Source organism: Paramisgurnus dabryanus, chromosome 9 (assembly GCF_030506205.2).
Source record: "Paramisgurnus dabryanus chromosome 9, PD_genome_1.1, whole genome shotgun sequence".
Classification (NCBI taxonomy): Eukaryota; Metazoa; Chordata; class Actinopteri; order Cypriniformes; family Cobitidae; genus Paramisgurnus; species Paramisgurnus dabryanus.
In genome coordinates, this window is record NC_133345.1 from 16,979,235 (window position 1) to 17,051,323 (window position 72,089).

A 72,089-nucleotide genomic window follows, 5' to 3' on the forward strand; every position below is an offset into this window, starting at 1 on the left:
ATTAATGCTATATGCTAGCATACAGGCTGAAGTTCTACTATTGGCGTTACAGTTACGTTTTACAGGTCCACACTGAAAACCCCCCCACAAACATAGGCATTACCAATCTCCAAACAATTGATTATTCCTCAAAAGCTGTATCTTCGTCTGATACAGTCTCAAACATATAAGATTTAAGCTTATAAGATCTGTTTGCACACACACAGAGCTACTGAAGGAGCTGCTCTGAGAAACAGCCAATCAGGGCAGAGCTCAACATTATTATTCACGACCCTTTCAAATAAGGTAATAATAGATCATTTCATTCTAATGGCAAATCCTAGGGTTGTAAATGGACCAGTGTTGTTTTTGTCAATGATGACGATAACGAAATGATTCCGGTGACGCACCTATTTTTTATGACGCTAACGCGACGATGACTAGCTAAAAATGTCTCTTAGGTGACATGACATGACATGACGAGACTCTTTCGAGTTTTCCTTGACGAGACGGAATGAAAATGATTATAAGTCTGATGTTCACAATGCATGTCATTTCTGCCAATTTTGCGTGAAATCTGTCTGTTTTAGCTAAAAAGTTTCAGCAATGCTGCCGCTTCCTATCCTTGTTTTGTGTCAACACAGTCTCACTCACGCCCACCACCCGGCTGCCGCCATGCTGCGCACGCACACCAGATTTCAAACAACAACACACCTGCGGCTGTGGCGAGTTCGAAGGACTGTAGCGGTGAAGCCAATAAACGGAAACGAAGAGATGATTTATGGACATACTTTCAGTATAATCCATCAGAAAGAAAAACGGAATGCATATTGGGAGACGACGGTAAATGTGGCCACAAACTAGGTGGGAAGAATACCACCAACCTCAAGCGGCACCTGAAGGCTCATCACGCTGATATTTTTAAAGATAACTAACAAGACACGCTGTTAAACATATCATATACATTCAATTTTACTCGACATTCGGCTTGTGACACATTTCATGGTAAGCTTAAGGTTTTACATGTATCTACTTGTCAAACCTAAGCCCATTTCCAATACTTCTTGTGGTGTATTTAAATAACAAGGCAAGGCACGCGTTTCTCAACTTTATAAGTAAGGGTCTCAGCGTAACACACAAATCAACATGAGGGTATATCAGGCTCAACTTTTTTATGATGACATGCGCAGAAGGCACAACGACTAAAACAATGGCAAGCCTCAGGGACAACCTTAATGCACATTTTAATAGTATTAAATACACCACACTTTTTAACCTAAATTCATTTGTTAAAAAATCCAGTTTTTTACTAAAATTGACTTAAACTTGACCAAAACCTTTTTGCGTTTTCATCGACTAAAACTTGACTAAAACTAAAAATTTTATAAGTGACTAAAATGTGACTAAAACTAAAAGCATTTTCATCGAAAAGACTAAGAATAAAACTAAAAGGGCTGCTAAAAACAACACTGAAATGGACATGTAAACCGTCTCTGGGTGATTTTTGCTCTTAATAAATTGACAAACCTTCTATGTAGATATAAGAAAACAACTTAACATTATTTCAATGCATTCTTTGGCACCTTTAACAAATACCACTGTTTAGTACTCTTACTGAAATTAGGTATAAATATTAGCCGAGAACCATAGGTCACAACTCTTTAAATGTGTCTATAGACAAAGATATATAAAAGCATCTTAATAACAGCAAATGTGGTCATTTTCTTAAAGGGGTCGACTCATCCTGTGAGATGTAATCATGGTGTAAACTGAGGTAAACGTCTCAGTAATAATTCTATTTTTAACCATGGTCAGTTTAAGCACACAAACAGTGTTTTATCTTCTGTACATAAGTCTGTGGACTCCCTAAAATCAAACAAACCCCTCAGGTCACAGTCAGGTGTCTGCTAAGCAGACAAAAACTCTGTCAGCAATTAATGTCACTTATGACAAAAGTATTTAATGTGGATGACTTAAATCAAATAATGAAGAAAAACAGACGATAATAGTCCAGAATAGATGTTAAACAATAATGTTTACAAAATCATCAGTGTGAAATCTCAGTATGTTAAAATGTACACTTTTGTAGGTAAAAAAACCTGAAGATTATAAAATATAACGGATGTGTTTTAGTCACCAACATAGTTTTTGTGTTATTCTATAGTTTTGTTGAATTTACTATTATTCTAATATGTGGAAAAATATTCATTAAGAATAAGTGACCCTAAACTATTGATTGTAATGTATACTTTATTATTACAGGTGTGCATTATGCATACTACATCCGCCATGTTTGCACTGGACAAGCACTTTATCAGATTTTTACATCTGATCTCATAATCACTCATGATTTTACAAGGACAGCAAGGCACACTGCAGAATCACAGATAAAATTGGCAATCTGGTGTTTTGTTTGCCTATTCAGGCATACTGATTTATGCATAATAAATGGTATGAAAGTATGCACATTTGGACATGGTAATGGTTTCACATAGACAGCTACTGCAGCAATACAGAGAGGACATGACAAAGAGGAGGGGGGCCATTGATGAAATACTGCAGAGATTTGAATTTACCCCCGCCCTCTGTCTGTTGTACTGACTGCCCTACCAGCACTGTCACACCATTACATAACCCTACTGCAGAGAGAGAGAGAAAGAGAGAGAGAACGAGAGAGAGAGAGAGAGAGAGAGAGAGAGAGAGAGAGAGAGAGAGAGAGAGAGAGAGAGAGAGAGAGAGAGAGAGAGAGAGAACGAGAGAGAGAGAAAGAGAGAGAGAGAGAAAGAGAGAGAGAGAGAAAGAGAGAGAACGAGAGAGAGAGAACGAGAGAGAGAGAGAGAGGAGAGAGAGAGAGAGAGAGAGAAAGAGAGAGAGAGAGAAGAGAGAGAGAGAGAGAAAGAGAGAGAGAGAGAAAGAGAGAGAGAGAACGAGAGCGAGAGAGAGAGAGAGAGAGAGAGAGAGCGAGAGAGAGAGAGAGAGAGAGAGAGAGACCCATTGCTGCTGTCAGTTGATAAGCTAATGTATTAGACACACTTGCAGGTTTACACACCTTTACCTAAAGATGCACAACATAAATTCCCTTCACCCTGCAGTGAGACAGCAGTTTTGGGTGAAACCAAACACACGCACACAGATACGTACACTCAGCATTCTTTACATGATTGTGATTACTTATGTAACTGGTCTGTTACAGTGAACTCATAACTGCTGACTCTTTATTGTGTTCGTTCATCTGAAGAAAACACACCCATCAGCATCTGTAAGACAATATGTGTGTGTTCATACAGACGCAGTGCATGGTTACGCATGTTTGCATGTCATTTCAAACAGCCAGAGCAAACCTCAGGCAAAATAAATGTGTGCTAAAGACCAGAGCAGATGAGAGCTGTGGAATGAATATCAAGTCATTTATACAGCTCAGGGTTACTTCTCCTGAAAGGAGAGAGGTAAAGTAAAGGATATTTCAAATGTGAGAGATGTGCAAAACATTACAATGGGGAATTCTGGGACAGATCTTATAAAAGCATGTCCGACCGTCTACCAAAAAAATAATAAAAACGTAATTTTTGGGGATTATATTGATGGAATTTTTATCAATGTTAAACATCTGAACAATTTTAATAAGTGCATAAATATAATATAAATAAAGCTGCAAGCAGCAATTATCAGGGTTCAAGCGTCTTAAGACCTTAAGACTTGGTATGAATTAAATAAACCAACCCTCATGTCTCTATGATGTTCTGCTTGTCAGTTTGTGAAATATAAACAAGCCCCAATTACTTTATGACATTCAGATTTGAAGAAATAACTGTTGGAGATTGCAATACAGAGCCACCTAGTGGTCAAGTTCAGCAATTTTTTGCATATGATCTCCGCCTGGGCCCATACATAAGTAGAACCATGCTTGTTGATTTCTCTTCCGATCATAAATTATAACCATTTAAGTTAAATTGGCCACGGGCCTTTAAATGTTTGGCATTAGTGGTTCTACAGGCAAAGTTGTTCAGTATTAGCGTAGTTTATATGTAAAACACTACGTAATATACAAACTGATTAACCAAAAAATGTGACAGCGCCCCCGGGGCCATTTTTTTTCATACTTTGCACAGACCTTCAAAGCCAAGAGTCAAATAGGCCCACCGAGTTTCATTCCGATCGACATCCGTTAATCTTGTTTAAAAGCTGTTGAACTTGATCGGCTAATGGCGGCCATGTTTTTTGAGGTACGTGAAAGTATTTTTAGAAATTCACAGAACCTTGGACAAAGGTGATTGGTCCAAGACTACTGTAGTTATAGCTATATTTGAATGAGGTCATGTTATAGTACGAACTAGTGGTCAAGGGTGCAACTTTTGTATGTTACCCAGATTATGCTCATACATATGTGTACCAAGTTTGGTGGTACAAAATAAAACGTAGCGCTTTTCTAAGCGGATTTTCAAAGAGGAACTATATTGTATGGCGGAACAGCACTTTTGAGGGTACTTCGAATCGGCGCAGTAACACCCTCCCTCTCCCATTATGAGAGGGAGAAGGGGAGCGGATTTTTCAGGCGAGTTGAAGTACTCCCAAAAGTGCTGTTTCGCCATAAAATATAGTTCCTCTTTTAAATCCGCTTAGAAAAGCGCTACGTTTTATTTTGTACCACCAAACTTGCTCGTATAACTACTCGTCTTAAATAGGAAAAACGTTGATGTGTTTGGTCACTTCTAACTTTATCTCTGAGTGGTACCATTGAATGAATGGGGCTAAGCTAAATGCTATCGAAGTGTCGCAGCGCGCCCCAGCGCTTACGTGCACGCACTAAGATGATAGAGGGATGTATCAACTCTTCTTAGTTAAGGTAATAACATAGTTTAATATTGAAAATGAGTAGACTATTCCTTTAAGACAGCTCCTCTAAACAATTCCCAATCTAGCTTAGTCTGTAGGCCTAACTGTTGATTATTAACTGGGGTTAATAACTTAAACCAACACTTCCTCAAAGACTCGGACTTGACTGTATTTGAAAACCAACGGACTCTGTCTCGGCCCTTCAAAGACCCGGGCTTTACTTGGCATAGGCGGTCTCGTAGTGTGATTGTCTGGGGCTGTTTTGCTGCTTCAGGACCCGGAAGACTTGCTGTTATAAATGGAACCATGAATTATGCTGTAAAATCCAGAAGGAGAATGTCCGGCAATCTGAAGCAAACTTGGGTTCTGCAAAAGGACAATGATCCAAAACACACCAGCAAGTCCACCCCTGAATGGCTGAAGAAAAACTAAATGAAGACTTTGGAGTGGCCTAATCAAAGTCCTAACCTCAAACCTATTGAGATGCTGTGACATGACTTTAAAAAGTTGGTTCATGCTCGAAAACCCTCCAATGTGGCTGAATTACAACAATTCTGCAAAGATGAGTGGACCAAAATTCCTCCACAGCGCTGTAACGGACACATTGCAAGTTATCATAAACAATTAATGGAAGTTGTTGCTGCTAAGGGTGGCCCAACCAGTTATTAGGTTTATGGGGCAAACACTTTTTCCACACAGGACCATGTGGGTTTTATTTTGTTTTCCCTTCATAATTAAAACCTTTATTTGAAAACGGCATGTTGTGTTTTACTTGTGTTATCTTTGATTTATATTTTAATTTGTTTCATGGTCAGTAAAGTGTGACAAACATGCAAAAAATAAAAAAATTAGGAAGGGGACCCAATACTTCTTCACAACACTGTATGTGATAAGACCGAATGAATGCAGATCAAGGGTGTATTCATCCACTGAAGGTACATGTGTGCCTGTGTGTGCATCATTCTGGGGCAATGGGGCCAGACCAGTGTGAATTCTCTCTCCAGGCAACACACACAGACACACATCAGTAATGAACTGCATTGGAAAGGTTATAGAAAGACTGATCATCTTACATGGACAAAGTATGTTCGATTATTGCTTACATTACTAAATCTGCGCACACTGCTAAACAAATATTGCAAATAAAATCTGAGAGTACCACATTCAATAAAAAAACAAACAGGCAGTGTTTTAATAACAGTTCTTTATTGATGTGTTGTAATGATGAGAATTGTTACTTTATAAACTATATAAACAAAGTGTACAACAAACGGTATCTTTCTGGACACTGGATACCTAGTTTATTCTGATCAACCAATTACAGAAAAAAGGTAAAAAATATCACTCATCGTCTTCCTCCTCTTCATCACTGATGACATATTTTTTCTGTTTCTTGGCAGCAGACTCCTCATCTTCTTCTGCCTTTCTCTTTCCAGAGTTTTCACCCTCCTGAAAGATTGAAAAAATAATGAACACTTTTGAATTGTAATCAACGGCTGAGTCAACAGCTCATGCATCCCTTTGGAAACACATAGTAAAGCTACGGTAGCAGCCACAGGACAAACATGTCATCGTCTGAGACAGCGTAACTCGCCACAGGTAACTCGCGCACGCATCTCTCTCTCTCTCTCTCTCTCTCTCTCTCTCTCTCTCTCTCTCAATAAAGAATTTTAATAAATATGATAATTCATTTAAATAAAAGCAATACAAATGGCACTACTTTATTTAAAGCGGACGGAGTGCGAGCCTTAACTTAAGAAGATGACCGTCATTTTTACCTGTCTGTTAAAAATTACACTGTAAACATTAATTACAGCTTTAACTTGGCAAATAACTACGCGTCGGGTGGTTCTTTGCCTCTACGTCGTGCATTAAAACCCTTTAATGCATGGCTAGCCGTGGATTTTCCCTTACTTAAAGTGCACAGTAAATGCTTTTACCATAAAACTCATGCTGGCACCATTAATTTCAGACCTATATAGAGAAGTTTGTCCATTTAGGGCCACTGTAGAAACATGGCAGCCACTCCCATAGTGTAAGTAGATAAAAACGTCTCAATGTAAGGTAATAAAAGCAACACAGTTCATTATGAAATGTCTTTACACACCACTGATAATAATAGCTATTAATATTATATTGCATTTCTGTCAAGAGGTCCTTCTAAAAGTAACACAGTGCACCCTTAAGTCCTGTATTTTGTCCGTTTTGCTTTAACAAGGGTTCCCACACCTTAGTTAACTTCAAATTCAAGGACCTTTCAAGGACTTTCCAGGTCCAATACCCTCAAATTCAAAGACTAAATGTGGGGACACATTTCAAGTTAGAGCAAGGTTACATCGTGTTACCTTTTAAGATACATTGTTAATGTTTCCTTTCGAGGGAACTTGCACTGCATCACTGCGGTGACACTTTGGGGACGCCTCCAAGGGTAAGTGCGTCTATGTGTATATTAAATTCAACCAATGGTGAGGCTTAATGACAAAGACAGGGTGATGTGGGAGCCAGGAAGTATATCGCTATCTAAAATATTGAAAAAAGACGGCATTACAGGGACGCATGAAGTATGGCAAAGGAGACGTTGCATTTTGGTATGAATCAACATTCGCATACAGAAGATATAAGCTTTTAAAGTGAACAGTTTATCACATGTGCTTAAAACGTTTAGAATTTTTATGACATTATCCTACACTACACAGGGAATAATATGAATTTTTTCCAGAAAACTTCTTGCATGAAATAGATTCAAGCACTTTCAATGACGTGTATCTATGTATGTATATTTTCAAAAACTCCCCAGGGCCATGAATGTTTTCCCCCAGATTCACGAACTTTCAAGGATTTCAAGGACCCGTGGGAACCCTGTTTAATAAACAGACTTGGACATGTGATTTCGGATGAGATCAAGTGGCATGCATGTGGACGCTCACCTCATCCTCGTCATCATCCAATCTCTTGGCCTTCATCAGCCGCTGGGCTTTGTCTTCATCAGAACCTTCATCGCTGTCTGATGAATAGATCCTTGCACGTTCCTCTGTGACCCACAAAGAAACAATTATTGAAGCACAGCTCAGAATTTTGGACTGGTTTTCGAGCATTCCAGAGAGATGTTCTTTCAGTAAATACTTCTTAGCGCACAAACAAATCAAACTGGACAAACTAATCTAATCTAAATCTCAGTCGGAGTCCAGTATAACGCAGTCTTAAGGAACCGGCAGGTAATCGGCTAACCGCTATAGCCGGTACTGTCAGTGGGAAAGTGTGTGTGTGACGTGCTGTTTTGGGAACACAAGCTGTTTTTGCGGTGCAGAATGTTCTGGATGATCGCAGCAGGTCTCAAAAACACTCAAAGAATCTGTTGTGCAGAAACACGGACCCACGGGGGGGAGAGGGAATACAATATAGACAACAGAGAAAGAACCCCAGTGTGGTTCAGAGGGCATCTGTACTGCCCTACTTCTTGTAGGGATGGTGGCGCTTTCACGATGAAGCATTTGGTGACAGATTGATATAGTTTGGTTGGTGTGAACCATGAAACTAATCTACAGTCTGATAATAAAACCCAAATAAAGACACATAAATAACACGTAGAGCATTTCTTTTTTGGATGCTTTTGCCATTGTTACAGCAACGCTTTCATACGGCAGAGAAAAATCACTGATTGTGAGAAATTTCTCTGTGAGAAATCTGTAAGCTGTACAAAAAATGCTTTCCAAGTCATCTGATGAAGTCATCCAGTAGTTCTCATATCGCAATACACACCACAGAAAAACTAAAACCGCAATGTATGTGTAGGTGTGTTTGTGTTTTGTAAGTCACCCACCCCTCAGACCGCCGCCCTTGTATTTGCTCTTGATGGCAGCCAGGCTGATGGACTCTTCACCCTCCTCATCCTCATCATAGCGGTCAGGCTCCAAATATCCAGCGTTCAGACCGCGCTGATGCTGTTTCTCTCTCATGCGCCTCTGCTGGGACTCGCGGCGGATGGACGCTCGTAACCTCTCCTCCTCTTTCTGCACAGAGTGTCAAATAGGAGCTCTTAAATCATGCATCAAAAGCAATTAAAAATGAATGCATAACATTTAACATGATCAAAGTGAACACTGATATAGACTTGAAACTTTTATTCAATCAATGTAAATCATTTTTAAGTTTTAATCCTGGAGTCCCACAAACAGTTCATGAGCAAATTTTACACACATTTATTTTTATGACTACAAATTAGTTAACGACTATTGTATAGAGCACTTTACTGTTGTAACTCCAAGGTTGTCTAAGGGTCACTAGGTCTTTACTGCTGTCATTTTTGACTAATGGCTGTTCATCTGATATCTTGAAATCTGGATCTTTGGACATTAGAGTTGAATGTCAGTGGGAGATAAAGGAGAAATAAAAGAAATACTGCAGACCCTTCGCAGCAGTCAAGCAATATGTTTAGATAACACGGTCATACGTGCCAACCCTGCTGTATCCAAAATGCATTACAATCCTGTATGCATGTGCAAGAGCTGAGACTGTCCAATTATGCAATAGCTAAATCATAGTTTTCTGACAATTAAAAATAAAAATAGTAATGTCATTGTGTGTGCATTGTATTCTGTAAAATATATCATGACCACTGTATGAAGTCTCTTGATAATCACTTGCCCAAAATGTCCACGAAAACAGCTACATCAACTAAATAATAGGTTTGCAAAGGGGCAACAAGTTTCTGGTTAATTTATGGAAACTTTTCATGAAAAATTTAATCTGGGGAATTTTGGAAATATTCCAAATTGGAAACTTATCGGAAATGTATGGAAATTATTTGTAAATTTTAGGAAATGTTTATAAACTATATCACATTCAAACATAAATAAACATTTAGTTTGGTCATAAGCTGACATGCATGCAAGGACATTTTTAAAGAATCCTGATATGTAAGATCATTAAGACATGGAATTATTTGATCAAAAGTCCTTCATAATTAATTTATATTAAAATGATGTCTGAACGATTTTTTTATTAAATAAATGCAAACTTGAAGAGCATAAGATACTTTTTTCAAAAACATGCTGTAATGTTGTTGCACATTAGCTTACACAAAGCACAAAGAAGTTTCAAATAAATGTATGTATTTTACGTGAATACACACAAAGATTAAAATGTTGACATTATTTTGTGTGCAGGATTCAAGAAATGATCTGTGCATTTTAATGGAAGCATGCAAGTACATGCCGTGTTTCTAGTTTATTCCTATTAATTGGCATGGAAAGTTTCCAGCCTTGAAAAATCCCAGAATTTTCCAACCCTACTAAGTAATAACCATCATTTAACCCTTCAAATGTTTATATATATTTTCAGTCTTCTATTATCAGTCTTGAGTAGGGCTGGGCAAAAAAAGAGATTTTTCGATTAATCATTTTTTTTAACGTGGTCGATTTAAAATTGATTCTCAAAGAGCAGAATTTATTTTTTTCATATTTATTTCCGCAAACGTTGAACGTAAGATTAACGTTAATCTAATTACTAGTCTTCTTCACTATATGTCACCCTCTTTTTTGCCTTGCGTGATGTTACCAAGGAGCGAGAGGCGATTCATTCATTCATTCAGTGCTTAAAATGGCGGCTTCAGGTGCTTCGTCGACATTGAGGCCACCTTCACATAAAAAGTCAGGTATGGAAGCATTTTAGATTTCGCAAGCAAGATGACGACAAGTGTTGTGACTTTTAATTTCTTTTTATCAATTACCCACTTGTAAACTGCTGTTCACTGTTCTTTTTTATTAATATAGTATTTGTATAAAATCTATATTCATTGAGTTGAATCGAGAATCGAGTATAAAAACCGTCCAAAGAACCAGAATCGAAAATTGATTTGAGAATTGATCTGGAACATCTGAATCGATACCCAGCCCTAGTCTTGAGACAATGTTAAAATCTGTGTGTGTTACCTTGATCATCTCATTTCTTTGGGACTCTGGGTCTCTGCCGGCCATTGGCAGGATGCGGATCTTCTGTGTCTTTGAGCAGCGGTCAGCCAAAGAAAGAGTCATCTTCCTATGAGTGGCGCTGTCTGTGGAGTGAGGTCTGTACATACACAAAAACATTAGATATGTATTATATACAAATCCCTACACACGCAAATATAGCATACAGCTGATATTTTAAATCCATTTGCTATATGCCCACACAAACACATACGGAGGAACCTCTAAACTCTTTAACCAGAAACAGATTTTGACAAATGTTTTGTGTGGGATTGAGGTGAGGCTAGATCTGCTGCGGTGAAGCAATGACTCCTGCTGGCAGATGTGTGAAAGGCTACAAAAACTCAAATGTGAACCAAACAAACACTGATAGTTTATTTAGATATAGATATGTGGCATCCATCCAACTTTTGTATCGAAAACCAGGCTGTCAAAAAACAGTGAGGACCTTCATCCTCATTTATCATCTTTGCTTCCTTTCCTCTCACTACAGCAGGGAATAGCTGGGATGAGAGGTACGGATGCATGGAAAAAACACGGGATGCAAAGGTTTTGAAATTAGAAGCATTCACATCTCCATTAAGTGCGTGCGTGTAAAGCACCTGAAGGTGAGTTTGGTCTTGAACACAGCCTGTCCTTGCAGTCCTGTACCCTGTCGGATGAACAGATGGTTGTGGTCACCCTGCAGCGGAGCTTTATACACATCAAAGACCTCATTGCCCAGGTGCAGAGACATGCTGCATATGGAGAGAGACAGATGCTGATTTCCATTCCATTTATCTTTTCACCAGCACAACGTCAAAACAACACGTTTGTGTCCTCACCTGCCATCAGACCATTTGACAATACGTGCATTGCTCTCCTTAACTTCATTGCCCTCTTCGTCGCGGCGAGAGCGCCACCTGATGGTGTTCTCCACTTTCAGCTTCAGACGTGTTCGCCCTTCCTCATCTAACATCTCTTCATCCTCAAACTCATCTTCGTAATACTGAGGATCAAAGGGTCTGTAGAAACAGCGTGGAATTAGATAAATCACTATCAATGTTAATATAATGCTGACGGTCACACTCACGCACCTGGGCTCCACACTGAGGAAGTTGGGTAATTTGACGAAGAAGAGTTCACTTCCCAGATCCGTGCTGACTTTAGGAATCTCAACTTCAATCCTGGTCTCTGGAACAGGCTCTTCCTCAGGCTGATCGCCCTCCATACCATCCTCGCCGTCCTGTTTGTTTGTTTAATTCACAATTGATTGTTAGATTAACATCCAAATATGTTAACCAATCCAAAATAAGAGAGTGAAGTATTGAATATATATATAATATACTTTAGGTTTACAGAGCAGCAGAAAAGCTCAACATAAATAGAAAACTTTTACCCCAAAATACTTTTCTCCAAAATGAACATTCTTTCTGTAAATGTCTTACTAATGGTTGTCCAGGTGTAGGGGGTTTCTCTGCATCGCTGTCTGATGAAATATCATCTGCTTCTCCAAACAGGTCATTTGCTGCTGGTTTCTTACCTAAACACACACACAGAGACACACACTTTGAAATGTCTTACCATTTTAAGTACACAGTTATGCAGATTTGGGTCTCACAAGGCCTTAAGCTGAAAGTATAGTTCATGTATAAGCTAGGGTTGTGCCAATAGACAATACTGTGGTGCTTTAATGATGCGTTAGGATTAATGGCATCAGTTTTAACAAGGTTGGGGTCATGACAGTGTTTCCCTTAGAGTAAATCAGCTTCTTTTTGGTCCACCAATAAAGTGGCTTGTCATAAATGAGAAAAACATTAACAAATAAATAAATTGAATCTTAAAACTACTAAATTTAAAACTACTGCCCCTGTGATACTGTGGTTTATAAACTTTAGGTAAAGTGTGTGGCTAATATGATGAAGATGCTTGAATCTACATATAATGTATTTATGTTTATTATAGTCAGTGCGTTCTCTGGGTAGGGAAACATTAACCTTTAAAAATGCTGAGCTGCAAGTTTGCAGTACACTGCGTGTTACTTACCATGTGTTCCCGAATCAGAATCTGAATCAGAGTCTGAAGGTATTTTTTTCTTTTTTCTTCTTGTGAAGTCGTCCTCGCTGTCACTGCCCTTCACAGACCCTGAAACAAATCACCACAAATCTTCATAAACCTCTAAACACGTATAATTAATACAGGACAACCGTTATATGTTCTGTCCCACTTACCAGATTTCCGCCTCATCACTTCATCATCAGAACGCTCCCTCTCGTCATCGGAGTTCTGCTGTTTCTCTTCATCTTCTGATTGGTCACTCTTTCCATCCCCATCCCACTTCTCATCACCAGACTGGACTTCTTTTCCTGACCCCTCTCCATCTGAATGAGGTGTGCCTGGATCCGAGTGACCACTCCCTGGTTCTGAGCGAGGGCTGCCACCTTCTGAGCCCGGACTTCCGCTTCCTCTATCAGACCGGTGACTGCCTGACTGGTGACTGCCTGACCGGTGACTGCCTGAATGATGACTGCCTGAATGATGACTGCCTGACCGGTGACTGCCTGAATGATGACTGCCTGACCGGTGACTGCCAGCCCCTGAGGCCGGGCTCCCTACATCTGAACCGTGACCCCTTTCTTCATCGTCATCATCCTCCTCGTCGTGATGCCGTTCGGACCCGCTGTGCTCATTGTCCGAGTGCATAGTTGCATCTGATTGGTTGCCTGATCGCTCTGATTGACTGCCGCTGTGTTGGCTCCCACGCTCATCTTCGCTGTCATCTCCAAACAGTTCTTTATTGCTCGGCTTTCCCCCATCCTCATCTTCATCATGATCCCTCTCGCTCTCACTGCCTGAAGCATTGCTGGCAGACCTGGGTCTCTCATGCTCCGAATCAGAGCCTGAGCCAGAACCAGAGCCAGAATCTGAAATACAGAATCATCTTTTTTCAATTAGTCACATAGCTGATGCTTTCATTCAAAATGACAAGTGATGGCTGACTTTCTTAGCTTCATGAACATGAAACACATACTTGCATATTTACAGAACATATAGGGGTGGTTTCCCAGACAGGGTTTAGATTAATCCAACAGCCTTAGTTATATTAGGATATTAAAGTAGTTTTTTACAATTATACCTTACACAAAACAATACTGGTTTATATCTTGAGACAAAAGAGTTAAGATATGTCAGTACAAGTTGTTTTTAAATGAAGGCAGCTCAAACATGCATTTTAGTCTAGGAGTAGGATAAGCTCTGTCAGAGAAACAACTCCAGAGAATATCAATATTAGAAATTTAATAAATTATATAAATATATATAGAAAAATTATAACAACTACAAATGCATACTGCATTCACCAATTTTTCTCGATGTATCGTAAACCCCGACAGAAGAATTTTGGTTTATGCTAAAGCGCTGTAAATCCTGACCGGCTAAAAGCTGCTGGACAAATCACTAAACACGACAACGGAAAATGTCTACATATCTAACGTGAACAATTAAAAACCTTTTCAACAATAAATTTAAAAATAATGCACCTCGTTGCTCATTGTCGCTGTCTCCATCACTGCCGAACAGCTCATCCATGTCCGCCATCCTTACAATCAGCCGCAAAAAACCATCAACATCCGGGTAAAAGTTTATAAAATAAAAGCCCTCTACGACTCTTTACAAAAAGGCACTGGTGACGCTTTATAAAATAGGAGTCCATCGATTGAATCGACACAGTATGACCACACCATGGCGACAGAGACGTGAAGTTGTTAGAGCTAATGAGTATTACAAAGCTCAATTTTTTTCTGGACAATGAATAATGGGGTTAAATGTATAATAAAATAATTTAAATAAATATAAGGAGCACATACAGCACGATATTTATTTGTTAATTATTAAATGCACCCGGTTCCAGATAGGTGTAATATTAACAGCATATCTTTATTGGCTGTGAAAGGGATTGAGATAAAATATTCAAGAATATCTGACACTGATTTTCTTTGGTACTGTAAATTATTAACGTGATAGGAAAGTTATAATTAAATGTTATGGCTAAATCGTTCGTCCTTATCAATCTATTCTAAATATTCATGTCATAAACTGCCTGTGGGGATTTTGCTTTAGATGAATGCGATGTGGTGATGGAACACTCATCACGTCACGTGTACACCAATCTGACCAGTTTCACCAAGGCTATTTAGAGGTATGGTTTAACTGGTCTTAAAGGAATCTGGATAAAAAAATGCTTCCTTTAAGTCTATTTATTGTTCACAACATACTCATGAATAAATAACATTTTTATATGAGAACACAGCAATACAAACATCAAGACTTTTAAAATAATAAACATTCATTTAGATAGCAGTTGCTTTTATCTAAAGTGACAACTAGATATTAGATATTATATCATATATTAGAAATTTTCATTCTTAATTACATACTAAATATTATCAATCAATCATACGTGGACTACATATCCCAAGCAACTAGAGTTCCTCGACCAACTTTTTGTACCGCTGAAACAACACGCACGCTGATTTGCTGTGCGGTTTCAGTGGGCGGGATCACTGGTTGAAGGGCTTGTTTTTAATTTTCTATTGGCCGTTGAAAGTGTCAATCATCAAGGCATCTCTAGCGTCTAGTTTCCTGTGTTACCGCCCTTGGACTGACACACTGAAGACTGGTGCGGGAATTTCTTACGTTCCCGAGCAGGAAAAGGAAAATAATAGTTAGAAACGCGAGGAGGATTTTCTCTAGGGTAAGATATTTGATTGATTTTCTCTCAGTGCAAGCAGTATCTGTAAAGAAATTGAAAGTAATGGAGCCGTTTATGTGGTTTAGGGGTTAGCTGGCTAGGCGCTCGAGCGCTTGATATCCGTAATGAGCGCGATTAGATGGGCCAGCAGTTTACGGTATTACAGTTATTAAATAAAATTCACATCAAGTCCGCTTGTTTATACTTATCTTTTAAGTTCACTATATAATTTAAAATATCTGAGAAATGGTTTACTGGTTTTACCCAGGAGTCCATATGTGATGTGCACACCCATTGCAGTGACTAGACATTATTATCTGTGCTGTATTGTCAAAACTATAACACACACACACACACACACACACACACACACACACACACACACACACACACACACACACACACACACACACACACACACAGTTATATATGTGCACGTGTATGTTTTTTTAAACGTAAGTTACAGTCGTTCACTTTTGCTACTCATTCTGCACTTCAGCTTTTCTTCAGATTTTTCTAAACAGTCAAATGTTCTCAAGCAAATCAATATATCCTGCCCTAATTTCCTGTTTCAGTGGAAATTAAGTTACTTCACCGTGATTATGCAAAACAAAGGTGTGCATTTTATGTCATGTGTGCTGCTGATGCTGACAGCATCGTTAGTAGTTATTGTGAACGCTTATTTTGTCTGTTTCTGTGCTAACTTTAGATTATTAATATTTCCTTATTATTAATGACCAATTTTCCACACAACTGTCCCCGTGATTTCTTGTGGGCTCTCATATCTTGTTAAACGGGTGTGGTCTTCACCGGGGTGTGACTGCATGTCTTCACATTACAGAGATTTACTTTGTAGTATGGCACAGCATCAGGTTTTCAGAGTATTTTGAAGATGTGAGCGTTTTAAATTAAAATGTTTTGCTCTCAGATGATCATGTAATAGTTGTAAGAGTCTCTTTTTGCTGTGTGTTATTGATGAAAAGTAGTCTAATCTGAATAGTGTTTATAGGACTATTGTTCTAAGATTGCAGCAGCTTTAAAATTTAAAGGGCACCAATTTCATTTCTAAAACAGCGTTATTTTGTGTATTTGGTATAATACAATATGTTTACGTGGTTTATGGTTAAAAAACACATTATTTTTCCACATACTGAAATGTTTGTAGCTCTAGATTTCCATTTCTTCCTGAAACAGACTGATTTTGTACAAAACTCAAAAGTTGAATAATTTTTACTCAAGCATCAAATTCGCATGAAACGTCATTTTGTGCAAGCGATATGAAAAACAAGTAATCCCTGCAAGTAATCTAGAGCTTGTAACGCAATTCGCATTTCACCTTAGCTTTTGCACATACAATTAGATATGTGTATGACTTTCAGGGCATTAATTGCATTTTTCCATAGCATAGTACCCAATGGGTCAGGTCGGGTCAGCTCACTTCACTTTGGCTTGGTTAGCTTTTCCATCAAGTTTACTATTACTTCCATTCGGTATTTACTTCAGAGTGGGAGGGATTATAGGCGTGTTTTTATATTTGCGCTGCCTACTGCTACGACATCATACAAGTTAGAGCGTCGTTGGGATGCTATACGTTTCCATACATTTATTTATTTATTTCTCAGTCCACCACAAAATCAAATATTGACCACCACAAATAAATGTTTGCACATCACGTTTATCACTACCTCTGTTTCACATGACAGTTTTTGTACAAACACCCGTGGTGTCAGTCGACACTGAGTCTTGCATACGGATGTTCACGTTGTGGATGTGCCACCACAAACCGCAAGTCTTGAAAACACTGGTATGGTAGGGCTGTGCAAAAAAATCGCCTGCGAATCTCATGCGTGTTTCATCAGCAAAGACGGTTCGGTGAGCGGCATTAACTACACAGAGACGTTTTTCACCGAAAGCCGTTTTCCGCTCCATCTGAAAGCAGGTGATGCCGATTTACTACTAATCACCAAACCGGCTTTACTGATGAGACGCGCATGAGAATCGCAAGCGATTTTTTTTTTTGCCCAACTCTAATCGAATCTTATACATCCATGGGTCATATCCGATCTGTGCCACTTGAGGGGAAAAATTGGAATTGAATTCATGGAGGCTGTTTACACTTGGCATTAGCATGCGTTTTCGTCAATCGGATCAGAAGTGGACGACGTTAAGGCCAGGTGTAAACGCTATTTAAAACATTTTGAGCTTGTCCACTTTCGACCACTTTCAACCACATTCAGAGGTAGTCGATACCACTTTCGATCGGATCGCTTTGGAGTTGTGGAACGCACATGTGGTGAATGTGTTCGAACAGCCACACGTGACTGCCTTCTCTCCGCCCATTTATCTAATCTGAGGTATTAAACACAAGTTTTACGTCTTTTTTTGACTTCTGCCGTGAACATATGATGAACAGCGCTATTTTCATTGATAAAACTAAAGCGGCTGATCTCCGTAGTTTCATTTTGAAAGCGTGTGAAAGTTGCGCGATCCTTTTTCATCAATTGCGCTGAAAATTCAGAGAAAGTTCTTACATACACACGTACAAAACTCTGTGCAGCATGTTTACTTGCTAAACAAGCAGTGGACTCTGACATAATATTAGTTATAAACTCATAATTACTCCCGCTCGGGTTTGAATGACAGCAGAGAGACTCGCCCACCGTCTCACAGACCACCCCCTCACAGTATTCAGGACAGAAGTGGGCGAAAGTGGACAAAAGAGACGAATTTAAATACCAGGTGTAAACGTAATTTGTCTCTCTCGTCCACTTGTGATCCGATCGATGAAAACACATCTTAATACCAAGTGTAAACAGCCCCATGAAGACATTGATTAGCTTGCAGGTGTGTTTGATTAAGGTTGGAGCTAAACTCTGCAGGACACCGGCTCTCCAGGGTTGGGAGTGAAGAACACTGGTCTAGGATGATTATTTGTATAATTTGTAATGATTGCAGCCTGTAGGAGTCTAGCAGGGTTCAACAGTAAGAAAAAACCTATTGCCCCGGGGCCAGCGTGAACAATGCTTGGGCCAGCTGACAAGACTGTCACAGTGCTGCAAGGGCTTGCCAGTTTTAATACTTGTGCGGATGCGAAGGATGCGAAACAGATCTCAATACTTTACTCATGCACTGTTTGATAAGTTTTGAGTGTTCTGAAGTGCATGCCTGGAAAAACTAATGGTCTCAGACAGTACACAAACACGAATAAACAGTAAAGACAGCATGCAAATGCTAACTAACTTCATGTTTTTTTTGGGGGGGGGGGCTTGAATGGATAACAAAATTATTTTAAAATCCTGTGATTATCCTAATAGACACATTCTTTTACATCATAAGTGAATATATACTGGCCAGTAGAAAAAAAGTAGAAAAAAATCCTTAGCGTTGAGGCCTGGTTGAAAGTGGTTCAGCAGGCCCGTGTGAGGTCTGAGATTAGATTACACCATGGCACAGATATGATCATGTATTGTTCATATCTTTAAAATGAAAGATCTACATTCAAGAATGCTCACTAAAGGCTATACTAGAAGTGAAGATTTTGTTTGAATATGCCCCTCCCTTTAAAGCGCATTTCTCTCAATCAATGAGATGTAGCTCGTACACAAAAACATCTGTAGGAAATTTGAAAACACACCCTTCATCTGGTTTTTATAAGTCCTGATCTGTGTCTCTCAGAGGAAGTGTTGGATGAGAAAGAACCACAGAAAAGATTATGACTGTTGTCACTCTCAGGAGCCCAGCTAAATTTAGCATTTCCACTTTCTAGAGTAATGAAGCAAATCTCCTCTCGTTTCTTTTTGTATTTAAGTTTTTAGGGTTCCTGTCTGGGATCGTCACTAGCAGATTGAGATCCATATGAAGTGTCCAGAACGTTCTGCCATGCACAAATGCTTTGTTTACATGTGTTGTGGTGGTGTGACCCTTATCCTGAGTCTTTCCATCCTTATTATGGGTTTGTCTTGTAATGCACTTATTGCAGACATGAGGGGACAGAACGAGACAGATTTCCTTCGTTGTTTGTCTGTCCCTTGGATTAACTTGCAAAAGGGTGTTGATAAGATCTGTCTTATGAACAGCCACGGAAACCTTTTTGTATTTAGTTTGAGAGGGCCATTACAGTGCTAGGATGTTTTGAATGGTACCCTGAGAATTGCTGTTCTGGTGTTTTGACATGATTTGAAGTTAAATTTATGTTCACAGTCACACACTACAATCAGATGCATGTTAAAGCTCTGAATGGAATTATGAGGAGGATAAATGATGATAATTACCTTAGAAAACACCACTAATAACACTTTATCAACATTCTTGTGAAGAGTAACATAGTTCCCCCACAAGTGGATATCTCTGAAGATGGGGTCGCTAGTTAATCAAAACGTAAAAAGCCCTAACTAGGGATGTACACAACTAGTTGAATATTCCATCTGCAATAATTATTTGAAAATAAAAATGCTATTCGAACAGGTTTTTTGCGTTACTACAGGATTAAAGGGATAGTTCACCCCAAAATGATAATTTTATCATAAATCACCATACTCCTGTGTCGTTGATTGTCCTTGATTGCTCAGATTGTCCTTAGAACACATTTTTAGATTTTTTTTTATTAAAACCGGGAGGCTTCTGTCCATCCCATTGACTTTAGTTAGGTTTACAATTCTTTTTCACAGAAATTTTGTTCTCCTGCTTGGTTGCTCAGTGCGCATTGACGAGCAGACTATGGCGCATGCTGCTGACGTCACCTGCTGACGTAGTTGGCAATTATGCAAACATTATAAACAATACTTAAACAGCCTGTATAAATGCACAAATTACTTTGCTGGTGATGAATTACCAACAGGTGATGTCAGCAGTCTGCTCATGAACACGCACTGAACAACCATGCAGGAGAACAAATTGTTGAATGAAATCGTTAGGTTTTTTATTTTGCACAAAAAGTGTTCTTGTCGCTTCATAATATTATTATTGATCTACTGATGGCACGTGGACCTTTTTGGCGATGTGTTTCATTCTTTTCTGGGGAAAAGAGTTGTGAAACTAACTGAAGTCAATGGGACAGACAGAAGCCTCCGGTTTTCACCAAAAATATCTAGGGATGCTCTGATCAGGATTTTTGCAGCCGATTACCGATTTGTTGTCTTTGTGATCGTCCGATACCAATTCTTCAAGCTGGTATGCAAGCTCTTTGATGAAACTAACTGTTAACTAGAGGTTGACCGATTTATCGGCCGGCTGATTAATTGGCCGATTTTTGGCACATTTTAAAAAATCGGCTTTGGCCAATTTTGCTGCACTCAAAAAAAAAAAGATTCAAGCCCTTCTTAGAAATGACACATTAAAATTGTGTTCAATAAATGTAAAATACCTCATTAAAGGGATACTTCACCGATTTAGCATTCAGCTTTGTATCTGTAGAAACCCGGCAGTATTACTGAATGACCATGTTTCCCTCCCTCATTTCCCCCTGAGAGGAGAGATATCTGCATTTTGGTTCTGCAAAAAAGTCCTCCGATGATGTAATATGACGATTTTTGCATCATCGGAGGACTTTTTTGCAGAACCAAAATGCAGATATCTCTCCTCTCAGGGGGAAATGATGGAGGGAAACATGGTCATTCAGTAATACTGCCGGGTTTCTACAGATACAAAGCTGAATGCTAAATCGGTGAAGTATCCCTTTAAGAGCAATAAGTATATATATTTAATTAGTATAACACAAAATTAATATGTACTATAATTTATTGATTTCTTTTTAATTGCGTTTACACAATTAGTTTGAGTTTGGGTTCTGGAAAAAGAATTTCCCCGCATGCTTTGCATGCAACTGCTTTTGGAGAGTATTTTTTTTAATTAAGGGTTATGCATTTTTAGGTAAAGAGAAAGATTTAATAGTGTTTGATGTCTGTTTATCTCATTGATTAAGAAGCGTTTGTGTTATATTTTTTTGAATTGTTTGGTTACCATCGTGCAGAAGAGTATCGGCCATCGGTCACCAAACATATCGGCCATCGGCTGCCCTGATTTCTAAATATCGGCATCGGCTAGAGAAAAAGCCATATCGGTCGACCTCTAATCATCATAAAGTTAACATAGTAAACTTTATTTTTTTTAGTTTAGACTGTTATTTATGGCAAATCTTTCTGAACACTCTCAAAGCATATTTACATTCTCATTTCTGAGATGCTGTGAGTGATGGATTGTGCTGACAGTGACGTCTTGTGGTTTCAGTGTTGGACAGATCTGTTGTTTCAACCGTTCATTCAAATGGATTGATTTAAATGAGTCGGTTCACGAATCGGGAGCCGTTGTGTGCTTATCCAGTTTGGGCAACGCAAAACTGTAACAAAGTGTTACTGTAACAACACTGAAAACTAGCGGTGCACGATTCAGAAAATTTCACGATTCGATTCCGATTTTTAGGCTAAAGATTCGATTCAAAATTGATTTTCGATTCAAAAACTATTCTTGATTTTTAAAAACGATTCACAGTATGTAAATGTAGTTTACTTTTTCCTATGTGACTGATTGTAGTAGATATACAATTTTAAAGAAACACAACAAATTAAATGTACTTTGATATTGTCAGGATCCTGAATGTCATTGTATGTATTTGTGTGACACCGTCAGGAGTCTTGTCTTGGTTTTGCCGTGTCTTTTATTTAAGTCTTGTCTTGTTTACCCCCTCGAGGGAGTTTTTGTTTATTAATAAAAGTCTTTTGAGTTGAGAGCTGTCTGCACTTGGGTTCATCCACCCCCATTCCTGACAGAATGATACCAACACACTTGAACCCAGCAGACAGCTCTGTTTTGGTTTTGTTACCCTGTTCAGTTCGGCCCCGTCTAGTGTTCTTGTCCGTCCAGTCCTGCTTCGTCCTGCTGTCTGTCCAGTCCTGCCCCATCCTGCTGTTGTCTGTGGAGTTGTGTTCCTGTGGCCCCGCGGGTGTGTTCCTGATTAGTGGGGTCTTCTGTAGGGCTACTGGCAGACGAGCTTCGCGGGAGTGTTCCTGTTCGGGGAGCTCCGCGGGACAGATCCGGATCGACGAGCCCCACGGGAGTGTGCTGGTCGGTGAGCCCCGCGGATAAGTGCCAGGATGGTGAGATTCGCGGGAAGTTCCTGGTCGGCGGATCCCGTGGGAGTGTTTGTACGTCGGACTGTCGCTGCTATGGAGCTCTGTTCAGCGAGCCCCGCGACAGAGGATCGGCCAGCAAGCTCCGGGATTCTCACTGGTCAGTGAGCCCCGCGAGCGTTCCTGTACGGCATGTCCAGTGTCCTGTTCAAGGTCGGCGGGCCGAGCGGTGCTGGATTCCGGGCCCACTTCCTGGGCGGAGACCGTCTGTCCCGCCTTCTGTTTTTGGGGGTCCGGACATTGGGCACTGTCGGCCTTCTGGCCATTGGACTTTGTTTATTGTTTTGTCGTGTACTGTTGTGTGGGGATGCCGCATCCTTTAAAGGAGGGGTAGTGTCAGGATCCTGAATGTCATTGTATGTAGGGATGCACCGATACCGATACTGGTATCGGGTATCGGCCTCGATACCACATTTTCTAAAGTACCCGTACTCGTTAAAAGTCCCCCGATACCTGGAATCGATACCACGGTCTGAGAAATGACTATGTTTGAGCGGCGTGTAAGGGGTTAATGCCTCTTGTGTTGTCCAAAGAGGCAGAGTTTACAACAAACTGGAAAACAAGTCCTTTGTTTTTTTTTTTGTTAAATTATATGACTAAAGCTGTTACCTGTAAATTCAAATCATGTTTTTTTATTAAGTACTCGGTATCGGTATCGGCAAGTACTGAAATGCAAGTACTCGTACTCGTACTCATATTCCTAAAAAGTGGCATCGGTGCATCCCTAATTGTATGTATTTGTGTGACACCGTCAGGAGTCTTGTCTTGGTTTTGCCATGTCTTTTATTTAAGTCTTGTCTTGTTTACCCCCTCGAGGGAGTTTTTGTTTATTAATAAAAGTCTTTTGAGTTGAGAGCTGTCTGCACTTGGGTTCATCCACCCCCATTCCTGACAGATATTACTTTATGTCTTTATGCAAAAATAAAAACTGATATGAAGCAATTAGATGACCCCTTTTATCAAACTCTATTAAATACAATAATATAGTATATGAATGATAGACAGTGCAGGTCTATAGATTATAAATGTGACTGGTGTTATAATAGATATTATTTCTATTAGATAGGCACTTTTCCTGCTTCTGCTCTTTTTTTCTATTTCTCTCTTGCAGATAAAAAAGCTAAATCCACTCATTATTTCAGATTGAAAAGTCTACTTGCTGTCCCAGTGACAGGGGACTTTACATTACAGCTTTGCGTTTTGTAAATCTTGAGTCATCTTGAGCTTTGCTCGTTCAGTGCAATAGGCTTAACATTAGCAGCATTGTATTTTGCTACCATCTCTGTGCAAACTTTTTAGATTTTAGAAAAGAAATGGTTTATTAATAATAATAATAATAATAATAGTATAAAAAATGGGAGAAAGAAAATACAGCGCCTGGTCGTAACTTTCAAAACAAGAGCCAGTTGTTATCACCATTGAAACCGTCGGCACGCTGAAACTGCACGCGAGCTTTAGCGCGGTAGCGCTCACGGCCATTCTCCGATTGACTATATTAATCAGACTTGGGACTAGGGCTGATACGGTTGTAATTACCATCGGGGGTCGGGAAGTGCGCCCCGTGGTGGTGTGCACCTCACAAATTATGAAAAATATAAAGTACAATCTCACCCAGTGAGATGTCTTCACGTTTGTGTTAACGCAAACATCCAGCAGACGCGGAGTTAATACGCTAATTTGCAAGGGAAGGCAACTGATATCAGTGATGACCCGCTGGCTTGGGGGCGGAACAATGAGGAAAGATATTGGCTGTTTCTCAATCCGAAGGCTGTAGCCTCCGGAGGTCGAATTTTGCAAGCTGCATACATCATCAAGACTTATAACATTAAAAATTATAAAGTTGACTATTATTCTTTGTTAATCATACACTGTTGTAATATGCTTATGACTTACAAATGTCTGAAAATAATAAACCAGGCTTGATGACATATACAGCAGCGACCTCCGGAGGCTGCAGCCTTCAGATTGAGAAATGTCTGTTCTCTATTGGTCACAAAAAAGTATCAATCTGCGCTAACAGTACACCATCAGAACACGTTTTCAGCGCGGCTGGAAACATTATAACCCCAAAAAGGTTTCTCATTTGTTGTTTCATGAGTGGAAGTGCTACAATAAGCACGCAGAAATGCGCCGATCTCCTGTGTGCTCCGGGGCTCAGCTCGAGCAGCCACCGAAATTGCTAAGCACATATGCACAGTTGCTTCACGTGACTCCGCCGATTCACGTAAACCTAAGCTTTGCTTGACGCTGTGACAAGCACCCACCGGCGGAGAAAGAATTTGGCGCCTATATAGTTCAAGTTCAAGTTCCCTTTATTTATATAGCACCTTTCTTAACAGCCACATGGCTGACCAAAGTGCTTCACAGTGCATCTAACATTTCACATACAAAATACACACATACACAGTTCAATACAGTCACCACTAAAATAACAATTCTTTAAGAAAGATTAAGATATAGAAAAAAAAAAAAAAAAAAAAAAAAATAATAAATGTATTCATATAAATGTATTTCATCATTTAGCTGGTAAGAACCCCTGGGCAATCATGAAAAGGCTTGAGAAAACAGGAGGGTCTTTAGCAGTGACTTAAAACTAGAGATGGAAGGTGCTGTCCTAATTTCTAGAGGCAGGGCGTTCCATAAACGAGGACCGGCTACAGAAAACGCGTGCTCTCCTCTACGCTTGAGTCGTACACGAGGGATCGCTAACATAGCCTGGTCAGATGAGCGAAGAGTTCTAATAGGAGAGTAGAGATGAAGAAGTTCAGATAGATATACGGGAGCGGTGTTATGAAGCGACTTATAAACAAAGAGTAGAATTTTAAAATCTATTCTCTGAGAAATCGGCAACCAGTGTAAAGATTTGAGAATCGGAGTAATGTGATCATATTTGCGGGAACTAGAAAGAAATCTGGCAGCGGCATTTTGAACTAGCTGGAGGCGCTTGATCTGACATTTTGATATACCACAATATAAAGAGTTGCAGTAATCTAAGCGCGAGGTTACAAATGCATGAACAGCCATTTCTAAAGTCTTAGGAGAGAGAAAGTGTTTAATTTTGGAGAGAACACGCACGTTTGTTAAGAACTGTATATCTGATCATTGTTTAAATTTTTATATTTCAGAATATATGTATGCATTATGTATAAGACCTATACGCATCAATGTGCACGTGCGCATATGCGCATGCGCCTCCCCACACACACACGCACACACAAAATCAATCTATAACCACTGCACCACCGCAGTGAATTTGTGCATAACCACCGCCGTGATAAAAAACTGCCACTGTCACAGCCCTACTTGGGACTGACCCAGACAGACTGACCATTTCAAATACAAACCCGGAACCATAAGGGCTGCGAGTGCTCCGTGAAGTCCTCTAATGGTAAAACTCAAGTTCAGAAACATGAAGGATACAATGTGACACGAGCTTGTTCGCGTCGCATCCCAATTCATTGAGAAACAGAGAGCACGTGAACGCACACAGAACTCATCATGTCGCACACAAAATGTCATTATTTAAGAGTGTCATCATCACGGAAAAACAAAAAAGACAAAATGTGATGCCAGATATACTTGGGCACTTGTAAATATACCTGGGCAGCACGCCCAAGTAAAGTCAATGTGTGGGAAACACTGTGACAAGAGTTCTATTTCATCCCTACTGACCGCCAGAGGCGGTGCTTAAGCACTGAATGATCCATCTCGCGCATGCGCAGGTCGAGTGCAGTGTTTCCCATACATAGGCTCTACTTGGGCGCTGCGCCCAGGTAAATTGCGACCCGCCCAGGTAAAAAAAATCACTTTACGAATTTCCGTATTTTCTGAACTCGACTGGATGACCCGTGTTTTGGAGAGAGAGAGAGAGCGAGAGAGAGAGTGCGAGAGAGAGAGAGAGAGAGCGAGAGAGAGAGCGCGCGCGAGAGAGAGAGCGCGCGCGAGAGAGAGAGAGCGAGAGAGAGAGAGCGCGAGAGAGAGCGCGAGAGAGAGAGCGCGAGAGAGAGGTGGGGGTCGGGTGACCGTGAAGATGATGCACGCGTCATAAACTCATCATCCAGCGCGGCAAACTGGATCAACTGCAGCAGCACATACGGAGCAGCCAGGGAGGGAACACACTGCGACCAAAATGGTCGCATATGCTTATGTGCATATGTGTTTATAGCATCTAAGTTGGCTTCATTTTGCGTGCAAGCACGTTGTGTCTCTCCGGTTGAGTGTCCGTTCACGTGCGCTCTGTTTTTCAATGAATTGGGCGCGACGCGAAGCAACCTCAGTGTCACATTGTATCCTTTCATGTTTCTGAACTTGAGCAGAGTTTTACCATTAGAGGTCTTTCTACACTGAGGACGCGGGACCCGTACGGTTCCGGGTTTATATTTTAAATGGTCAGATGGGTCCGGGTCGGTCCTAGTTCATTACTTCGGGTCCCAAGTCTTTTTAATATTGTGTGTAAAACCCGAGTCGATCGGAGAACGGCCGTGAGCGCTACCGCGCTAAAGCTCGAGTGCTGTTTTAGCGTGCCTCCGGTTTCTATGGCGATAGCAACTGGCTCTTGTCACGACCACGCGCCGCTTCATTTTCAATAGACAATATCTTTACTAAAATCTAAACAGTTTGCACAGAGATTGTAGCAAAAAGCAGTGCTAATACTGAATGAGCAAAGCTCTAGCTGACTCAGGATATAAAAAACGCAAAGCTGTAATGTAAAGTCTGTCATCGGGACAGCAAGTAGACTTTTAAATCTGAAATAATGAGTGGATTAAGCTTTTTTTAATCGGCAAAAGAGAAATGGAAAGCAGAAAGTGCATCTTATAGAAGTTATTAACATTATAACATCAGTCACATTTATAATCTATAGACCTGCACTGTCTATATAGGCTATAGTATACATAGTATTGTATATAATTGAGTTTGATAAAAGGGGTCATCAAATTGCTTCATATATAAGTGCAAAAACAAAGTGTTTTCGTGGTGCTTAGACAAACAGTGTCAGCTTTGTTTATGGCAAAAAAAGTTTGGGGTGGTTAGATTAATGAACTATAATGTGAAATAAATATGAATGTTTTATAAATCAAAGTATTGTGTTGTGTCACACATTATTAGTTCTTTGTTACATGTATAGTAGACCTTTTTTTGTCGGTGGATAATAATGATTGCCCTTTTCCCCATCTACCACCACAAGTAAATTTCAGATCTGTGGGAAACACTGGAGTGTTTATACCAACAAAGTCACCCGTGACCCCTGATGCCTACGGAGAGTCTATAACTTCCGGTGACATCAGAGGATCTGTTCCTTTTCATCTTCTCGCTTCGCAGGTTGTTTTTTCCGCGCTAGCAAAAGACTAGGATATTGTGTTTCATTCGTTGCTGGTGGCCTTGTGGCATTGTATTGTCGGAGCAGCGAGTTGCTCGCCCTCCAAAGGCCGCAACGGAATCCACCGACAGGTGAGTTACAAACTTTTTACATAACTGCTCGTTTGGTGCATTTGTTGGTGACGGCTGTGTTTTCGCTCCCTCTCCCGACATTTGTAATCTAACGTTAACAGTTACCTTTATATTATTGATTCATCTGCGATTTATTGTTGTAACACGGACGCGTTTTTGGTTGATTGTTCAGCTGCGCTCGTGTAGTTACTTCGTGCCAACTCGGTTGTGCCGGTTTATTTTGTTAAACGTCTTTTTGCGCTTTAACTGCGCTTTGTGTATTTAGTACCAACTCGGTTGTGTCGGTTTTTCGTTTAAACGTTCGGCGCTTAACTGCGCTTGTGTATTCGTGCCAACTCGGTTGTGCCAGTTTTTTGTTAATCGTTTGGCGCTTAACTGCTCTTTGTGTATTTTGCAACAACTCGGTTGTGCCAGTTTTTTGTTAATCGTTTCGGCGCTTAACTGCGCTTTGTGTATTCGTGCCAACTCGGTTGTGCCGGTTTTTGTTAATAGCGCTTACCCTTAACTGGCTTCACAACGTTTGCGGTGACGGTTGTGCTTTCGCTCCCGGCACCGGTACTGCGTTTAGTGTCTTATTTTTTCGTTGCCCTAAGCTGGTGGAGGCAGTGCTTTCGCTCCCGTTCCCAGCATATTTGTGCCTCAGGGACTAGATTGGTGGCAGTGTTCCCGCTGAAGCTAATCTTTTTTCTTTTTGCTACATTTGTTGGTGAAGGTTGTGCTTTCGCTCCCTCTCCCGGCATCTGTACTGCATTCTGTGTCTATTTTTTCGTTGGGATAGTTTACCCTTAGCTGGTGAAGGCAGTGTTTTCGCTCCCGCTCCCAGCATAGGTGTGCCCCTGTGACTAATTGGTGGCAGCGTTTCCGCCGAGGCTACCTTTTTTTCTCAGTTGCCAGCATGGTTGGCAACCACTCCTGCTCGGCCTGTATGGCTCCTCTGCAGCTTGAGGATGGCCATGATTTATGTCCCTCATGTCTTGGCTTTGAACATTTAAAGGAGGGTCTTTCTGACGACCCCTGCATGAACTGTGGTATCATGCCTCGGGCAGTGAGGGCAGCTAGACTGGCTGAGGTGGAGCAACTGTCGGGCTCTACTTCGTCGATTGGACATTTGACCCCAGCCCAGCGACTGGTTCCAGATCAGACTGGGCAGTCTAAACGTCAGGCTGCTGAGGCCGCAGGCCCCACTCCTGCAAAAAAGGCCAAGGGACCCCGGCTTGCCTCTAAAGTGGACCAACTAACAGCGGAGCTCAATACTATGAAGTCCCTCTTCCTGGCTTTCCAGTCCGGGACTGGAGCAGAGCCGCCAGATGATTTTGTCCCTTCGGCAGCCTCCTTGGAGTTGGAGGACGATGTGCTTTCCATGGCAGCTTCAGCTGGCCAGTTTAATGAATATGAGCCAGAGGTACTTCCACAGATGGGAGCCTCCCAACCTTCTGCGGCCGGCTCCCGGTCTTCAACCCATAGCTCTACTGGTGGTGTTGAGGACTGCTCTATGGGAGCCATCATTCGTATGGCTCTTGCTCGTCTCCAGTTGGACGTCCCGCAAACTCAGCCGGCTCCGGCCAGTGCTTTTTTCAGGCGTGTCCCAGCCTCCGTCAGCTTTACTGCCCCCCCATCGGAGGAGTATTTGAGGGAGTTGCAGGCATGTTGGAGGGATTCTAAGGCCCTCTCTCATGCAACGTCCGATGGCCGGACCCTGGCAGCCATGCAGGACGCACAGAAGTTCGGATTGGACCGCATGCCAGCAGTTGAGCCGACAATAGCGGCTCTTATCATCTCACCTGATGAGGCTTTGAGGCCGGATGCTAGGTGCCCTCGCCCCCAGTGCCGGATTACAGATGACCTGCTCTGTAAGGCCTATGATGCAGCGGCTCGCATGGGACGCATCGGTAACTCCATGTCCCACCTGATGCTCGCTTTGTCAACTTCCCTGCAGGAGACTGAGTTGGATGCCTCTGTCCACAGCTTTAGCGATGCTTCACTACAAGCATTCGCATTGATGTCTAGAGAATTGGGGCGGTTGATGTCTACTCTTGTGCAGGCTCGCCGCCAGGTATGGTTGGCACAATCTCCTCTCACTGAGGCCTGTAGGAGAACCCACCGCAGTGTTCCGGTGGAACCAGGGGAGCTGTTTGGTTCCGCAGCTCTGGAAGCGCTTGAGCGCACGGTCCAAGCCGGACGGACTCGACAGCAGCTGTCCGGGCTTCAGAGAAGCGTTCCGCCTCCTAGCAGGCCTAGAGGTCCTCCAGCTGTCCCACAGCGCAGCTCTCGTCCACAGGCTCACCCCAGGGGCTACCTAAGGTCTCTGCGCCCACGTCCACAGCCTGCTCAGCAGCAGGCACCGACCTTTCGGGTGCCTGACCGGCTGCCCTCAGGACAACCTCAGTCCTTTCCGACCCGTCGTGCCTCTGGAACCTTTAGAGGCCGGGGACCCCGGCGCTGAAGCCCGGGGGTCGGCCGTCGGCTGTTTTTCCCAGCAGCAGCTCAGCTATTGGGCTGCCTCCACCAGGGACCCATGGGTGCTCTCAACCTTAACCCACGGGTACAAACTTCAGTTCCGACGCCGGCCCCCAGCCCATGGCCGGGTCAAGATGACCATCATAAACGACCCGGCAAAAGCCCAAGCCCTCACCCAGGAGTTGTCCGCCCTCCTGGACAAGGGTGCCATCGAGCCAGTAGATCCCCTATTGCACCCCGGGGGGTTCTACTCAACTTACTTTCTGGTAGCAAAGAAAGATGGCGGACTCCGTCCTATCCTCGACCTGAGGGGTCTCAACAGGTTCCTGAAGGTTCTGAGGTTCCACATGCTGACCACTGCAGAGGTTCTACGTACAATTGCCAAAGGAGAGTGGTTTACGTCAGTAGACCTGAAGGATGCCTACTTCCACATCCCTATAGCTCCACACCATCGGCAGTTTCTGCGGTTTGCCTTTCAAGGGCGCCATTTCCAGTTCCGAGTGCTCCCATTCGGTCTCTCCCCCTCCCCTCGGGTGTTCACCAGGTGTGTGACCGCAGCCCTTTCGCACTTGCAGTCGCGGGGCATGAAGATTCTCCCATATCTGGACGACTGGCTCATCTGTGCGCCATCCCAGTCTCAAGTGGCACTGGACACGTCGTGTCTTCTCTCCCATGTGGCCCGCCTGGGCCTCCGGGTGAATTTTACAAAGAGTTGCCTGGTTCCATCGCAGGGCACGCTTTTTCTCGGTATGACTCTAGATGCAATCACCATGAAGGCTCGCCCATCACCACAGCGGGTGGACGACATCCTCCACCTCCTCCTCCTGTTTCGGGAGGGCAGGCAGTTACGCTATGTGGAGTTTTTGCGCCTCCTAGGGAAGCTGACGGCTGCCGCTACCGTGATTCCTCTAGGACTGCTGTCGCTGCGTCCCCTCCAGAGGTGGTTGCACGGCTTTCATCTAGATGTCCAGTGGCACCGACACAGGAAACTCAAGGTGTCACGTCGTTGCCTTCTTGCTCTGGCCCCATGGAGAGTAAGGTCATTTCTCCTGCAGGGCATGCCCTTGGGTTCCATTGCATCTCGTCGGGAAATCCTCACAACAGATGCTTCTCTCTCGGGGTGGGGTGCTGTGTGGCAGAATCGAACAACTCAGGGGCTGTGGTCTGTCCGGGAGCGCTCACAGCACATCAATGTTCTGGAACTGCGGGCTGTGCACAGGGCATTGCAGGCCTTTCTTCCCTTCCTGGGAGGCCGGCATGTGCTTGTGCGATCAGACAATGTCTCAACTGTGTCTCACATAAACCACCAAGGAGGCACCAGGTCTGCACCGCTGCTGCAGGCGTCCCAGGACCTCCTGCTGTGGGCAGGGCCACACCTGGCCAGCCTGAGGGCGATGTATTTGCCTGGGGAGCAGAATCAGGCGGCAGACTTACTCTCCCGTTGCAAGCCTCCGCCGGGAGAGTGGCGGCTTCATCCGGATGTGGTCCTCAGCATCTGGGACATCTTCGGCAGGGCAGGGGTGGATCTCTTTGCCTCAGAGGAATCGACCCATTGCCCCCTCTGGTTCTCCTGGACGGAGAAGAGCAGCCCTCTGGGCCAGGATGCTCTCGCACACGATTGGCCAGAGGGTCTCCTCTATGCTTTTCCACCAATCCCTCTGATTCTTCCAACACTGCAGAGAGTCCTCCAGCAGGGTCACAGGCTACTGTTGGTAGCCCCCTTCTGGCCGGGAAGAACATGGTTTCCACTGTTGTACAGTCTCTGCAAAGGTTCACCGTGGCGCCTCCCAGACAGGAGGGATCTCCTGTCTCAGTTACAGGGCCGAATCTGGCATCCCGATCCTCATCGCCTGCAGCTGTGGGTCTGGTCACTGCAGGGCCCGACCCGCTGCTGACTGAGTGTTCAGATGGCGTCTGCAATACCATATTGAATGCAAGGGCGCCTTCTACCCGGGCGCAGTATGAGAACAGGTGGCAGCTGTTTACTACATGGTGCTCAGACAGGGATGTGGACCCTGTGCACTGTTCAGTTCCAAAGATTCTAGAGTTCCTCCAGTCACTCTTGGATGGCGGCCGGTCCCCGGCTACCTTGAGGGTATATGTGGCAGCTATTTCCTCTCGACATGCTCGGGTGGACAACGACACTGTGGGGTGTCACAGATTGGTGTCTCTTTTTCTGAAGGGTGCATGGCGGTTACGCCCCCCACGAGCACAGCGCGCCCCAGCCTGGGATCTGCACCTGGTGCTCGATTCTCTATGCTCACCTCCCTTTGAACCCCTGGCTCAGGCAGAGCTGAAGTGGGTCTCTATTAAGACTGCCTTTCTCCTTGCTATCACGTCAGCGAAGCGTGTTGGGGAACTTCATGCGCTCTCTGTGAGTAACTCATGTTTGCGGTGGAACTCCGATGGCTCAGGGGTTACCCTGTGGCCGAATACAGCTTTTCTTCCGAAGGTTTTGTCTTCATCCAACCTTAACCAACCTATCCACCTGGCGCAATTTACTCCCCCAGAAGGGGAGGATAGATTACAGCGGCTGTGTCCCGTACGGGCTCTCAAAACCTACGTGGTCGCGACTGCGAGTATAAGGCAGTCAGACCAGCTCTTCCTCTGCTATGGTGGTCCTAGAAGGGGCTGTGCTCTCTCCAAACAGCGGTTGTCTCATTGGGTGGTGGATGTAATCACCCAGGCATATAAACGAGGTGGTCACCCCCTGCCATCCGGGGTGAGGTGCCACTCTACCAGGGCGGTCTCAACTTCATGGGCGGCCCTGCGCGGCGTGCCCCTGGAGCGCATCTGTGAGGCGGCATCATGGGCATCCCCAAGTACCTTCTCCAGGTTCTACCGGGTGAATGTCGCCACCCCCCATCCACTGGAGGTGGTCCTGTTGCCGGACTCTGTGCTCTCCTCTCAATAAGGTATGTGTTAAATTCCTCGTGACTTTTTTGGTATATGTCATCCAGTGCTTAAGCACCGCCTCTGGCGGTCAGTAGGGATGAAATAGAACGAGAGTTACGTATGTAACTACGGTTCTATGAATCCCGGATGACCGCCAGAGCGTTCTGTCACTCAGAATCACTGTGTACTCGCGAGAAGATTCTGTAGGAACAGATCCTCTGATGTCACCGGAAGTTATAGACTCTCCGTAGGCATCAGGGGTCACGGGTGACTTTGTTGGTATAAACACTCGACCTGCGCATGCGCGAGATGGATCATTCAGTGCTTAAGCACCGCCTCTGGCGGTCATCCGGGATTCATAGAACCGTAGTTACATACGTAACTCTCGTGTCCAAGCATCAGTGTGAATTCGACGCAGCGCCATCTATGGGAATACTGAGATAAACTCATTTCAGGTATTTTCAATAGTAACACGGCATTAAAAAAATATATGAATCGATTTTTGGAATTCTATGAATCGCGATTCAAATGTGAATCGATTTTTTTTTGCACACCCCTACTGAAAACATGTCCTCGCTGAATACGATTTGGTCTTCCGAACTTTCCCCTTCGTGTCAGTTTTGTTTTGAGGAAAATGCCAGGGGAGAGCAGTTTAGAGAAGCGGATCTGTTCTTTCTCTGTCACACAAACAAAGATCAACTTTTTTTAATCACAGTAAATGAGCCATATCTTTCTGACAGCACAGACGGTGCATCGCGAGACATAAGCCCGTCGCGCTGTTGTACTGGCTGCTTTAAATTTGCACTATCATGCCATCGTTTACTAAATCTGCCTAATTTTGCAGCAAAACCGGCCAAAGTCGATTTTTTAAATAGGCCAAAAATCGGCCAAATTATCAGCCTGGACGATAAATCGTTCGACCTCTACCTCACATACTATGCATGGACATCAATTACAAGAGAATCATATTAATAGAAGCTACTGGCACATGTTTTGCAAACGTGTGCTATAAACGAAAGTCACGTGCTAACATTGCTGAACTACTTCACAAATTTGCTAATGAATGAAAAATTGTGAACAAACACTTGGTTTTGTTGAGTGAATGCCTTTAACATGGCTGTTGCAGCACAAGTTCCCACAAGTGAGATGTTATGCTCATACATTCATTGGATCTCAGTGAGCTCTAAAGTTGCCGTCAGTGTCAAGGCTGTTAGGGAGGGTGAGGCGGATTGTGACGTTTTTCTATATAAATAAATATTTTTCCCACCCCTTACTGTTTACATGGTTTAATTCAGTGGATAAGCGATCCAGGAAAAACTTACAACGTTTTGGAATCACGTTCCATTTTTAGCACCATTTAACCCTTAAGACACTTAAGACCCCAGTTAGCTTAACCCTTAAGACCCCAGTTAGCTCTAGGCCGACTATCCATCTGTCTACAACCGCAAGTAACACAGGCACTAGCAAGTCTTTCAGTTTGATGTATTTTAATGTAATCTTTTGAATCAGTATAGCTCAATGGCTGTATTTATGTGGCTTCTTTGTGCAGATTTAGCAAAAATGTTTTTTTTTCTTCACTTTTTTGGTATACCCCTGTAAGGGTCTTACAAACTTCAGCCAAGACTTGAAAGTTAAGCAGATGCCAATCCTGCTCAGTGGCCCAACAGCGTTTTACACTTGAGCCGGATTTACCACAGGCTTTTCTTAGTCTTAGTGAAATTAGCTATTAAGCACTCAAATTAGATTGAGTTGAACGTAAAGTCTTGCTGTGATTTGTTATTGGGTTCAGCCCCAAACATTTAGAGTTAAATGCTTAAAATTCTTTAGTACAAACCCTTTTCTCTGATGGATTGACACAGCTTGAATTCTCTTTCTGCATTGTTCAGATGAAAGAGTCTGGCCAACAGTAACACAGCCTTTGGATCTTTGGATATTAAGCTGGATATAGTATTTTAACATTTAAATAAAATTACACGCATGCTTTAAATGGTGTTTGGTTGTGTTACTTTGAGTAGCTGAAGTCAAAGGTCTGTAATGGAAACATAGAGAAGTGGTAATTGTAGGTGTTGTGAATAAACTATAATTTATTGCTGTATTATATTCAAGGGACCACCATTATGTACTTTGGCAACATCTCATTTGATTCTGTATGCTTTTTAAATAGTTAGGTCATAGTGTGGAACCCGGGCGTTTCCTTTTGAATTACAGGCCAAAAATGATGAATTCGCCTAGCCTAGATTAGTATTTTTAGATGGTTAGAGTTTTCCTGTGTTTCTAATGGTTGATGGTTGACTGCATCTTTCAGCATACATCAACATCAACCCATTTTCATCTGAAAAAAAATATTAAACATAATATAACTGAATTGTGAAAATATTATTTAATACAAGCTAAGTTTTCATTTTAAATGATTTATGAGTGACTGATGATGAAACACTGCAGCTTGATCAAGCAGCTGTGGAATTTGGGGAGGGTGAACTTCTCCAGAGCAGTGAAGGTGAAAGGTCAGGATGTTTTCAGATAGGAAACTAAAGTTTCTGATCATGAGAGGGAGGTACACATGGAGAATGTCTGTGAGAATAAAAAGAGATTACCTGCACTCTCTCTATTACCATAGGTGTGCAGGAAGCTATGTAGTATTTGAATACAGCACTTCTAACATCTGATCAAACACATTCTTGCAGATCCTGTGTAAATATTTGTTTTCCTTCCTATTACATTCCTCAAAACAAGTTAATCTGCCCCATTTATTGCACTTTAGACGTTTTGCTGCACGTCATGACTCATGCGAACAAACCGAAAAACAGGTCTCATCGCTTCCACTTGTCAAGAAAACATTAACAAAAGCATGAACTGATGGCAATATCTATAGACGGTTTCAAGAAGCAAGAAATAGCTGAGTTGTTTTATTGAATTTGTGTGCAGGCTCTCACTTAAACTGGACGGTGGTATTTGTGACGGGTGACTTGAATCATGGCTCTTCCCTTTAAAAAAGATCTGGAGAAGTATAAGGAGATAGATGAGGATGAGATTCTGAATAAGCTGTCCGAGGAGGAACTCAAACAGCTGGAGAGCGCTCTGGAGGAGATCGACCCAGAGGTGAGACCAACACCTACCGTTACAATTTTAACAGAGCAAAAAATAATAACTGATAAAATAAATAAAATCTGATTCAATCACTTGTTAGTTTAATAAAGGTTTGGAAAGTCAGTCCTAAAGATTGGATTTGAAACGTATAAAACTGAAAAACATCTATGCATACAAAAATATGTAGCACCCTGTTTATCATTTTTGGTAAACGGTGTGATAGTGTCATTTATATGTGTTGCTACGGCATGGTGATGTATATTAAAGAGTGGTCATACATAATTAAGGGGTGCACCGATATATCGGCCTATCATGCTTTCTATGCTTCTCAATAAATTACGGTGAAATGCCTCTACATCCAAAAGCCTGAGGGTGCTCTCGTGCAGAAACTCAATATGCGCTGCAGACGAAGAACCATTACACACTCTGCTATGACATGCAGCCCCGGGAAAGGGCTTATGGATAAATTTATATTGCTGTTCTTTAAACCTTTTCAGGTATTTTCATGATAATAAAGAGTATGTATAATTGCTTTTTCAAATGCATGTTATAAACCACTCAAACTAACAGTGATTTCAGTTCGATAAGGACTTACTGATCAAAGGCAGTAGTACATGAAATAGCTGTAAATAATATCAGCTGTGCGATTCAGAATATTTATCGGCCAAGTATTATTGGTGTATATCGGCATTTATCGGTGCACCCCATACATAATATAAGTGGGAAGGATTAATGTGTTGAGAACATCGAAAACAGCTGTGTCTGAGCTCTTGTAAACCACTCTGTATCTGTTTGTTTATCAGTAAACAGAGCTTTTCCCCAAATATACAAGCTTCCTATTAAGAAACAATGACTCTTTTTAAATGCAAGAAAACATTTTAGACATGTTGCGTTTATATGTAAATTGAAAAATCTAAATAACAAAGTTTTATTTGGTCTATAAAATACAAACAATAGTTGCATTTTTTGAAAGCTTAATCACTTCATTGTAACATGGTTTTAAATGAATAAAAAATGATGGTTAAAATGGTACCAACTCTGTTCTGAACTTATTACCCAGAATGCTTTGCTGCCAGCCGGACTCAGACAGAAGGACCAGACAGAAAAGGCAGCGACCGGTCCGTTTAATCGTGATAAACTCTTGCAGTATCTGGAGAAGGAGGCCATGGATGTTAAAGACAGAGAAGATTTCATCCCCTTCACCGGAGAGAGGAAAGGTAAATATTAATGTGATGGCACACGTTTTATTTGAGATGGAAATAAAAAACCTTTATTTGGATAATTCTGTACTAGAGCCTCAGGTTATGTTGAGTCAAGTCAAACTTGAATTGTCCTTTTGAAAAGAGTTTCTTACAATCAGTCAATGGGAATTTGCACAGCAAGACTTTATAGACTGATGGACTGGCCTATGAAGGATTAGGGAGATGGGTTAGATCTTGTTTAAGATGTAAATGTTAAATCCGTAATTCACCCAAACTTTTTTTATTTCCTCATACTTGTGTCTATGACATTCTTACTGCTGTCAGTATCGATTGATCAGTAAGCAGCTCAGGGTTTTCTTTTAATACGAAAGCTTTCTAAGCAGAGATTAGTTAAAAAGGATGTACCAAATGTACAAAAAAATAATAGTTATATTTACAAAAAATCTGGAGGTTTAACAGCATGTTTAAGCTATTTTCTCCATATAATTAAAACTTACAGCAACTCAAACTCCTGAGTTATGATAATAATCATAATACAGGTTGCTACTTAAAATGTTAGCTAAATTTCACATTACAATCACACTAAAGCTATTATGAAACACTGCATGTCTTTTAAGTAAATAACAACCTAACTTTATTAATTTTAGTGCATGACTGTAATGGACTTCATTAATGGGGCTTTTCATCAAATTTTTGCTTCTAGCAAAGAGATGCTGGTATATTGTGCCTAATATATTTGGTATCAAACGGTAAATAGTGGCATGATTACCTTTTTAATAATAAATGTCCATTGAACTGTTGTGTAAACAGGCAGTTCAGATTAGACTGGCCAAAGGAAGCGGTCACTTTTCCTTGTGGCTTTGGCTCTCTTGTTTTGGTTGTTTGTTTTGCTGTGGTCTGGCTGAAGTTTCTAGCACTTTTGTTACGCATTTATGTTTTGTGATATGATCATTCACTGTATTGGTTATGTTGTGTATGTGATTATAAGTTTGAGAGAAAGCAAGAGAGAGCAGTATCTGCTCCTTGCAGTCTTCTGTCTTTGTAGTTATGAATTATTAATACCGTTTGCTTTTATATAACTACACACACACACATGCACAGCTGTGTGTCTGCTGAGGAGGTAAACGCACACTGATTTAAGGTTTGTGATGAAGATAGTATGCAGTAGCGCTGTGATGGTTGTCATAACCACTGTACACCCGCAGTGGTGAAGTGTGACCCGTGGTGGTGTGCACATCACAAACTATGAAATGTATAAAGTACAATCTCGCCCAGCGAGATGTCTTTAAGTGGTGTTAATGCAAACAACCAGCATTAACTTTACAGGATCGAACTTAGGCCATGTTTACATTAGAGCATTTGCGTTTTAAAACGGCATTTTAAAATGAAAACGATCCTCGTTTATACTGGCATTTTAAAAAGAATCTTCATCCACACTATACACCACCCTAAACCCATGAAACATGACCAATCATGTAACTGGGCATGCGCATAAAAGTGTAAAATAACTTATTACTCTAATAATAGCTTACCTTTGCGCGTTTACGCAGCCTAGGGGTGTGCGATATTGACAAAAAGTCATACCTGGGTCCTTTGCTGGCAACTATAACAGACACTATTTTTGAACCTATAAAAATGTGTTTGGGAAAGTCTTATACTGTTCTATTTCCCCCCTACAACATATTAATATGATTAATAGGTTAATTTTGATTTTATAACTAAACATAAAGGTCTTTATGATTTAAAAAGAAAGCATTCAAGTGAACAGTACTAAACAGTAGCGAACTTGAAGCAAAAATAAATTTTAGCAAATGCAAACTTCAATCAAACATAGTAAGAGGTGAAGTATTGCTTTAGCCTACCAGAAATGCTTATTGCATTAATTTTTAAAAGTGTGCGAGGTCCGTGCACGTCCTCCGCTAGCAACACACAAATAGCTAAAAGCCAAGCGCCTAAACGAGCATTATATTAATGACGTTGAGTTTATTGTTTTTATTAATTTATATTCACAAAACTTATAAACAAAACATCGATTAAAATTAAGAGACAAATTATCTGAAACGAAATTCATTTTAAAATAGCAAACAAAACTTAAATTAAACTGGAAAATAATGTCTGACCCATTACAATTCTCCCTTCATATTGGCCTTTACAACGCCTATATGTTGTTTAAAATTACAGTCTATCTTTCGTAAGCTAACAAAATTTAAACAAAACATAAACACATTAAACCCAACAATACTCAAACATTAATATAAAACAGACATTATCTATAAGGATACATGTTAAAACAATCCGATATGCTGTTCGTTTACATAAGACTCCGTCTACGTTCATTTACACTCAGAGCAACGTCTGAGTTCTCAAACTAAAACAGGGTCTTCAGCGTTTGCGAACGAATCCGTTTATGAGGGTCGAAAACGGTGATGTAGTGTAGATGAAAGGCCTAAACGTAGCAAAAGTAACGCGTTTTAAAGCATAAACGCATTAATGTAAACATAGCCTTAGACTTTAGGAACATGAATTATTCTTAAAATGCAGAAATATTTTTAAAGGCCAGTTTGTAGTAATTATTAGCTTTATATAACAACAGTAAAGGTTTAAAGGATGATGAATCTTTGTGTGAGTGCTTGCTTTAAGTTTAATGTTGTTTTAAATAGTTAGATTATTGTGTTGTGGTGTTACTGCATGGACAAATAATTTGGACAATGGACAAACAGTTTGTTATTAAACTGAAGCGTTTTTTGGAGAATTCACATTAAAATGCCATCTAACCAGTAATGGCTGGGTAAACAAACAACACGATTCAACTGAGGAGTAGCCTATCGTCTTGTGATGAACAATCATGTTCTGTCTTCTTAACATGATGATTTCCTGATGTCACTTCTGTTACATGCTTAAGTAAAGTTTGATGCTCATTTTTTACATTCGTCAGAAGAAATGCAGTTAAAGTACTTTAATAACTGTTATGTGAGTGTTGGGAATAGATCTAATGCTCTTAAGAGTGTGTCTACAGTTTCTCGTCTGGGCAAGAGCTTCTTGTCTGCTAAATCCATCATCTCAGATAGGTTTAAGATCATATTTCTCCCAGTCAGCACACACACACACACACACACACACACACACACACACACATGGGCCTGATTAGATTGTAATGCATTAATGCATTCCAGCATTAGTGTGGACATTTCTGTGTGTGCGCGCACTAGGGGTTTACAATTGCTTTCCATCCACAGTGTCTTTTCCCACATTTATATTTTCCAATGATATTTTGTACCAGTTTCCCTTATTTTTTTCCCTGTCGATGTTTGAAAAAAAGTTTTTTAAAAAGATATTTTATTTATTTATATATTTATTTATTTTACGTTTTATAAAGGCAATAAGCCCCGCGAAGCAGTGGTGTTACAGTGCATTTTATAACTTCGGGTTATCTGTTTCTCATCGTGTTCGGCATGAGGGTGAACTATTCCTTTAAGCTCACAACTGATTGATACAGGTTTAAACTCTCAGACCTTTGAAAATCTCTTGTACATACACTTGTTGAAGGGTTGATTTTTTTTTGTCTGACTGTGTTTTGTTCCTTTTAGTCACGTCTCATTAGCACAGTTTAAGGTTTTTAGGGTCATTAAATGCTGATGTGGAAAGCTCTCATTATTAATTTAAATGTCTCAGCCAGCAAGACGAACAAATTTACTTTAACTCACACACTCTGAATGCTTTTATACTGTCAGACAGTTCTGTTGTTTCACGGATCTGACTGATCGATTCTTGTGCATGCACACAAACAGCATACAGGTAGTGATCAGCATTTTGAGTAAGTTTTTGATGAAGTTTCTTAACTACCCTACTGAAAAAAAGCTAAAACCAGCATAAGGTGGTAAGCTGTTTTTTGTTTGTCTCCCAGCTTGGTTTTAGCTGTGTTTTGGTCACTTTTTAAGATGGTCATGCTGGACTTAGCTGGTCTGGCTGAAAGACCAGCTGACCCACTAGCTTTGCCAGGCTGGGATGACCCAGCTACTGCCACCCTAACCAGCTAAAAAACAGCTTCAGTTGGGTAATAAGTCACTGATTGCTTCAAAATAAGATACGATCACCAAAACCAATTTACAAAATAAACCCAACGACCAAGGTTTTCTTTTGATTAAAAATAAACTAACAATGTGCATTAAAAGGCAAAACTCCTATTCCAGGATTTATGAGACTGGAGAACATTTGTTTAATCTCAATGCCTGTGACCAGAGGGAGGAAACAGGAAGCGCAGTAATTCCTCTGGGATAATGCCTTAATGGCCCTTAGCAACAGAGAGAATGTAAATGATAGGCATCTCTGCCAAGTTTGGCGTATCACTTCTTCTTACTGTATGTTTCTATGGTGATGTCATCAGGGTGGAAAGGCATTATGGGATACACCTCAGTGCTCCAGGCGGTTGCTTGAATGAGAAGTGGCGCTAGTCTAACTCTTTACCATGTTGAATCTGTAAATCAGTTTAATTCCTACAGTTTTAAGACTTTTCTCTCTGCTTGGGTCCTTGAGCATTTGGCTGACTGTGAGAGTCACTCGTGTGTTCTTGTCCGCAGGGGACAGAAAGGACAGGAAGTTGTTAGGGAGCTAAAGGTCAGCCAAAAGCAGCCTAGTTGCTCTGCCAAGCCCAAGAGATACCCGCTGTAATAGACCAAACTGTTCTCCTCTGCTTTAAACTGGATCTGTTTGTACTACAGAGGTTTTTCTGTACCACAGCAGTTGAAATGAAAATAACAAAAACAAGAGCTAAATACAGTGCTTACTTTTTATAATAAAGGGTCCGCTTTTCTGTATGTGAGGTCTGATACATAAAGATGCCCCTTAAAATTCAGTACAGAACTTCTCCCTGTCTCCAGTGGTAAACATAGTACAGTTTAATTGGTCAGTCGGTAAGCCTCACTGTTATTGTTGGCCATACTGTAGTTGAGATTAGAAATTAACAAACCAAATGTTTTAGATTTCAATACACAACTGGAGGCAGTAGGGCAGTTGTGGCAACAGATCACATTTTGAGTTTAGGTTGGCATATTTGACAATCACGTCACTTTCACTTTATTTTTTTCATGATTTTTTAAATTGTTTGGTGTATTTAGCTGATAATCAAGTTTTTTGTCCGTCAGGTGGGACTGCAAAATATTTACTTTTTCCACGGAATTGGCGTGTTAAGAGTTTCGAGAAAATGCTTCCTTGTCAATGTTGAGTTTTTACTGCAATCCATATTTCTGCTATTATCAACCAGGTGGCGCTCTTAAGGGGGTCGCACACCGGCCGCGCAGCTCAGCTCAGCGTTGCGCCGCATCGAGTCGCGTCTAGGACAACTCAGAGGTTTCGTAAACCGGAAGTGCACATTAAATAGTGCGAGCTTCGTCAGATAGCGTCTACTTCAAAATGCTAAATATACGCTAGCAGCCAATGTTAATTGTTAATAATTTGGGACAAATATGATGTTATTTAATGTTAAACTATGTGAGTGGCACCATAGACATTATATACGTAGACACCTCGTAGACTGAGCTGCCTATTGGAGCTGACGTATCGCGCGGCCGCCATCTTGGATGGGTCTCCAGTGCGCTCCCTTGCATTCATTTCTAATGAGGAATAATCATAACTCCTCTAATTTTTACCGGATTTTCACACGGTTTGAGTTGTTATAAGCGGCAGAGATTTAGTTATGATACAGGACGCTGTCACACATTAAAAAATACTGCTTTCATGCTAAAATACTTTGTATTATGCTCTTTAGGAATGGCATATTGACAGACGCAGACACTACTTAAGTATTTTACTTTCTACATAAAAGTAAATTTTCAAGTATCTGTATTTTATCAATGTTTTTCTTTGGAAAACATATATTCCAAAGCATATTATCATAATTTTTACTCCACTACATTTCATAATTTAAGTTTTTGGTTTATATTTAAGTACATTAACAAGTAACAAGTAACCACCTAGCAACCAACTAAAACACAATAGCAACCATCCACTCCACCTTTGTACAGGAAAGCACCACATACATTTTTTCTGAAACTACAAATCTACTTATTATCAGTAATTTAGTGGACATGTTATCTTAAGCAGTTTAAGGTATTAATGATGTACAGCTGTGTCTCGCTCGGCAACGTTTGGATTAAACTACACACAAACTGTATAGCATCTGCTGAATTTACAGTCTCCAGTCCACTACAGAAAGCTGTTGCTATGAGTACATTCTGCATCTAAATTATTATTAATAATGTTACCTTTTTTACTGTTTGAGTCACTTTGTGTTTTAAGTGCCGGTTAATGGTCTAACTGAATTAGGCAGGAAGGTTTAAGTTCTAAGGTTACATTGCAAATGTTTTGAACAAATACGGCAAAATGAACTACTACAGATATACATTTGCTTTTGGAATACAGCATTGATATGACCTGCATACAACCTTCAGTTAACCACAAACAGGGTGGTTAATAATACTGGCTGCTTACATAAAGATTACAGGTTTGATTCCAGGTAAAGGTGACCTAGGAACAGGAATTTCTTGCAATCGTGCCTTTCAGTCAGTGACAAACTAAAATGTACCTAAGTGTCTATATGCAGTAAACAAAACCCTGTATATAGACCTCATAACAGCCCGTGACTGCAGGGTCTTTCTGCAGCGGGAGAGAATGCTCTCATTGTAGACGTGAAACATGATGTTTTAATTTGCTGTTGTTGAAATAGTTGAAGGATGAACTAATCCACAGCATTCTGTCCTGCTGTTTAGTTTGTGGTTTCTGCTGCATAAGAGCTCTGTGTTGTTTTATATTAATCACAGGTGTGTGTGTGTGATGCAGATATGCTTGTGTTTTATATAATTTTTTATGGTCCTGTGTGTTAACAAGGGCAGCTGTCATATGAACACAAAAACATCTGTGTACAGCAACACAATGATGACAATGAAGACTGATTCTAAAAGTCTTGTCTTCATTTTTGTCTGTCAAAACCCATATGATGTGGCTATGTAGTAGAATATACGCATAAGACGTATGGATGACATTTGTGATCTTTTATGTTCCCTTTTCGTCCATTTTGTAGGTCAACAGCCCTCTGGTCCCAATTCGCTTTTTTTGTATTGAAGATAGCTTCCTGGAAATACTGCAGAATTACTTCGTACTCCACAAAAGCTCAGATCATGGGTTTATAATGACGGAGCAAATGATGATAGAGTTTTGTATTTTTGGCTGAACTATCCCTTTAAAAAAAAAAAACAATAAATGAAATCTAGTAAATCAGTATATTTTTACAAATGTGAAGATGTTATATGTGTATGTAAGAGCTTTGCGTTTGCTATGGTGTTCTGGGTGGAGGCTTAGCCGTTGCCTAATGACCCAAGACTTTGATTTAGTCTGATAAGTAACAGACCGCCTGCACTTTCATGATTCGAGGTATTGTTTATGTCTGTAGCACAGTGTGGGTTAATGCAATGCTTAGTGTAAGGGTTTTGATCAGATCCTGATGCATGAATCTTTTGTTTTTAGAAAACGCAAATAATTACATTACACACAATAAAACAATTCTCAGTCAGGATTGCTTTAATCTATATTTAAGTTAAATATATAAAGCATTCGTTTGTAGTGTTAGGCAGGGTTTGACTTTCATACAAAATTGTGATTAATTCCCTGCTTCAGTACAATGTGATTCGCTTTGAATTGTATAAAGCCAGAAATGTGCTTGTGAATGTGGCAAAATAAAAACTACTGTATGTACTGTAACTGTATGTTTGTCCAAGCCAGAGCAGGGATTTAATATGACGTCTCTTTGTGTGTAATGAGAGGTTTTGTGAGCAGTTGTGCTATTATGATGACTGGAAACATTATGTCATGCATAAAGAGTCTGAATCCGCTGTTTCATATGAGGGAACATTAAAGCATTCGTTCAACCAAAAATGATAATTCATTCAGTCTTTGTTTATTCTGTTGTGACGAGCTTGTGTCGGATTTTATCCTCCATGTGACACCAATAACATGTTTTGCATAGTCTTGAGTTGCTCTTTTCCATACTATGAGCTGCTCATTGTGGAAACTATAGGAAAGACCAGAGGCTGTGAAGTCAATGATGCACTGTCGAAGCATTGCAAATATAGCTATTATGTATACCATGTTTAAAAGTCAGGAGATTAATGATGATGACAGCATGTAGGATGTGGGTGCTATGAATAGTGTCAGTACAAAGCAACATCTCCAGGTGCTCTATTGAGAACCAGGACAAAACGGTTATGTGCACCCCTGAATTTACTCTTTTGTAAGTGTTGAAAAGATAAGCACATTCAAGTCAGTATATACTGTAGCAGTGTTTATGGTATGTTATGAAGTTTCTGTGTTTTCTGCCCATCCCTGGGGTTTATACTCAGATTAGTCACTAATCCTCTCCTTTTGCTTTTTATCTTACAGGAAAGGTGTGGGTGCCCAAACAGAAACCAATAGAGCTACGTAAAGAGGAAGTCACGACCCTTGACCCAGAACTGGAAGAAGCTCTGTCCAGCGCTACTGACAATGAACTGTGTGACCTGGCAGGTACATAACATCATAGAGAGAGAGAGAGAGAGAGAGAGAGAGAGAGATCACATTATAAAGACTGTCAAAAAAGAGAGAGATGATGGGAAATTCAGAGCTCTGAGTCTGAATGAACATCTGTGTCTCTTCTTCTGTTGGTTTTTCTGCTTGACTCTGAGGGTCAGAACGCCCACACTGCATGTATTCACAGCTAACACACCCACTCTTATCTCTCAACAATACTCTTACTGTACGCTTTATTATAAACCTCATATGCTTTATTCATTCTCTCTTGTGCTGGATATCACATTTTTGATTTACAAAACCATTGCTGAAATACTGCAAATACATCTGTCAAATGTATGAACGCACCCCTGTTACATTTCTCATTTTTCTTATTGTAATAAAGTTATTGTAACGAGTATTGCAGTGATGAAAAATGTGATATCCATTTTTTCTGTAATGTATAACGTAATAAAAGTGTTCGTATGTGGTGTTGTTTTTTAGCTATTCTTGGAGTGAGCGCACTGGTGACAAGCACACACAGTTATGACGCCAGCTCTACAGACGGTTATAACAGTGAGTTTAGTTACAATACACAATTTATAACGCATTGATTCATGATTATGTCTCAAAACTTTATTCATCCATCCACCTGTAAATGTGTTTGTGTTGTAGATGTTATTAAAGGAGAGAAAGTAAAGCCGGTTTTCGATGAGCCGCCAAACCCGACCAACGTGGAGGACACTCTTCAACGAATCAAATCCAACGATCCTTCGCTTACTGAAGTCAATCTCAACAACATCAAAGTAATGCTCTGTTTAGAAATCATGTATTTAAAGATGTTAACAATAAATGTTTTTGTTGTGGCAATGAAATGTTTTACTAAAGAGTGTTTACTTAGACAATGGTCCTAAGAGATTTGGCTCCAAACCCTGGAAAACGACTTTTTGAGTTTATATAAACTCCTAATGATGTTTTCTCATTTAAACTGATGATATACAGGAGTTTTTAATGTTTCCGGCTCTTTTATTTCAGAACATTCCCATCCCGACTCTTAAGGACATCGCTAAAGCCATGGAGAGAAACACTCATGTCAAGAAGTTCAGTCTGGCTGCCACCAGAAGCAATGACCCCGTCGCTGTGGTGAGGGACATGATGTGTTGTTATAACCTCATTTGTTATGACTTGCGATTGGATGAATGCTGTCTTTGGGGGCGTGTCTCCAGAATTTAGTGCTGCATAACAATGAAAACATTTACAGTCATGGAGCTTAGAAACAGCGGTTCTGCTTTGAAAAGTAATCTGATGATCTTTCTGGTGATGTTTCGGATACATCATTCATTTATTATAGACCACTGAAGAATATTGTTTAACCAGTTAGATTGAAATATAGCTTAAGGTTCATTGAAAAAATGGTTATCTTTAAAGCTTTCTGTGTGTTTTATTACAGGCATTTTCAGATATGTTGCGAGAGAACAAGACCCTGAAGAGTTTAAATCTCGAGTCCAATTTCATCACAGGCGTTGGAGTTCAGGCTTTAGTTGAAGGTCTGCGGGACAATGATACGCTCTCAGAGATCAAGATTGACAACCAGGTAAACCCATTGACAGCCCTTACACACATACATTACTACAGCGGGGGAAATCAAGCCAAGTATTGAATTCATACAAAATTTATGGAGAGAACGGAAGATCAAAGTTTATAAAAGAGGCCGAAGGAACCTTCAAGGTTAAAAGACCATTTGTGTGGAAGAATAGGCCAGAATCACTCCTAAGCAATGCAGACGACTGGTCTCTCCTTACAAGAAGCGTCTAGAAGCTGTAATCACGAACAAAGGCTTTTCTACAAAGTATTAAATAAAGTGTGTTCAATACTTATTCCCTATGTCATTTCACTTTATTTATTATGACTCAACTTGTATATTTAAATGTTCTGATGTCTTTGTATGAATTCAGTATTTGGCTTGATGGCTACATCTGGTGGAAATTTTGTGTCAATAGCCCACTTAGAAATCCCCTTACTGATAAAAATGCTGATGTGTCAAATACTTATTTTAAAACTAGACAAATACAACATATGCTTTTTTACTTGACTATTGAGGATGAGAGAAGCCACATTTATCATACAACACTGACCTATGTCTATTCTGTTCATAAACAGATACATCTGACTTAAAAGAGAAATTATCCATGTTAAATGAACTTCAAATGCACAAAAAATAAATAAATATGTACTAATAATTGCCTTTTACATCGCGGGAACCTTTTCATGGTACCCAAACTATTTGTGGGACTGCTCACTTTGTGGCTTGTTCAGACCACAGGAACTGGGACTATTTTAGTACTGGTACTGCTTTTTTCTAGGTCTAAATTAGCTCTTACTCCGGAATAGGGTCTAACCAGCACAGCGTGACAATGTATGTTTATTGGCCAAAAGCATGTCATACAAAATACTAACACCGACATTCTTTTAAAAAGCCTTGTATACATCAATGATATATTGATATATAACACTGTAAGACAGTTGTTGTAGTTGATTTATTATCATAGTCTTCATTTTTGCTCTTTAAATCACATAATGTCTGACAAACAACAAAAAACAACAACACATCTCTGATCATGGCACTCGCATATCTGATATCCATCTGAGTGTAATTTCAACAGTAATATATTGAGTTTTAGGCCTACATTTCTAACGGCACATAGCTGTATTATTAATCATAAATCAAGATGGGCTTATGCTGCTCATCCATGCGTTTACAATAACATCCGTGTTCACTTTTAGTCCAAATGTTATGGAAGAAATATTGATATATTATTTATATAAAATATAAGATCTGTCATAATTTTTAAACAAAGTATGAAGCACGGTGATATTTGTGCGGTGGTACATTTCATGCCGTTGCCATAATAAATGATTCATTAGACTAAAAATACACCAGTTTAAATTATTTGCATTTCACAGACAACTGATAGGTTAATCTTCAACAGCTTGTTTTGCAAGTCCTCTTCGCACATATTTTAGCCACTAATCCAGTACTGCGTGTATGATTTATTTTTTGTGACCATTTACATGACGACTTTGCAATAGTATGTATTTGCAAATGTGTATTATAGGGACAGAAGCTTCTTGTTTTCTGTAATGCTGCCATTTGCTCTGATTTTAGATCAGCCATCAGTACGAATGGTACGTCACTCAGCGCGTCCCTTTAGAGTCCCGACTGGCGCCATGAATGCAACCGGGGGAAATGGTACTGGGGAATATTTAGTTCTCTGGAAATCGCCCCAGTACTCGTCTGGGAAATTAGTACCCGAACTAAGCAGTGCGAAAGGTTAAATGTCACATGACAGAAGAGACTGCTTCGGCTGCGTCCAAATACCCACACTTGCGGTCTTTGCACTTGACCACTTACATGATGTATTTCCTGTATTTGGCCCAAGTGTTCTAGTGGGAGTGAAAATCCCAAGTGTGCATGCAGAATGATTCACCCGATATTATACACTTAGAAAATGTAAAAATGTCAGTCGATTAGTGGCAGCTATTTGAACCAAAACCTATTCGTTTTTTCATTTAGGCTACTTATAATATATATTTTACATTTTTTATTTAAATAAAATGAACACACAAACACTCTGAATTGAACATTTTCTAACTTAAAAATTATTAAATACACTTAGCTCAAACTTTTAGATGCAGAACCTGTAAAAAAAAACTCTAAAAAGATTTATTACGTTTATACAGTAGTCCATCAATAAACGAAACAGTTAATGTTGTTGATATTTGTGTGATACAAGCAGTTACAGATGTTTTACAAAATACATAACAATGTTTGCAACAATGAAATTTGCTACATTTTCTGTTTTACAACCAAAATATGTAATATCCTTTTTATAACTTACAATTAAAAGTTTTTGCGACATCTTGCAAGGTTTGGCCAAAAGTATCATGATTTACATCAAAAACATAATGCATGACGGGATACATTTAGCCTTGAATATAGCTCCGAAGCAGTATTTGAGATTGTGTGGGTTAAGGGCACTGCACTTTGGCAGTTTTAAGACATGGGGCAGTCTTGCGCACTTATTTCCTGTAGGGTGCACGTGCTCTCAAGTGGCCAAGACCGCAAGTGTGGTTATTTTTAGGCATTCTTAGCAATCATTTGATTGCTAATTGACTGTAGATGTAAATTGTTATCAATACAGTGGATTATTGGTTGAAATGTATTTAAGCACTGATATTTTAAGACACTATGCAAACTTAATGCAAATGTTATTGAGAGTAAGTTGTGTATGTAGAGCCCTTTTATTGTGGAATATTGTTTTTGACATGCGTGTCATTGTTTCTCAGCGGCAGCAGCTCGGCACATCGGCGGAAATGGAGATCGCCAAGATGTTGGAACAGAACCACAGCATCATAAAGTTTGGCTACCATTTTACCCAGCAGGGTCCTAGAGCTCGCGCAGCCGCTGCCATTACAAAAAACAACGACCTGGGTAAGAACACAATATTTGCATGCTTCATGATTTGGGCATTAGTGTTAATCTTAATAGAGGATTGATTGCAAGATGGACTTTTGAACTATATTGCTTCACCTTGAGGGATCTACATGGCTCATATCATGGAATACAAGACTTCTTGTCAGTTTCCACATACTTTAAAGTTAACAATTTATAGCTCATCTCAAGTCCACCCTTACCATTTACGGAAATATCAGCACAAATGGATGTTTAAACATGACATCACAGTGATGAGCTCATCAATATGTGACCGCCCATGTTTTTGTATTAACATTCAGCAACATGGATGTGTCATCAATAACAGGTCATTTACCGATGTCTTAATCATCCCGTAGCAGACATACCTTGTTAAAAATAATGGTTTGACAAATCTTAATGAACCTTAAACTGTTATATAGTTGTTTCTCTTTTTTGAATTTTGGGGTAAAGTGCGACTTGTAGTGACCTAAAACAATTAAAGACCATGACAATGTAGCCCCTTTAAAATGATCTTTTATACATTGTTCTGTGGCCTTTTCTCTCTCTATCTACATGAACATTACTCTTTCTTCTCCTGTAAAGCTTGGATCTGTCTCCTGTCCTTCAGTCTTATAATATTACCAAACGCATACAGACACATGTAGGAGCTTACGCCAGATGACATGCCCTGTGCTCTACACCAGCCTCATACCCATCCTTTAGGTATTATGTGTGAACGCACGGGTTTGATGTGTAATCTCTGATGTTTTTGCATGTATCCTAACAACCCATTTTAAAGATCTTGGAAGATGATGTTATGCGAATAAGTCATTAATACTAATTTAACATTTATCTGTAAAGCTATCAGATCCACACAAATCTGATCTCATTAACTAGACACATACGGTACTGTGCAAAAGTCTTAAGCCGCCTTTCTGTTGTTCCCGACATTCGGACACAACTGTCAGTTCGCCCCCTAATGGCAGTCATCACGAAATTTCAGTTTAATCGTAAATCCATGACTTATCAGTAATAAATAGTTTTTTAAAGGGACAGTAAGTAGGGTTTTAAGTGTTTTATTAATCAAAATCAATGTCTTTATTCATAAATATGTCCTCGTTGGTATCAAATGACCTCTGCCAATGATCTGACTTGTCTTTGTAAGCTTAAAATTTCTTCTCTTTACTTACATTGAACAGGTAAGTCCAAGAAGACTTCCATGTCGTTTCGCCTTATTGACAAACTATAATAGCAGAGAGGGACAAAAAGCACTAGCCTACCAACGTGTTTTCACAGCGCGTTTTCATTCATAACATGTGAACCAGCTGAAACAGACAAGGAGATCAGTGAGTACATAATCGCTACCGTAGTGGAAAAGCGAGGCGCTAGAGAGCACTATTTGTTTGAAGGCAAAATACAATTTCACCACTAGATGGGGCTAATTCCAACTTATTGTCCATTTAAAGCATTAAAGTGTTACTGATAAACTTAAACCAAAAAGATTAATAATTTTCACCTCACACAGTGTTTTGATTGGAATACACTGAAATACATCACTTCCTGTCAGCATATCGCATGCGGTGTAGTCTCGCAAGGTCAAATATTTTAACGGATCTAACGCTCAAAATGGATCTGCAGATGGTCAGCACCTCGAGCAGCGCCTTGGCGACTCTCAATAGGGAATAAATGACTTCCGGTTTATCAGCCTTCGTTTGTTGTGTACAGGGAAAAAGGCAACAACCAGCTTTCCTGTGTTTACTGTCTCTTTATTAAGATACAAACAGGAAATATGTACACAAAATGTCAATAACGTTGCCAAAATTGCTTCTTTCAGGTTAAAAGTCGGTATTAAGCAGTGTTGTAGTCTGGTTTGGACTCAACTAGGCCTTCTCTGCTGGCCTAAATCACTGACATATGTTTAAATGAAGTTTATTTAACTAAGTTCAGGAGGAGCATGATCATGTGATCCAACCAATCAGTGCGAAGAGGTGCCTATAAATAGCAGTCCCTCACCTCTATCCCGTGACAGATTTTTTTTTGCAGCATCCCCCAGTTTCATTTATCCCAGTTAAAGAGGGGGGAGTACTCTGGGTTTGGGCTAAAAATCCGAGCTCGGAGCCCTCTCTTCGGACAGCACGCCAAAGCATCTTATTTCCTATCGATTACATGTTAATGCAAACTCACTGTGAATACAGTATTTTTCCATTAGTGTGTATTAAATTATTCCCAATAGTCTATTCTCTTCATTTTATACATTTTCTTGTGTTTGCGCTTCTTCCAGTAGTGTATTTTATATAATGAAGCTCTTATCCAATAATATTGGCACCTGTAGATTAAAATGAATGTCAGTAAATACAAGATTATGTGTTTAGATTTGAGGCTAAAGTGGGGGTGTGCATGAAGCGAGTAATATGAGCACACTGTACCCGCACCATTTAGATTATTACAAGTGTGCTTACTTAGTATGCGTAGGTCACGCATAAGCATACAGGAGTATGGATTATGTAGGCCAGTAATTTGCTTAATTTTGTTGCAAGATGTGTACACGTACCAGTCAAATATACTATGCTTGGCAATGTTATACGTTCAACCATGCACATTCTCCAGGACTTAGTACCCATTATTTCACAAAGAGTAATCAGAGCAGAATATAAATAGTAAACATCTAGTTAAATTACCGCTGATTGCCTTATATAACATTAAATATCTTTAATATAATCTCAACATAACACCAACTGTGACGTTACAGTCGTGATGTACGCCCCAAAATTAAATTACACTTCAAATTAAGCATAACGGTGTTACAATGCGAAAAACTAATTTTGACTGCTGAGTAAGCGCTACATGCTAATTAATGTATATATATGCTATAAATGCTTCATCTGATACAGACTCAAACATAAGGTCTGTTTACACACACGCAACACACTGAATTGAGTTGTTCTGTGAAACAGCCAATCAGAGCAGAGCTCAACATTAATATTCACGACCCTTTTAAATAAGGTAACAAGAGACCATTTCATTCTAGAGGCAAATCCTAGGGTTGTAAATTGACATTGAATTGATAATTTTTGCACTTAATAAAGCCACATCCCTTCTATAGATATCAGAGAACAATTTAACAGATTATTAAAATGCATTTTTAAAGGCAGCCAATCATATTTGAACATACCATTTTGCACAAAACTATGAATTTCTCTTGTGCTGTATGCAGTAACATTTTGTCTTGACTGATGAATATTGTAAAGTTGTGTGTGCGTGCACGTGTGAGTGTATTTGAAATGCCTTGATGGTGTGAATGTTTGTAACAGGATAAAGGTTTGACTAACACACCTTTGATTCATTGAGCCTCTTAAAAGAGTCGATCTCCTTAAAGCTTCTCATAGATCACATGATTCCTAACACATCTTTTCTCTCTCTTTCAGTGCGGCAGAGGCGAGTAGAGAGAGATATGTAAAGTGTTGTCTCTCTCCCTCTCTTTCTCTCTCTCTCTCTCACTCGAGCTGATCAGAGTCTTGTGCCAAACCCTCGGAGGGAGACACTTCACCTGAAGAAGGGAACACAACTGGATATTTTCCTACCTTTTGTTAATACTTTGTCTTTTTTGTTGTTATATTTTATTATTGTTTTATGTTTGTCATATTATGTATTCTCTTTTGCAAACGTTCAGATCAGACATTTTCAGGACTTCTTTTACACAAAAGCGCACAGAGAGATCGCGGGCCTGATTCACAACATTCACTGTGAACAAATCTAGACTCAACTGGACTGGATCTGCTGGGTTCCCAGCTAAATGTGAGCTTTATCTGGATTTGTTGAGTCTGGGTTTGAAGCACAGAGTCGATCATTATGGACCAAGTCTAGTGAAAGTGGTCTTCTGAGGTTATTGTACGGCTGTATTTCCATGTGTGGATGTCATTGGGCACTATCAATAACACAGATGTTGTTCATCCATCATGTGTTCGGATGCATGTTCAACTTTTTGTTGTAAAAATACTCTTAAAAGCACACCTGCTTGTGTCCGGCTGTACTACAGTGCTAATTCAGGACCTGCATCCCATTTTGATCTAATCTCCTCCAGATGAAAAACAAGATCAGCGCTGATGAGATCTTTAACACCCTGGTGTGTAACTAAACCATCTGTGCTGGTTTAACATTAAACTTTGATCACATATTCCTCAAAAACTCTTAAACCACTAACTTGTGACCCCACCAATTGATGCACTATTAAAATACTTTAATGAAGTTAGTGTCACTTATAGATTTAGATGATTCATCTGAAACGGCTTTTTTAAAACCATGCCAAAGATTAACACCTAAATACTCTCTTTTTTTACAACTAGAACTGGGATCTGGCAGAAAATAGAGATTTAGGTATCTTTTTTTTTTTTGTTTATTAAGGTTTGGTTAATGTGGGATTTTTAAGCACATGCTGTACTGATGAGGAAAATAGGGAACTGTAGTTAAAAAATGTGTGAGAGACGATAGAAAGAGTTTAATCATAAAAAACGACCAATTCAAGGTGCATTTAGGGTTTGGTTGAAGGGGCGGTCCTTGCGCCTCCACACACATGCGTGCATGACTGCATGTAAAATAACAATTTATCACTAAAGCTATCTAACATACTCGCAAAACATCACGCTATGTATAAATCCATATATGGCATATTCTGTGAAGTTTATTGTTCGTGGCTGTGTGAAGCTTCAGATGAGCGGTCTGAGCATGCTCGGTGTGGACTATATAGCTGGACTACAGGGGAACATGTTTTACACCTGATCTCAATGCAAATAGTTGGACCAACTACTTTTATTTCTTTGTTCGGTTTTGTACTTTTCTGTTTTGAAAGCCTTGTGTATCAATGAACTCTTCTGTTTATGTTCCTATCTTATGTATCTTTCTTTGTGAACAAATGCTGAATTGTGGGTAGGATTTTTCAGGTTATGGTTCGTGTTTCATTCATCTTTATTTGATTTTGCGTTTAACGGTTCATGCTTTGCTTAAGCTCATGTTTGTAAGCAGGAGCTCTCCGGTTTGTTTCAAACATCCATCTCAGATCCTCTTCAGAAGAGATTCCTATACAGATATGCATTTAAATATCATGTATTGTACACACCTCTTATATTGCAATGTTTTTGTATGTTAATATTACATGTCTGGAGTCCAGAAGAGGAAATCTTATTATTATGTACTGTTAATAACACACAGCTCTGTAAAATATCAGATGTCCTCAATAAAATGTATGTTTTTACAAATTTGTCGTTCTTTCTCATTATATCACAATCTCCTAACCTAACTGTGACTAGTACCTAAAATAACTTCTTGATGGATACAGGGATCTATTCAGTAAGTTTTATTAAAACAAACAGATATGGAAAACAGGAATAAATACTAGTTACCGTACTTGTTTAATGTTTGTAACTTGATACGAGTCTACTTAAGGAGTGTTTTAAGTTTTCTGTAAACTGAATAATATGTTTTAGTTATTAGAAGGACATGTAACTTGATAAATAATAAATCATCTAAAATGCATTCATATACAGTCACCTAAAGAATTATTAGGAACACCTGTTCAATTTCCCATTAATGCAATTATGTAATCAACCAATCACATGGCAGTTGCTTCAATGCATTTAGGGGTGTGGTCCTGGTCAAGACAATCTCCTGAACTCCAAACTGAATGTAAGAATGGGAAAGAAAGGTGATTTAGGCAATTTTGAGGGTGGCATGATTGTTGGTGCCAGACGGGCCGGTCCGAGTATTTCACAATCTGCTCAGTTACTGGGATTTTCACGCACAACCATTTCTAGGGTTTACAAAGAATGGTGTGAAAAGGGAAACACATCCAGTATGCGGCAGTCCTGTGGGCGAAAATTCCTTGTTGATGCTAGAGGTCAGAGGAGAATGGGCCGACTGATTCAAGCTGATAGCAGAGCAACTTTGACTGAAATAACCACTCGTTACAACCGAGGTATGCAGCAAAGCATTTGTGAAGCCACAACACGCACAACCTTGAGGCGGATGGGTTACAACAGCAGAAGACCCCACCGGCTACCACTCAACTCCACTACAAATAGGAAAAAGAGGCTACAATTTGCACAAGCTCACCAAAATTGCACAGTTTAAGACTGGAAAAATGTTGCCTGGTCTGATGAGTCTTGATTTCTGTTGAGACATTCAGATGGTAGAGTCAGAATTTGGCATAAACAGAATGAGAACATGGATCCATCATGCCTTGTTACCACTGTGCAGGCTGGTGGTGGTGGTGTAATGGTGTGGGGGATGTTTTCTTGGCACACTTTAGGCCCCTTAGTGCCAATTGGGCATCATTTAAATGCCACGGCCTACCTGAGCATTGTTTCTGATCATGCCCATCCCTTTATGACCACCATGTGCTCATCCTCTGATGGCTACTTCCAGCAGGATAATGCACAATGTCACAAAGCTCAAATCAATTCAAATTGGTTTCTTGAACATGAAAATGAGTTCACTGTACTAAAATGGCTCCCACAGTCATCAGATCTCAACCCAAAAGAGCATCTTTGAGATGTGGTGGAACGGGAGCTTCGTGCCCTGGATGTGCATCCCACAAATCTCCATCAACTGCAAGATGCTATCCTATCAATATAGGCCAACATTTCTAAAGAATGCTTCAGCACCTTGTTGAATCAATGCCACGTAGAATTATGGTGAAAGGGGATCAAACACAGTATTAGTTTGGTGTTCCTAATAATCCTTTAGGTGAGTGTATATATTTAGATATAGCTCCTTAGTTATGTACACAACGTTGTCGTGGGTGTATAGTGTTAAGATCTGCAGGTAAAGCTTGAGTCCAATTGACTTAAGCAGTTATTTGCAGATGCCTGCTGCATGATATCATTATGATTTCATCACTTCTGCTTATCTCACCCTTAACCCTCAGCAACTCAATACAGACCTCTACTGCTACAGGGAAATGAGTCATTACTTTCTGTGTGTGTGTGTGTGTGTGTGTGTGTGTGTGTGTGTGTGTGTGTGTGTGTGTGTGTGTGTGTGTGTGTGTGTGTGAGTGAAATGCATGGAAAATGTTCAGCTTTAAGGATGATGTCATTGAAGTTTTATATTTTCCCCAGATGTATTCTTCATTTTTTCTAGGATTAGACTCGACCCTGCTGGTTTTGTGTATTTGCACAGGGTTTACTATTAAGAATTAAAGAGAAAAGACAGATTTACTCTGCATTCGGCACCAGTGAGCTTTGTATCATCTGGGTTTGGTCATTGATTTAAATGTGTGTGTGTGCGTGCAGGTGTGTGATCTTATATCCACAGAATGTGAGCAGACACAAAGGACAAAGCCTAAAGGTGTGCCAGAAGTTAAACATTGTCCTGTAAATAAATTGTTGCTTAAAAAACAGATCACTTTGTAAAATCCAACTTAAAAAAAAAATGCTATAGGGTAGAGCGGGGCACACTAACGCTTTTTGGATTTGGCTCTATTATTCAAACAATATTTAAGTTAGGTAAATTATTTTCACACAATCAACACACATCTCTTCTACAAATGAACAAAATGTTTGTAACCAAACCGTTTGTGGACCCCATTCACTTTCATAGTAGGAAAAAATTATACTGGTTACAAACATCTTCCTTCCTGTTTATCAGAACAAAGAAATGTATACATGTTTGTAACAACATGAGAGTGAGTAAATGATAAAAGGATTTTCATTTTTGGGTGAACTATCACTGTAAGGTTTGTTTTGTGAGACCAACCGTTATCATTACAGTGAAAGTGACAGGAGTGACAAAAGTGACAAATCTCATGAACTACACAACAATCTCATGAGGCAGGGATTACACAGTTTTGAGAGCACCTGTGTTTCCTCTCAGCCCCCACCCTTGAGTCAAGGACACACCAAACAGACACTGTAGATATCCATGAGTGCTCCTGTCTATAGCTCTCTCTCTGAAGCTTTCAGCTCACATGTGAATCAAAGAAAAGTCATACAAGAACTCAAATAAGACAACATTTGAGTGTACTGTTGCTTTAAATTGTGTGAACCACACACTTGCACTTTTGCAACAGGAAATAACACAATCTGAGTGCTGACAGGTTTTGTTTGTTTTGTATTTTGTTACAAACCCCACAGTGTAAAGAGGAATGCAGGAAGGCCATTATCAGTGCACGTGCGCCATCTATAGACAGAAAGAGAATTACACGCAACCACCAGGTGTCAGTGTAACACTGATAAAAAACAACATGAATCAAACTGTACAATAATTTAATTATTAATAATAATACAAAACTCATTTTAAAAATAAAATAAATATGACATGGAGAACGAGAGTTAGGCAAGACGTCTACTGCAAGCATATTATTTCTTCATTAAACAGCTATATCATAAAAATTGGTTTGTGCAGTGATAGATAAAATGTGTATAAGGAAGTGCTGTATTTATATTTAAATGCAAGGAATATCCTGTTTTATCCAACAGTTCAGTTCTGGTCCTTTAATTTGATTGGCTGGGCAGTGCACTCTTCCCGTCTGTGTTCAATATTGCAGACTAGAGTTTGGAAGATTTTGCCTAACCTGCGTCCCAATCTGAATACTATCCATCCTAAATAGTACTCGAAATTAGAAGTAATATGTCCCAAATCATAGCATGTTAAAATGAGAATCCATAAAGTTCCTGGATGGTCTATTGTTTTAGGTGAAAATTCGAAGTGTAGATCCATGGACACAGCTGATTTTCCCACAACTCACCGTGAGAGAGCGGAGTTTAGTTGTGCTACACAGAATTAACAAATTAACTAAATGATCTGTCAGTGAATCAATAAATTAAACTATAAAGTAAACATTACATGACAAGTAAAGAATGAAGAATGCAACAAAAAGCTACAATATACAACAAAATGTTCAAAGTAAACCATAAATCAGAACTAAAATGTAATTCGTTTGAAATAATACTGTTAAACATGGAAATAACTGATCGTAACAACAAACAGCTTTCGTTCATTTTAGCTACCATATATAGGCCTCCGGGCCACCACACAGATTTTCTTAAAGAAATAGCAGACTTCCTATCTGAGCTTACAGTCACTGTAGACAAAGCTCTTATCGTTGGTGATTTTAACATCCATGTGGATAACTCAAAAGATGCATTAGGACGTGCGTTTATGGATGTTCTAAATTCTCTCGGTATTAAACAAAACGTGTTTGGACCCACGCATACTCGTAAGCACACATTAGACTTAATTCTGTCACTCGGACTCAATATTAATGACATCGAAATATCACCCCAGAGCGATGCCGTTTCAGACCATTGCCTTGTGTCATACACAATACTTCTAGATAGGACCGTTCAGTCTACAACATGCTACAGATTAGCCAGAACAATAATTTCCACCACTAAAGATAGCTTTATTAGCACTCTTCCAGACCTGTCTCAAATGAAACATGTAGCAGATAACCGTGAAGATCTGGATATTATAATAGAAAACCTGAACAACGTTTGCTCTAGCACGATGGATGCCGTTGCTCCCATACGAAAAAAGAGAATCAAAGGAAAAACGCCAGCTCCATGGTATGACCATCATACTGCAGCCCTTAAAAAAGTAGCTAGAAAAATGGAAAGAAACTAACGAAGCACAAAGTTAGAAGTATGGCGTTCAGCATGGAAAGAGAGTGTTCAACACTACAGACAGGCTATTAAAACCGCCAGATCTACCTATCTCAGTATGCTTATTAAAGAAAATCATAACAACCCTCGTTTCCTCTTTAGCACAGTTGCGAAACTGACTAGAAACAAAGAACAAACAGAAACCAATAGTAAATTCCAACACAATAGTAACGACTTCATGAACTTCTTTACTAACAAAATTATTTCTATTAGGGAAAACATAGAAACTACGCAAGCAGCCACCACTCTACCCAATAGTACATTGACCACTAGATTATCATACGAACATCTTGAGTCATTTAAACCTACTACAATAGAAGAGCTCTCTAAATTAGTAACGTCATCTAAATCATCGTCCTGTATATTAGACCCTATTCCCACAAAATTACTAAAAGAAGTATTTCATGTAGTGTCCGACACGGTACTAAATATCTTTAACTCATCGCTAGAATTAGGATACGTTCCAACAGCTTTCAAACTAGCAGTTATTAGACCGCTCATTAAAAAACCAAACCTTGACCAGGGAGATCTTAATAACTTTAGACCAATCTCAAATCTACCTTTTCTTTCTAAAATATTAGAAAAAATAGTGGCAAGCCAGCTACGCACATTCATAGCGAATAATAATACATATGAAAAGTTCCAATCAGGATTCAGGCCCCACCATAGCACAGAGACAGCGCTGCTTAGAGTTACAAATGACCTCCTATTAACATCCGATCGTGGTGAAATCTCAATCCTTATATTACTAGACCTTAGTGCAGCCTTTGACACAATAGATCACAGAATCCTACTCAATAGACTAGAAAACTATGTTGGCATCAGTGGTCAGGCGTTAGCCTGGTTTAGATCGTATCTAACCAATCGATATCACTTTGTTTATGTAAATGAGGAAGAGTCACATCACTCCCCCGTTAAATACGGCGTACCTCAGGGATCAGTTCTAGGCCCTATCCTATTCTCGTTATATATGTTACCTCTAGGAGACATTATCAGGAAACATAACATAAGTTTTCACTGCTATGCGGATGATACCCAGCTTTACATCTCGTCACATCCTAGCGAAACCCACCAGTTTGCTAAGCTAACAGACTGCATTAGTGATATTAGGGACTGGATGGCACATAACTTTCTTAAGCTAAACTCCAATAAGACAGAGATACTTATTATTGAACCAAATCGCTCCAAACATAATATGTCAGATTACAAGTTGCCCATAGATGGCTGCACGGTGGTGCCATCTTCCACGGTTAAGAATTTAGGCGTAATGTTTGACAGCAATCTATCTTTCGATAGTCATATCTCCAACGTCTGCCGCACAGCATTTTTCCATCTTAGAAATATCTCAAAAATACGCCATATGCTGTCTGCATCAGATGCAGAAAAGCTTATCCATGCTTTTATGACCTCTAGATTAGACTATTGTAACTCGTTACTTGGGGGGATGCCATGCAAATCAGGTAAACAAGCTACAGCTGGTTCAAAACGCCGCCGCAAGAGTGCTTACTCGATCTAAAAAGTATGACCACATTAGTCCAATTCTGGCATCTTTACACTGGCTACCAGTTAAATATCGCATACAATTTAAAATATTACTAATCACCTACAAAGCCTTAAATGGCCTAGCGCCCTCGTATATAAAAGAACTACTATCAGAATACAATCCACCACGTAAACTGCGATCACAAAATTCGGGTTACTTAATTATCCCTAGAATATCAAAAGTGTCTAAAGGTGGTAGATCCTTTTCCTACTTAGCCCCTAAGCTCTGGAATGATTTACCAAATAATGTTCGAGTATCAGACACAGTCGAACAATTTAAATCTAAACTTAAGACATTCTTCTTTAACAAAGCATTCACATAGAATGTCCAGTAAATGTACTTTTCCCGCAGTAGTTATTTTGTCTAGAACAAAGCACTCACATACCTCATACGGGTAATTTACTCTTGCCGCAATAGTTAGCCTGTCTGGAACCGAGCTGAATTAAACCACTATAATGTATGACACTTGCATTACATGCGAACGGCCCCTACGCTAATAGAATTCTGTTTTTGTCTCCCTGTCTCGTCCTCGACTCTGAGGACAATGACACAAACAGACCAAGTTCCTGTTGGTGTGAAGGTCATCGCACCACTAATCAACTGGCTGTCCTTCAACGTGACGCCCAACCGATACGCGACCAACGGCCACCGGCTGAACCAGTTTAATCCGCTTACACGCTTCCTATCCCTACCGTGTCTATATATTATAAATATAAATATTAATCTCTCCCTAGGGTTTTTTGTCCTTCTAGGATTTTTTCCCATTGGGTTTTCTCCTAGGGGGTTTTTTAGTCCCAGGGAGAGTCAGCCAACTTTGGCTTAACTTAGCACTTTACTGTATACGTTACATTATTAATATGCTCGCTTACATGGTTTTTTATCCTTAGCCGCTATATTCTACTTCTTATACTATGTATTGATTTTCAATGTTCTCCTCTACATCTACTCATGTAAAGCTGCTTTGCAACAATTAACAATTGTGAAAAGCGCTATATAAATAAAATTGAATTGAAAAAAAATTGAATTGAAAAGAATGCTTGAATGCAACGATGAGTTGTATTCTAATGTTTACATTTCTGAAGGATCACAGCGTCATCACTTCCGTTTCACATTAGTATGTCCCAGTGTGTGCATATTGTGTTGTTTTGCACTCAAAACTAGGTACTTGTGCAACACAAATGCAGTATATACTATTAGGGCATCATATTAAGCTGCGCTTACACTAGACTTTGAGTATAGGAGTATTTGTTGGACGTTGCTGCAGGGAGCAGCTCATCAATATATTTGGCTTTGTCCAGTTGTGCTTTTCAGTAAATAGAAAAGTAAAGTAACAAACTGCTTTTGTACTGATCACAACACTCCATGTGATACAAATTCGCTGGTCAGAGGACTTGAACTTTGCTACGCATTGACCTGTGAAATATTGTGGCACGAGCTTGCGTTTCCGTTCTTAAGCTGCCTTTTCACTGTGTATGACATTTGGACACGACTGTTGGAGTTCGGCCCCTAGTGGCATAGTCTATTTTAGTTGCCTAAAAATAGCAACGCGCCAACAATGCGCCTGAACACACCTCATTTTCAGACCAGAACGCCCATGGGCGCAAAATTGGGCCCAAATGCATTTGCTATTTTAACAACATAGCGCTAAATGTGAAAATGATCATTGCACCGAAGCTAACAAAAGACAATTGCGCCGCACATTGCACTGCATTGCGCCGGGTGTATGATAGGGCCCAAAATGTGCAGTGCTAAACATGACACCATGAAACCAAGGGTGCATCCCAATTCAGGGGCTGCGGCCTTTTAAGGCCGCGGACTTTGAAGGCAAGGCACGATATTTGAAGGCGGCAGCCTTTAAAGGCCACAACGCGAACTGAAATCAGACGGTTTGACCTACTTGGGGAGTTGCGTCACTTTAATGATATTAATTTACATCAGTTAAATAAACATTCAAAGTTGAAGTTAAATAAAAATTTATAATTTGCAAATTAAAGGTCCTTGTCACTGTTTTACTACAACCTCAAATCAGAAAAAGTTGGGACATTGTAGAAATTGTGAGTAAAAAAGGAATAGAATAATTTACAAGTCTCATAAACTTATATTTTATTCACAATAGAATATAGATAACATATCAAATGTTGAAAGTGAGACATTTTGAAATGTCATGCCAATACATTTTGGATTTCATGAGAGCTACACATTCCAAAAAAGTTGGGACAGGTAGCAATTAGAGGCCAGAAAAGTTAAATGTACATATAAAGGAACAGCTGGAGGAGGACCAATGTTTAGGAATGGGAATGTTGTCCCATTCTTGTCTAAAACAGGCTTCTAGTTGCTCAACTGTCTTAGGTCTTCTTTGTTGCATCTTCCTCTTTATGATGCGCCAAATGTTTTCTTTGGGTGAAAGATCTGGACTGCAGGCTGGCCATTTCAGTACTCAGATCCTTCTTCTTCGCAGTCTTGACGTTGTAATTGATGCAGTATGTGGTCTGGCATTGTCATGTTGGAAAATGCAAGGTCTTCCCTGAAAGAGATGACGTCTGAATGGGACATATGCTGCTCTAAAACTTGGATAAACCTTTCAGCATTGATGGTGCCTTTCCAGATGTGTAAGCTGCCCATGCCACACGCACTCATGCAAGCCCAAACCATCAGAGATGCAGGTTTCTGAAATGAGCGCTAATAACAACTTGGGTTGTCCTTGTCCTCTTTAGTCCAGATGAAATGGCATCCCAGTTTTCCTAAAAGACCTTCAAATTTTGATTCGTCTGACCACAGAACAGTTTTCCACTTTGCCAAAGTCCATTTTAATTAAGCCTTGGCCCAGAGAAACCGCCTGCGCTTCTGGGTCATGTTTAGATATGGCTTCTTTTTTGACCTATAGAGTTTTAGCTGGCAACAGCGAATGACACGGTGGATTGTGTTCACCGACAATGTTTTCAATAGTCTTCCAGAGCCCATGTTGTGATTTCCATTACAGTAGCATTCCTGTATGTGATGCAGTGCCATCTAAGAGCCCGAAGATCACGGGCATCAAGTATGGTTTTCAAGCCTTGACCCTTACGCACAGAGATTGCTCCAGATTCTCTGAATCTTTGGATGATATTATGCACTGTAGATGATGATAACTTCAAACTCTTTGCAATTTTTCTCTGAAAAACTCAGAAAACTATTTTTCGCCGCAGCATTGGGGGAATTGGTGATTCTCTGCTCATCTTGACTTCTGACAGACACTGCCACTCTGACAGGCTTTTTTATACCCAATCATGTTGCCAATTGACCTAATAAGTTGCAAATTAGTCCTTAAGTTTTTCCTCAAGTGTACATTTAAATTTTCTGGCCTCTTATTGCTACCTGTCCCAACTTTTTTTGGAATGTGTAGCTCTCATGAAATACAAAATGAGCCAATATTTGGCATGACATTTCAAAATATCTCACTTTCAACATTTGATATGTTATCTATATTCTATTGTAAATAAAATATAAGTTTATGAGATTAGTAAATTATTACATTCCTTTTTTACTCACAATTTCTACAGTGTCCCAACAATTTCTGATTTGGGGTTGTATTATAAATTATGTTTTAGTGATGTGAATTAATATTATTGCTGCAATATTGTGCATGTTGCGTTTTACGAAACTCCCCTCATAGGTTAGATCAGTGTTTCCCAATCCTGGTCCTCAGGCACCCCCTCCCAGAAAGTTTTAGATGTCTCCTTATTTAACACACTTGATTTAACTCATCTGCTTGTTAGGGAGACATGTTTACCATTTTGGAAGGAGTCTGAGTTGAATCAGATGTTTTAAATAAGGAGACATCTAAAACTTTCTGGGAGGGGGTGCCCGAGGACCAGGATTGGGAAACACTGGGTTAGATCGTCTCATTTCAGTTTGCTGAATTGGGATGCACCCGCTGTGGGTTTTTTCATTGCCACAACAGCTATACACAGCCTTTTGCCAACAACAAAGGTTCCACCGAGACTTGAACTCGGATCACTGGATTCAAAGTCCAGAGTGCTAACCATTACACCATGGAACCTGCATGGAAAAAACACTCCTTGACCCAAACTTGCAAAGTTCCATCCAAAAAAAAAACTATGAAAAATATTGTTTAAAAAGTTAAATTGTGGAGTGTTAAATAATCGAGATTTTCACCTGATTATGCTTGTCTATTCATGGGGTATCTAGAGGAGAGATATGTGTGGAATAATAATCCTTTCTACAAAAATAATTGTTATGTGAAAAAGATATGTGGATGATGTGTTTTGTATATTTGAAGGGACTGTTGAATTGTTCAATGAGTTTCTGTTACATTTGAATAATATGATTGAAACCATCAAATTCAGTGCTGTTTGTGATGCTAGATCTGTCACTTTCCTTGACACTAGAGTGTTCAGAGAGGGTAATAAGTTTGTCACCACTTTGTATACCAAACCGACCAACAAAAATAGCATTTTACATGCTTCGAGCGCGCATCCAACGTATTTGAAAAGAGGGCTTCCATACACGCAGTTTTTGAGAATTAAACGTATCTGCACTAATGAGTCTGACTTTAATACAGAAATTAGGAAGATGTACAAACAATTTAGTTTGAGAGGGTATCCATCTACCTGGCTTGAAGAAGCTTTGAATAGAGTCAACAATAATGAGACCATCCCTAAGAGAGCAAAAAATGCCCCGTTAATCTGTACCACAATTTACACACGACAGAGTCATCACATTAAAGAATCTATACGCAAACATTGGCATGTACTGAGGAGTGACCCGATAGGGCGAACTTTGTTTGCTGAATTACCCTTATTTTCTCATTATAGAGCTAGAAATATTAGGGACATGCTTGTTAAAGCTGATAGTCACATAATGCAGAACTCTGAGGAAGGACGTTTAAGAAACATCAGTGTTTTTTTCCCTGTCGTACATGCGCGGCATGTAGGAATAACACTAAAAAAGCTACATCTTTCACTTGTTCGGTCACGGATCAAACATATAGAATTAAACAATTTACGACTTGCCAAACATCGAACATGGTATATTTAATCACATGTCCGTGCTCAAAACAATACGTAGGGAAAACGAATAGAGCCATTAAAACACGTATCATTGAACATAACAGCGCGATTAGACGCAGGATGAAAAATCGCCTATTGCTAAACATTTTTCTGACGCGGAACATCCTTTATCCTCCCTGAGTTTTACTATTATTGAACATGTTAACCCCGCACGTAGGGGTGGCGATCTAGAAAGAAAACTGCTCCAAAGGGAATGTTTTTGGATCTCTACTTTAAGAACAGTGCATCCGGGCGGTTTAAACGAAGAATTGAATTTATCATGTTTTTTGTGAACCAGACATTTCTGAATTTCTTGGTCATATTTTGGTATCTGTTTGTCTTGAGAATCTCTTCATTCACAGCATAGATTATGCTGGTGAATGGGCATAGAGAGCTTGATGGATATATATATAGATATATTTCTGATAATTCGGGTAACTATATATGGGTTTTGGTTTCTACGTATTTATATGTCCATACACGATATTCATGATTGATCAGGTTGTATTCTAATAGAAAATGAAGAAGTGTATTTGCATTCAAAGGCTTTAAATGTAAGTTCTGTGATCTACCACTAGGGACACGCTATTCACCTTATTTTCCACGACAACAAGGGCGGCGCCATTGCGCTCATTTTGTCAACGTACTTCCGGCTCCATATGATGAGCAGCTGAGGTAGTGGCTGAAGGCGACGCGTTAAACTTAAAAAGCTCACTCAAGCGCCTTTATGTTTGTTTCTTACCAATTTTAACGGACGGGAAGCCGACTGAGGAACAACCTAATCCCAAGTAATGGTTCGGCTACGATGTTCCGGTAACTTGAAGCCATGCAGGGTGTTGAAAAGGTGGTCAGTTTCAGGTAAGCTATCTTAGCTAAATGTGCTCTTTCGCCTAACGTTACATTTGTGATGTCCGTTCTACGAATAAACTTAAGATCAGTAACGTTAGTTTATAAAATGCAATTATTTTGAATGATTTTCATTGCCCACCTATATTTTTATATGTATGATAAGACAACAATATATTAAAGTACATTACATTCTTACAGTAGCTCACGTGATTCATACAAGTTACAGAGATTTCAGATGCTAGAAGGTCAGTTCATTTCTCATTCAGATATTGATAATGACCTATTAAACGACATATTATTTAACACTGAAGTTAGAGGTTGTGTGTATAATGTTACTATCTCTTTTGAATGCATCTCTCTCACACACACTGTTCTGTTTAAGTATGGATGTCATTTATATATTAATTCTCATGATGCAAGTTTCTTTTAAATACTAACATAAAAATGTTTATGGTTATTATTTTCACAGATGCATTGATGTGTAGTGATGCAATGGACAACTGTGAGGATGATACAATCAACATGTTCCTAAACTGTGATGCAGAAACACAATGAGAGGATCAATCCGTCTCTGAACACAACTACACTTTAAAATCACAACTCAACCTGAAGCAACCTACATCTGATATGGGAAAACAACCTTGCAGTTTCCCGAACAGGGCTTATGCTGGTCCCAGGCTAAAATGCTTATTTGAGCTACGATAATTTAAAAACACCTTGTACTAACATACCTCAACATATATGAGTGCCATTGTTTTGTCACAAGATGTGGTTTGTTTGTAAAAACTAAAATGTCCTAATATAATTAAGGCCTAGTCCTGTAAACCCTGTCCGAGAAACTGCTTCAATGCTTCTGCTTTATGTGTTGAGCTGGCACAAATGTACATACCTCTGCTGAGAAACAACCATCTTTGTCAGCTTTACACAGGGTTGATATTGCATCCATTACACAGTCGCTAAGCACATCACCAGTACATACACCAACAGCTTCCAGATATACGCTTGGGATCAGCTCCTGATGACTCTGATAAAGCTGCGTCTTAATTCATTGCAGGGTGGTCTTACTGAAAAGTTAGTTGTTTCTTAGTCCATAGTTATTTTTATAAACCTTTACAATGTGACCTGATGTTACCTGTTGTAAAGTTACATTAAACCTTGATATGTGATCAGATGTCATGCAGTGATATTAAACATTTACAATGTGATCAGATGTTACCTGTCATGCAGTTAAATAAACCTTTACAGTGTGATCAGATATTATCTGTAAAGATTTTCTTAAACCATATGTGAGCTTTGTAGATTCCACTTGAAAGGATTTAAGTCTCCTGATTTGAAGGAATAAGTGTTGGCAAGTTTGCAAATGAATTCTATCATGGTACATTACCACATAAAAACGAAATAGTTATTGGACTGGCTAAGGTGCACATTTGCTTTAAAAAAGACGAAAGCACTGTGTAAATATTGGTAGGCATAATTACTTTAATAATTTTCAATGCTGCTCCTTCTGACAGGACGAGGTAATTAAATATGTCCCATAGGTTACTTTGCGCGGCCGCTTCATATCGTCTAACCACGAGACGATTGATGGGACATTATAAGACTATCTGAGCGTCGTATGAAGTTTTCTCCGTGTGTCACAAGGTGACTTAGGGCGGAACTAAAAATGGAGAGGAGAGGTTCCGCCCGGGCAGATTTTTTTTAACGCACCCTTCACTTCCTGGTCTCCCTGGCAACACAGATCATGGGCAGATGAGCAACAGGTGGTACAAGTTAAGCGGGTAACTCGCGATTGGTGGAGAGAAGAGTGGCAAGACCCATAAAAGGTCTAAGGAAAGCCCAAATGAGGGTTGTTGTTTCGGGCACGAGCTCCACTACTGCCTAGGGCAGACCCTAACCACACGCTCCGTCCTCGGAGGAGCCGGAGGGCGCCGTTGATCCACAGAGCGCTTAGAGCGAGAGGAGAGAGTACGGCAGCCGAGAGAGGCGAAAGAGGACGGGGCTGTGAGAGAGTTAAAGGGACACTGCACCGGGCTGATGTTATCCGCTGTGTGTTGATGTGTATCGTAGCGCCGAGTTGGGCTCGCCGGATCCGTTATTTGGATCGCTGTATTGCTCTCTCTCTCTCTCGTTTGGATCGTAGATCGATGCTAATGAGGATATCGACGACCTTATAGGTGGAATACTAGACGGATACTGACGTTGGATGAGAGAAACGGAGGAAGAGGAAAACTTACTGTTGTGAGTATACACCTGTGGAAAAGTGGTGTTGGTGGCTGGAAAACGCCCTGTCTATGCATCTGGAGTTATTACAGCGTGAAGTCAACCTAGGACGAAGAAAGACAGAAATTGTGAGTAACCAAATCCCTTTAAGTAGGTGTTTTGTATGTATTTGATCTATACATCGTTTGGAGTGTTTTCAAGAGAGACTGAGTGGCCCTACCCCTGTACCAGCGTGGTGGGTGAGCCGAAGGGTTCTCGTGTGGAAGCAGCTACAGTGACGACAACAAACAAATACTAGGCCGTCTACCATCTCCCTATTCTCGCCCAGAGCGAAGTGGAAGAGGACGGGTGTCTATTGTGTGCACTGAGCGTGGTGGGTGAGTCTTTGGATGTAGAAATTTTCACTTGAAGTGGTGCTGTGTAATGCTGTGTATTGCAGTGAGAGTGCTGTGTCTTGTCTGACGTAACCCCGCCTTCAGTCACTCGTCCCGGGACGACGAAGAGGAAAAACGGCGCTAGAGAATATCTGTACGATTATGCTGTAGTGTGTTTTCAGTCTAACAGTATCACAGAGTGGCGGCGAAGCACTGTGCGATTGGCGGTGTGTGTGAGTATCACATCTACTATTGTTACCTTACTTGTGTCCTTTTCATCATCACAGAGTAGAGGCGAAAGAGATCCGCCGGCCCGAGGTCTCGACGAAAGGGCGCCCCGGCCCAGTTTTCGATCGACCAACGGGTCTCGAGGAAAGGGCAGCGCTCGACCCGGTGTGCCGGCGTGACGTTCTCGCCCCTCTGTCAACCAACGAGTTCGCCGAGAGGGTCTTGGTCCCCGGCGTCCCATTAAAAACCACTGTTCAATCGACGCATTGCATAGCCAGCCAGCGTAAGCCCGCCACCCTGTAAGCTATCGAATAACCTGTTTTGTCTGCTGATTAACAGGGAAGTGAGTGAGTCGTGAGAGCCATACCTCCCCAGAAGCTGTAACCAGCGTAGAGGTGAGAGAAAACCTTGGAGTCGATTTACTGTGTCTCCGTGTCCCAGCAGTCGTCTGTGGAGAGAAAGAGAGCCAGCGTGAACACTGAGATATTGAGCTGTGGAGAGAGCCATATCTACCCAGAAGCTGTAACCAGCGTAGAGGTGAGAGAAAACCTTGGAATCGATTTACTGTATCCCTGTATCCCAGCAGTCGTCTGTGGAGAGAAAGAGAGCCAGCGTGAACACTGAGATATTGAGCTGTGGAGAGAGCCATACCTACCCAGAAGCTGTAATCAGCGCAGAGGTGAGAGAAAGCCTTGAAATCGATTCACTGGATCCCTGTATCCCAGCAGTCGTCTGTGGAGAGAAAGAGAGCCAGCGTGAACACTGAGATATTGAGCTGTGGAGAGAGCCATACCTACCCAGAAGCTGTAACCAGCACAGAGGTGAGAGAAAGTCTTGAAATCGATTCACTGTGCCCCTGTATCCCAGCAGCCGTCTGTGGAGAGAAAGAGAGTCAGAGTGAGTGCCGAGATACTGAGCTGTGAAGAGAGCCATACCTACCCGGGAGTTGTAACCAGCGCGGAGGTGAGAGAAACCCTCGAAACCGATTCACTGTGTCCTCGTGTCCTAGCTGGAGTCTGTGGAGAGAGAGAGAATAGGGAAGGAGAGTGAGTCAACGAGCAAGGAGCTGTGGGAAATAGGCGGCGAACCGCCGGGTGCTAAATAAAGGTACACTGACAGGAAAAGTCCATACCAACACTCATTGTGATTTATTCTGCCTCCAGGAAGGAAGAGGAGCGCGCCACGGGCAGAGGGAACCAGAGGCGGGAGCCAGTTCCCCGACGCAAAACCCCCCCTTCCCTCTGGCATTCATTCGGCCGTGGCCCCCTGGAGGGCAGATCCTGATTTTAGTTTTTAATTCCCCTTTCCCCAAGCCCCCGTATATTTTAACTATTTAAACAAATAAAGAATATTTTTATACTTACCTGTACTCGTTGTTGTCTGGTCATTGGGTTGGTTTTGGGGACCTCCTCGAGGTGGAAGTTTAGAAGGGGCGTGGCTTAAAC

The 72,089-nt window shown here is 40.4% G+C and overlaps 3 protein-coding genes and 1 non-coding gene across 5 annotated transcripts; 2 read left to right on the top strand and 2 right to left on the bottom strand.

Moving 5' to 3' along the window:
• Positions 1 to 6,001: 6,001 nt before the first annotated feature.
• Positions 6,002 to 14,398, bottom strand: leo1 (LEO1 homolog, Paf1/RNA polymerase II complex component). The gene is made up of 11 exons (XM_065265084.1): positions 14,297 to 14,398; positions 12,989 to 13,681; positions 12,804 to 12,902; positions 12,206 to 12,300; positions 11,855 to 12,003; positions 11,603 to 11,782; positions 11,381 to 11,515; positions 10,743 to 10,878; positions 8,633 to 8,822; positions 7,740 to 7,843; positions 6,002 to 6,261 (listed from the first exon to the last, which is right to left on the bottom strand). The coding sequence occupies exons 1-11, from the start codon at positions 14,352 to 14,354 to the stop codon at positions 6,154 to 6,156; spliced, it is 1,947 nt and encodes a 648-aa protein (XP_065121156.1). The 5' UTR covers positions 14,355 to 14,398; the 3' UTR covers positions 6,002 to 6,153.
• Positions 14,399 to 15,379: 981 nt separating this feature from the next.
• On the top strand, positions 15,380 to 55,981 carry tmod2 (tropomodulin 2). Of its 2 annotated transcripts, none has more exons than XM_065251311.2 (10): positions 15,380 to 15,510; positions 36,357 to 36,530; positions 37,579 to 37,735; positions 46,151 to 46,273; positions 46,760 to 46,831; positions 46,931 to 47,061; positions 47,291 to 47,398; positions 47,706 to 47,849; positions 50,603 to 50,747; positions 54,155 to 55,981. In XM_065251311.2, exons 2-10 carry the CDS (start codon positions 36,405 to 36,407, stop codon positions 54,184 to 54,186), a joined length of 1,038 nt encoding a protein of 345 aa, XP_065107383.1. In that variant the 5' UTR covers positions 15,380 to 15,510; positions 36,357 to 36,404; the 3' UTR covers positions 54,187 to 55,981. The 2 variants fall into 2 exon arrangements, with proteins under 2 accessions (XP_065107383.1, XP_065107382.2); XM_065251310.2 differs by lacking the exon at positions 54,155 to 55,981 and adding an exon at positions 51,333 to 51,468.
• Positions 30,190 to 33,452, top strand: LOC141282539 (uncharacterized). The gene is made up of 2 exons (XM_073815677.1): positions 30,190 to 30,780; positions 30,877 to 33,452. Exons 1-2 carry the CDS (start codon positions 30,595 to 30,597, stop codon positions 33,448 to 33,450), a joined length of 2,760 nt encoding a protein of 919 aa, XP_073671778.1. The 5' UTR covers positions 30,190 to 30,594; the 3' UTR covers positions 33,451 to 33,452.
• Positions 55,982 to 65,892: 9,911 nt separating the features above from the next.
• trnaq-uug (transfer RNA glutamine (anticodon UUG)) lies at positions 65,893 to 65,964 on the bottom strand. The gene has a single exon. It is a non-coding gene; the product is annotated as a tRNA-Gln (tRNA).
• Positions 65,965 to 72,089: the final 6,125 nt, after the last annotated feature.

Excerpts from the sequence above, each read along its gene's own strand:
- leo1 (XM_065265084.1), bottom strand. The coding sequence starts at position 14,354 with ATGGCGGACATGGATGAGCTGTTCGGCAGTGATGGAGACAGCGACAAT. Across the intron at positions 12,301-12,803 it reads TTCTGATTCGGGAACACATG|GTAAGAAACCAGCAGCAAAT; the intron begins GTAAGTAACACG and ends GTGTGTGTTTAG. Across the intron at positions 12,004-12,205 it reads CTACACCTGGACAACCATTA|GACGGCGAGGATGGTATGGA; the intron begins GTAAGACATTTA and ends ACAAACAAACAG.
- LOC141282539 (XM_073815677.1), top strand. The coding sequence starts at position 30,595 with ATGGGTGCTCTCAACCTTAACCCACGGGTACAAACTTCAGTTCCGACG. Across the intron at positions 30,781-30,876 it reads CCCCTATTGCACCCCGGGGG|GTTCCACATGCTGACCACTG; the intron begins GTTCTACTCAAC and ends GAAGGTTCTGAG.
- tmod2 (XM_065251310.2), top strand. The coding sequence starts at position 36,405 with ATGGCTCTTCCCTTTAAAAAAGATCTGGAGAAGTATAAGGAGATAGAT. Across the intron at positions 46,274-46,759 it reads TGAACTGTGTGACCTGGCAG|CTATTCTTGGAGTGAGCGCA; the intron begins GTACATAACATC and ends GTTGTTTTTTAG. Across the intron at positions 50,748-51,332 it reads TACAAAAAACAACGACCTGG|CTTGGATCTGTCTCCTGTCC; the intron begins GTAAGAACACAA and ends TCTCCTGTAAAG.